Source organism: Cyprinodon tularosa, unplaced genomic scaffold, assembly GCF_016077235.1.
Source record: "Cyprinodon tularosa strain WSP-4 unplaced genomic scaffold, ASM1607723v1 ctg287, whole genome shotgun sequence".
Classification (NCBI taxonomy): domain Eukaryota; kingdom Metazoa; phylum Chordata; class Actinopteri; order Cyprinodontiformes; family Cyprinodontidae; genus Cyprinodon; species Cyprinodon tularosa.
In genome coordinates, this window is record NW_024038993.1 from 1,248,836 (window position 1) to 1,308,253 (window position 59,418).

The window sequence follows — 59,418 nt, forward strand, 5'->3', positions numbered from 1 at the left end:
CAAACCAAATGTGTCTTATACTGACCAACTCATTATTTCTTTGCTAATGTTTCTGCTTTTTCTACCTTTTCACTGTGAAAACTTGTTTGCTTGACTATTTATGATTCAATGATAAATTAAAAGTTGCTGGGCTCAGATGAGACTAAAGCTACAATTTTTTATTAGAATAAAAAAAACTGATCTAAAAATCTAACATACCAAAGCCCAAGCTATTTTTTTAAAGGACTCTAGCCAAAGATTTTAATATTTGTTATATTTGTAAAGTTGGTTAGAATTCCAGCTGTTACTGTTGAGCTGTTGAGGAAAAATACTTCTAAAAAGTACTGACGCTTTGAACAACGTATTATTTATGTCCTCTCTACAAGTATCTGTTACTTTGTGTTAGTTTATAATATGAAATTAATCACAAAAAGTTTATAATGTCACAAAATGGAAAAAAAAAAGTTCAAGTGATATTAATATTCTGGCTGAAGGCCAGATGACTTAATTTTAGAACTTTTTTTGTACACCAATTTCAGATTGTCCAAGATGATGCTACAGAAAATGAAGTGCAATGATTGAGGAGGAGGAGAAGCACCAAATCTGTGGACGGGGAAACAAGAGACAGACGGGTTTTGACAAACAAAATGTCTCTTAGGAGATGAAAAGCAACATAGTTAAATAGCAAGAGAAGTAAAGCTGTAGTTAATCCTGTCCAGACAGCAGGAAAGAACAAATACAACGATGGGAACCTGGAAAAGAAAAGCTAGAAACCTTGAACCACAGATATAAAGATAGTGATTATGTAAGATAGTGGATTGCAATGATTAACATATAAGGACCGGTTGTGTAGCCCAAATCTTTTATCTCTGGGACTTTTGCATCGGGCATGAAGAAATGATTCGGTCTTTACAAAGCTAAATTTTAACCTCAAGTACACAACATCATGACATGGGGGTTTATGTAGTTTGCTTGTCTAGAGCATACAGATGTGTGATTACATAATAGCAAGGCGGATAAACCTCAGTGCTGATTTTAAAGAATCCATTGTTGCTTCAATCTGGGACATTTCCAACAATGTAAAGTTGTTTTTGTTTTGTTTTATTGCGAAAAAAAAAATTCTAATTTTTTATTTAACAGCATACACTTGAGTAGCCAAGCTTTCCTTAAGGGGGGGAGGGATAGGGCTACCACAGATTACAACCCAAGGTCAGAATGTGTAACCCTCTACTGGCATCAGTCTGCATGTTATTCATCATAATCCAAATACAACAAGCTGAGAAAAGACAAGCGTTATTCAACTGGGGGATATCAACTACTTCTAATGTAAATCCCTTTATTGTCCCTCAATGGGGAAATTCACTCTCTGCATTTGACATATCCCCTTGGGGTGCAGTGGGCTGCCATTGGGCGGCGCCCGGGGAGCATTGTGGGGTTAAGGGTTTTGCTCAGAGATCCAGAGTGGAGGCTGTGGGGATTGAACCGGATACTTGGATACTTGCAACCTTCTCAGAGCACAAGCACACTGCTATAACCACTAGGCCAACATTAAAAAGGCAATGGTAGTATTACCTGAATTTACATCTTGTTAGGTTTCTGTTTTCTGCCATGTTTTTCTTTTGAGTATCCAGTTTTGCTTTTCTCCTTGTTTCCTAGTTTTTATGGTTTAATTCTGAGTTTATTGTGTTCTTTGGTCCTAGTCTTGGTTCTGTTATATTTTCTTTTTAGTGTTCAGTTTTGCTTTGCTCCTTGTTTTTTAGTGTTAGTGGTTTTATTTTTATTTTGCTGGGTCCTCTAGTTAATTATTAGTTACTGTTTCAGTCTTGGTTCTGTTAGGTTCTCTTTTGAGTGGTTATTTTTACTTTTTTTCCTTGTTTTAGAGTCTTAGTGGTTTTATTATTATTTTGTTGTATTTTCTAGTCATTGTCAGTCTTCCAGGCAGTGTTGGGCACGTTACTTTGAAAAAGTAATTAGTTATAGTTACTAGTTACTTCTCCCAAAAAGTAACTGAGTTACTAACTGAGTTACTCCACAATAAAAGTAACTAGTTACTAGTAAAAGTAACTATTGCTTAACTTTTGCGTTTCTCGCCCTGTAACCCTCACCACCCAGCCCCCACCTTAGAGAGGACAACAAAGACAAGAACCTGCAGAGAGTTTTGCATTTATTGCAACTCAACGTAAATGACATCGGGGGGAACGCAATGCGAAGTTTTTTAACAGGGCATTCAGATCTGGGGATGTCTAATTCTGAAATCCTGTGTGTTTGGGTTGTTATAGATACTGCAACATCTATCTATCCATCTATCTATCTAGATGTATACTCTGTGTGTGACATAAAATATGGATCTCCATCCCTGCCACAAAGGCCATTAAATAATGTTTCAAATAAAAAATACAGTAGGTTAAAAAGGCAGAGCATCCATCCAGATTTCTCCCTTTCTCCATATAGGCTATCATTTGATCGTTCATGCTCTCCATAGTTCTCCTGTGGCGCGAGCACAGGGCGACTGTTGCGCGCCTTTAGCGAGCATGCGCGTTTCCTGTCGCTTGTGCGGTGAATCGTGCCGCCTGCGCTGTGCGGAGATGCAGGGGAAACCGTATGTGATGGGGAAACGCAGCTCGACGTAACACCGGTATTTCCATCTGGAAAACGCTGTTTTGCTGCTGGAGTCATCCTAACTCTCCATCTCTCTGTGTGTGCTGTACGTTAACACCCACCAGCAGAAACACCCACCTACCCAACTGACAGACGGAATCTCACTTTACATCAGCCAATCTCATCCTTCCCTCTCTCATGACAAGGCGCGCACGATTCCTATCATGAAAAAAAGGTTCATTGTGCGACCTGAGTAACGCGCAGTAACGGGGTGTCTGCAATGGTAACTGCGTTACAGTTACAGTCAAAGTAATTAGTTAGATTACTCGTTACTAAAACAAGGTAACGGCGTTAGTAACGCCGTTACTTTCAACGCCGTTAGTCTCATCACTGCTTCCAGGTTTTTTCATTTGTTGCCCTCTGCTGCCCTCTTGTGTTCTCCTTTCCCCATAGCTCATATTTTTGTTTCTGCTCTGTCCTCACCTGTTCCCAATTTTCTCATTACAGTAGCCCTCTCTTTGTCTTAGTCTCCTTTAAAAGCCCTCTCTTTTCAGTTCCTCTTTGCTGGGTCCTCGTCTTACTTCGTCAATCCCTCTCCAACTTGTCTCTCTAAGCCTTCCTCCTGGTTATTCTATTTCCCCTGATGACTCCATGGTTTCTGGCTTGTTTTTTTGATTTTGTTTTCATTTTTTGGATATTGGATTCTTGGTTGCCTGCTTGTTTGGACTTTGTTTTTCAATACTCTTCATTAAATCAACTAAAAATTCCCCTATGCCTGCCTGCCCCCGCTTGGGTCCTCAATCCACAAACAAACCCTGACACATTTGATTTTACAACTGTCAGAGGAATGCACAACACCACAAAAGAAAATAACAAAACAAAAACACATCCTTTTTTTGTACTTTAAAAGTTGAAGTCAATGAGTGAGTTTGCTTTATTACTGTATGAAAAAGACACCTTGGAGTTCTTATATTGACCACAAAAACATGTAACCTTTTTTTTTTTTTTTTTGTTTCCCAAAATAATCTTTATATTTGTTAAAAGTTCTACTTAAACACATACTTCTCAAAATGTGGTTGCCATGTTTAGGTTGACCCAGTCAACTAAGAATTTGAACAGACATTTCTCAAAATGTTTTAATCGATGCAAATAAATTACCCAAAATGGTAAAGTGGCTTAATGTCAATGAAATTCAATTCAGTACAGATAATTTACTATGCCCCAATTAACATTGATCAACTTGAGGCACCTTGTAAAATAACAATTGTAATGTCTCCATTACATTATAACCATAAAATCAGATTAAACTGGATATGTTTTAATTAGATCCTAGTTTTAACACCATGCAGTTAAAGTCCCTTCATGATGCCAAACAGTTTAAAGTGTTTATATACATCTTTTGGAACCCAGACATTTGCATTTGGAGAGTGATTTGGCAACAATCCCTCCTCCTGAGTAATAACAGTGGAAAGGTATGATTTAACAGAAAGAGACCTCTGGCTGAACCATGCAGAGTGTGAGGCTAAATGTATCAAAATGAAAGACTTTGTATGTCTTGCACAGAAATGTGATTTTCTGTAGCAATGTTTCTTGAAAATTCATTTGATACTTTTTGAAGGCCTGTGCTCTTATTCTCAAGAATAAAAATAAAGATTATGATTGTCAGGGCCAAAGCTAATGCAGAGAGACATCGTGATGAGAGCAGTGCAGGTCCCATATTTCCAGGCTTTGGCACCGAACTACAACCCCCTCAGAGTGAGGGCTTATCAGAGATTACTTAACAACTTTGAGAGTAGAGAGGATGGAACAAGCTCTTTGCAGTCCTGCATAAACACATTTTAACACGGCGGCAGGCTTGTCCTGCAGGAAGGATCAAACAGTCACAATCTTGCAAAATGTATTAATTGAAGAATGAAACAGCATTCCACTTCAGCTTTTATCCATGTTATAGAGGTCGGTACGAAGAGGAGGAGCCAAACAGTTATGATTGTGTGTGGTTCTTCCACACACTACTCAGGCCACTGTTTGCTAAAACAAATAATTATTATTGTGTTTTTGGTTATAGTGTGGGGAAACTGTCAGCAATGTTGCTTTGCAGAAAGGTATTAGTGTAAATTCGGTATCCCCCAAAGATTCATGTTTTTTTTGTTCTCTCTTTATTTGTATTACCCTGTCATAGATGGAAAAACTTCATGGAGTGAAGATGACTGCTTCAAATGGGCAACAGCCTACCAGCAAAACTGCAATGAAAAGTGAAATATAGACAACAGATATTATGAAGGATTATGTCATGTGTTCATAAACTTTAATAGATAAAATAAACAACATCAAACACATTTTCTCAATACACTTTAGGTGATAAATACTTTTTGGAATATGGTCTAAGGATCATTTTTATTGTATATGTATAATCTTACTTTTACTTTTTCTTTAGAGAGCGTTCTGACCAGCGGGCTCACTATGTGGTGTGGAGGCTGTAGCGCCTCAGACTGAAAGAAGGTGAGAAGAGTGGTGAGAACTGCAGAGAGGATCACCTGGGCTCCTCTTCCCTCCATTAAAGACATTTCATCCCAGCGCTAGTCTAGAGAGCTGTTCTTAACTAAATTTATTTTTGTTTACATTTGTGTATACAAAATGACAAAATAAAATCTGTCTACCGTAAGTCTTTTCTCTTGATTGTATTGGGGCTAGGCTGCACAGTGGCACAGTTTGTAGCACTGTTGCCTTGCAGCAACCATGGCCCAGGGTCTGGAGTTTGTATGTTCTCCCTGTGCATGCATAGGTTCTCTCCTGGTACTCCGACTTCCTTCTAAAGTTTTAAAACATGACTTTTAGGTAAATTTGCTTCTCTAAATTACCCTTAGGTGCATGTGCATGGTTGTGACTCTGTGATGCCCTGCGATAAATAGACAAGCAACACAGTCTGTTGCGTCTTACATCCATAGACTTAGATAGGCACTGGTCCCACCGCGACCCTGACGGAAAAAGCGGGAGAAGGATGATAACTGGAACTATTTTCATTATGATAAGCCAAGATAGTATCTCATAATTATTAGATATTATCTGATTATTATGATTTAACTCATTAATTTAAATATTATGATTTAGCTATCACATTATTTGGGGCTAAGTCAAGATAGTATATCATAATTATGTTGAAACTATCTCATTAATATGATTAAGCTATGTCATTATTGTGACTTAGCTGGCTGATAATTATAATATCTAATTATGATAGCTAAGTCATGGTTATGAGATGCCAGTTTTGCTTCCATGGTGCTTCCATAGTGCTTCCATAGTACCTAAATACTGAACTAAATTAAACTCTGTAATAGAACAACACTGCTAGGTTAATCTATTTTAGCCTATAACGATGCAAATAACTTTAAAGTGACTTTATTTCTTCATTATCAGCACCAGCTGTGCATGTCCACTGCTCTTTTCCTTTGGCTGCTTGAGAAGGAGGAGAGGAGGAGAGGAGGAGAGCAGTGGCAGTTCTACACCAAATGTACCAGGGGGCCAGGAGGGGGCCAGCGTGCTTTCATGGTGTAACAGAAAAGCATGAAATAAAAAACAGGGCAAAGGATTCAAATATATTAATATAGCTGCATGAAGTGAAATTTCAATTAGGTTTAATTAAAATTCTACGTGCTTTTAGGTCAATATACATTCAGAATTTAGGAATTTTACTTATTTTTTTATAATTTCAGTTAGATTTAGTGTTTTCTATAAAATCTGAATTAGAATTCAAGAAAAAAATGATAAATTCAGCAGTAAAAATTAGAGTTTTGTTATTTGTTTTGAAGAAAACATTTAGCAGATGAAAACTGGGATCCTTTCTCAATCCCACTGAAGCTATCACCTTATTGCTTTTAAATACTTAGTAAAATAGAATTTGTAAAGAAAAAACAATGAAATAGATCCAAAGGACCTATCAGTAACCATATCTGTCCCAGTGCATATTTTTTTGTATTTTTTATTTCCTTTATTTAACCAGGTAGACCCCGTTGAGATCTGGATCTCATTTTCAAGGGGGACCTGGGCAGAGATCTGCAATACACTGCAACCTGGTTACAAAAAAATCAATTAATACATATGCACAAATAGGGTTGGGAATTGAAAAGATTTTCACGATTCCGATTCCCTTTTCGATTCTATGAAACGATTCGATTCTTTATCGATTCTTTTTTCGATTCCAATTTGGGGGGAAAAGGAGAACAAACAGTTTGATTATCAGAATCAACTTTGTTTACTTAACTATTGCACAATCTTACAAACTCAACAAGATGAAGATGTCCACAGGAAATGTGAAAATGGAGTAACATCTGTGTTTAAATGAAAAATGAATACAAGAACAAACTTAATAACCAACAATGTCTAATAACAAATGATGGGATAATAACCTATTTTAAATAACAAAAAATACTAATTATAAAACAGTAGTAGGGAAAATTAACAGTTCTTTTGCAGAAAGATGAGCATATCTGCTTTTTCTGGAAGGATACGGGATCTTTCAGGGCTTATGGTGTCTCCAGCCGTGGAGAACACCCTCTCAGATGGGGTAGAGGAAGCCTGCACACAGAGGTAGTTTTCAGCCAGTCCAGATAGCAAGGGCAGCGTATCTTGCTTGTTCCACCACCACAGTGTGGCGCTATCCCTGCAGGGGATGGAGGGCAAGCTTTTATAGAACTGGATTTCCTGATCTACCCTCTGGGCTAAGGAAAGACGGGGCTTTGATTCACAAAGTGACCGCAGCTCGCTGTCTTCCTCCTCGAATAGTTCTTCCAACTTGCGTAACTTGCGTAACTTGCGTAAGTTGCGTAACTTACGTAAAAAACGTGACGTAAGTCGTGCTCCCCAGAGCCGGCGAGCTGCCAAACGATGCCATGGAATCGGAAAATACGGAACCAGTTCTTAACAGGAACCGGTTTTCGATTCCCATCCCTATGCACAAAATATAAAACAATAAAACAATTTAAAAGCAGTGACACTTTTTCATAGAAACTTGTTGTCTATCTTTAAGAACTGCTCAAAATAAGTCCAATGAAATAGTGTCTGACATCTTGAGCTCAGACTGGAGCTGATTCCACGCTGTAGGAGCCAACACACTGAATGCTTTATTTCCTATATCAGTTCGAACACAACGAACATGTAGAAGAATAAAGAAATGGGAGTGTAAAAAATGTTATTTACTAGAACTACCAGTCTATGCAAAAGAGAGTTTAAGCATGTTGTTGTTAGTCCAAGGAGAGATTTATATATTAGGATCATCAAATGATTGTTTCTCCGAACTCTTAAAGGAGGCCAATCAGCTTTTGCATACAAATCACAATGATATATCATTAGATCATCATTAGAATTTCTAGATTATTATGTCTTTAGTAGAGGGGCCAGGACATGATATACAGGGGCACTGGCCCCCGTTGGTCCCTGTCTGGAACCGCCCATGCAGGAAATGAGGAGAAGGAGGAGAGGAGGAGGGAGGAATGGTTTAAATGGCAAGGTTTTTAAATTGACGGGGGTCATTTGGACTGTTTGCTTTGGGAGTACCTCGTCGACGCCCATCTTCTCCAGACTCCAGCTCTTTCCAAATCCGAACTTCTTTCCCGTTATGTGAGTATTTAACTAACAGCGGAGGGATACCACGGTGAACGAATAAAGCGCACCTGTCCGACACTAACAACTCAAGTATTTCATTTTATTTCATTGCGACTTTTTTTTGCTTCGCATGCATCAGGTTAGATTTAATTAGCCTATTTAATTGTGAAAGAAAAACGTTTGTAAGTCAACTTAAGAAAAAATATGACGTTAAACATGTTAGTTATTGTGGGTAGTTGATTAACATTATTTTCGGGCCAGCTTATATAGTGCTTCTTAATTTGTGCACAGCTGCCTTTCTTTTTATTTCACTTCTTCCTAATGATAAAGTATTATCTGGCCTGAAAGAAGTGTATTTAAAAAGGAAGTTCAATCAATATCTCAGTGAAAGCAGAACTCTCACCACAAATGGCGTTTCTAATTTCCTAATATGGTCCTATTAAGTTGCTTGTTTGGCGAGGATGTTTAACTTTGAAGCTGAGGTGCAGAATGTAAAGGAAAACCAGAAAGACTCATACCACTGACTCAGTTTTGCATAAACCTGTCTTTTTTTTTTTTTTTGTCCTTTTTTATCTGTATAACCTAAAATGAGGTAATGAGAGAATTTAATTAAAGAAAATTGTAGAAACATCAGTTTTATGTTTCCTTTGTATTGAATTTCTACTTTCTTTCTATCAGTAAGGAAGTTGTTTTCTCCAAAGGAGATATAATGTTTGGCCTTAGCAGTAGTAACTATACTGTCTCACAATTTAATAAGCATTAAAAAAAATTCTGTAAAGTGTTTACCGGTAGACTATATGCCTGATTCCATAAAATTTAATCTTGTGATCCTATATTTATCCTGGCAATCCATTAAGCTTAAGGGTTTATTTGTTTAATAATAACAGAATGTTTGTGAACTTTTTAAGATAGGAAATGAGAAACATAATTTCTTGACCCCTAAGGTCAAATTCCCCCAACCAGAAATATTAAGGTCATAAAGTCTCCAGGGCAGCATCTTCAATAGTTTATTATCATTATTTACACAGGAATATTTCTATTGCATGTTTGATTCAAATTAGTTTGCACAGTTGGGAATTGTATAGCAAGACAAATAATCGGGCCAGATTCATAAATAACTTTATTGTCTTTATACTGAATACTGAGGATTTTACACAGTATTACTAAAAGTATTGGGTCACATCAACAAATTAATTAGTTTACATTTGAAATGACGTCATGGCTTCATGTATTTATGATTTTGTGTGGCCTCCTCAACTCTATGGAACACCTTTGGCGTAAATTAGATCAGATGCTGCTATTCTGATTTTCTCCTCTTTTTATTGACAGACTCACCTGTAACCCTTAAAGAAGAGGCTTACTGAACAGTTAAAGTTAGTAATGTGAGAACAGCCCTGTAGATTATGAACAGGATCTCATCAAAGTTCATGTATGTTTCAAAGTAGGAAGACAAATTCTTCTGGCAATGTAGTGCACATTAGTTATAAGATTAGAATGATTTCATTTGCTCAGCTATTTATTCAGCTGTAAAAAGTTTCATGACAAAGTATAGTTCTTTTTGTCTCGTGTTTTTAGTTGGTTTGGTATTCACCTGTCAGAATCACTTATGATGGCTGTGCTGAAGGTGCAGAAACTGTGTTGACCCAACACGGTGAATGAACAACGGCTTGACCGAGGTATTAAAATAAATTACGTAAGAGGAAAGCTTAAAGAGCACGAGGAAGAACATCTTAATTTCAACCACATCCTTTAAACACGGGGGTGTGGCAGGAAAGAATGTTTACTTTTATCTGCAGACCATCAAAGTATCAGCTGATTTCCCCATCACCCCCCAACCCATTCAAACTCTTTCAAAGGCTTGACAGGTTGATAGAGGATTTTTTGCTTTTTTTTTTGTTCTGTTGGTTAATATAATATTAATATAGAAATATGATTTGGTGAGCTTTTTGGCAAACTATTTAATAAACAATCACTTTAATCAATGGTTTGCCCAGGGATTTAAAAAGAAATACCTATGTTTGCATGTTAAGGCCTTGGTAATTGAAAGTTGCAAGTTTGAGAGGAAGCTTTTTCTAAAACATTGTTGTCATCATCTTTTGATTTATATAAACTAGAATTTGATGGCTGAAAAAAGCTGTTAAAAAGCCTCAAGGTCGTTTTTATGCCCATATCATGTTGATTCGTTCAGCTTCAGGGATGGAAACATGATGGAACAAAAGATCAAGAATCATTGACATTGTGGAGCGATAATAAGATTTAAACATTAAAATACTTAAATACTTTTGGAGAACTATTTACCAGTTCAGTGCTTCCACCTGTTCTATTTCTACGTCTCTTTACGCCTCTAACAGGTTTTACCCCAGGACTGTCCTGCATGAAGCTCTATCCATTTTCCCTATCAACTTTATTACGTGCTAACTGCATTATGCTGCCATGTTACACAGTGGCGATGGTAGTGTTAGTTTTTGGCTACACGTTGTGTGAAAGGTAACATCGGATACCATCTTTAGTTAGACAAGCTACTTTAGTCCAAGCCAGCAAGAAGCTCCTCCTTGCTCAACTGTCACAGTAGACACCTGTCTGCCTTCGCTTTTAAGTAAGACTTTTGCATTCCAAGCAGAGCAGTCGATGGGATGCAGCTACTCTAGTTTGTTGTACATTTCCTTCCTCTGCAGGTTCCTCTAAAAGCTAGACACTTGTTCATAATTTAGCCAGTGACTGTTTCACTTAAGAAATGAATTCCAACGGGGCCCCATGTTAAGCATGGCTGTTAAAATCCCCTCTGCCTCACTGCCTTGCTGTTATCATTTTGCAGTAAACGACAAAGCCGGCAAGAGACATACTATTCCCTATATGGGCTTTGTTTGGGAGTTCACTTGCCTTGCTGTTTAGGTCCACAGAAAAGAGCCCTGCATCAGAGAAGGGGGCCTTATATGGTCATCTCAGCACGAGACTGCAGCTTCCCTAAGCAGGAGACTGAGGGAGAGATATGGAGGGACAGGGGGAAAAAATGCAGGTTCTTAAATTTAACAGGGACTTAATGTTTCAGGAGAATAACCCATCACTGAGTATGAGTTCATTGGATTGTTGTTCATATAAAGCTGTTGACACAGTGTTGTGAAGTTAATGAAAATACATTTCCCAGCCTCAGTCCTTATGTCTGCAGCTGAGAAGGGGAATTGTTTGTTCGTTTCCCGTGTGACGTGTGGGGTCGAGAGGGAGATGGAGGTCTGTGAGAATGGCTGCCTTCTACAACTCCCTAATGGGGAGAGGACGTTTTAAATAAGGCAGTTTTACTAGCTTACAGGGATTTGGAAATGTATTCATATTTATTATATTTCTCACATTTTGCACATGACATGTTTTTCATTTTACAATTATTGATCTGAAAAGGGATTTACATTTGTGTTTAATACTTTGTACTATCTATTGCTGCGTTTGCATTAGGAATTCATTTGTTTGCACACAAAAAAAAAATAAATAAAACTTCATGGTGAGACAGACAGGATGGAGAGCATTGGCTTTAATTAGTTTGGTCCCAAGCTCTCTATTTTAACTATGGCTGTAATGCTCAGGGTCGTTAACTTGCTGGAAGGCGACCCTCCAGCCCAGTCTCATAGCTTTAATATATTGTTTTTCAGACTTACTCTATATGTAACTTTATCAGTCATCAACTCTCCCCAGCTTCCCTGTTCCCTGTCAAAGAAACTTATTTCCACAGAATGGTCATCAAAATAATGACTAAAAAAAGTGAAATGTTGGTCTTATATGAGCAGAGCACATTATTTCACATACTTACCGTCCTCCCTACCGTGGTTTGTAAGGGAGGCTCTCTTAAGGCTCTCTTCACAGCAAGGATTTCAAATTCCAGCCCTTAGGGCTGATGTCCTATAGTTTTTCAACTTGAGCCTTAACTCCTGAACCAAATGGAAGAATTGTCCTTTTGGAGCCATGTTGGGGGGAAAGTCTTGGTATTGACACATTATATCATCGAGGTGTTTACCTGAGACACAGGTAAAAGTTGCAGGACTCTGGCCTCAAGGACAGGAGTTTCACTCCTGAAAAATACTCAACTAGAGGTTCCTCTGTCAATCTAGCTGTGAGTCTCTGCTGCTCCAGAAGTTTCTCTGATTAATGCTCTGCTCGGTTTAAATGGATTTTAGACTTTGTTGTGTTGCAGCAGTTGTCATTGAAGCGTTGCACTGGATTATATTGAAGTATGAGATTAATTTGCCTTGAATATAAGTCCAGATTACACAGGGATCTATTACACAAAATTTCAATAGCAATCCCTTGTTTTCCTTAACATTAACTGTTGCATGACTGTTGCTATCTCTCTTTCTAAACATCCCCTTCCCTAATTCTTTTCACCAGCTGGCCCTCCACCATTAGCCAAGATGTCCAAGACGGCCCCGTCAGAGGACGAAAAGTTCCTCTTTGTCGATAAGGACCTCTTCAACAGCCCTATGGCTCAGGCCGACTGGTCAGCCAAGAAGTTGGTGTGGATCCCCTCAGAGAAGCATGGCTTTGAGGCAGCGAGCATCAAGGAGGAGCATGGGGACGAGGTGCTGGTGGAGCTGGCTGATAACGGCAAGAAAATAACTGTTAACAAGGATGACATCCAGAAGATGAACCCTCCCAAGTTCAGCAAGGTGGAGGACATGGCAGAGCTAACTTGCCTTAACGAAGCCTCTGTGTTGCACAATCTACGTGAGAGGTACTTCTCTGGGCTCATTTATGTAAGTATGCTTCTGCAAAGCATGCAGAAATATTATTGATCATACATATCCAAACCTTGCCCTGAATTAAGTAGATTCTAAAATCTCACATAACTATATTTTTTCACTAAATGTATTTTCTCACTAATCATCCTGGCAGCTAAAAGTCAAAACACAGACATGTTTTCAAAATGTTTCTTTCTCCTGACAGACATACTCTGGCCTGTTCTGTGTGGTGGTGAACCCCTATAAAATGCTGCCCATTTACTCTGAGAAGATCATTGACATGTACAAAGGGAAGAAACGACATGAAGTCCCCCCTCATATCTATGCTATAGCTGATAATGCCTACAGAAACATGATGCAAGGTAGGATTTCTCCTCCGGTTGATTCACTTTCTGTCTCTCCTTTTAAACTACTTCAGTGAGTTGAGGATCTGATTGGCTGTTTTGCTTTTGATTCGCTCTTTTAATTTTCCTGTGTAGTTACTTGATGCGGTCAGTGGATAATAATGTAGGTAAAACTATTAACTATTCAAACTTAAAGAATTTGCTGCTCGTTTTGTAGTTTCAGTACAAATAAGCTGGGGTTTTTGACCTCCTGTTTGGGATTAGAATTTAGCTTTAGTTTTGCCTGCTGATGTTCAAAATCACCATGGACTTGTCAGAGGGATCTGACTTTCTCTAGAATAGTAATATGATTGCCTTTTTCAGCTGCTGTCAAAGAGGTGATGACTGTGGCACGTGCTTACAGTAAATGGCTCTTGGCTTCACAACAGCTCATTTCCCAGAGAATCTGTTTCCAGTGGGGTTTATGCTACTTGATTTGATGTTGACATGAGGACATTTTCTCAAAGGAGTTGACATCTGGATCAAGAGATGGGTGGGGGCATTAAGCATTTCCTTTTTGAGATACCTCTCTTCCTTGTTCAGCTTGACTTTTTTTTTTTGTTCCCTCCTCTTTTGTTCCATGTTAATCCCGGAGGTTTTATTTTTATTTCTACTGCAGGAAATGTCCTCCAAAATGGAAGTGAGAATCTTCATGACATGGGTTATTTGGGAAAATTTCTTTAATTTGACCAGCTTTTTTTGGAGTGTCCAAAGTTATGTTCTGTGTAAATTCAGAGCCAATTAATATAAGCCATGGGGTAAATTACCTTTAGCAAACAAAGGCCAAAAGCTAATATTCTGTATTAATGGAACATGCAAAATGTATGCACCTAAGATCATACCGTACATATGTTTTTTGGGTGGGGTTTCTGCTGTCACATTTTAGAATTTATAGCTAAAACCTTTTTTTGTTTTCTTTTTTTTAATCAGTGATTAAAAACAAATATATATTCAAAATATTACATCTACTGAACATCACAAGTGCTGAAGCCAATTCCTTAAGCAGATATTGCTTTCTCTTCTGACACAATAAGAAATGTTACACAAGTCTCAAAACAAAAAGAAACATTTACTTATTATTCAATGTGTATGCCCCTTATGTGATCTCAATGTATGGCTGCTAAATGCATTAATGATTTGGCCAACACAAGCATACATTAATTGATAAAAGAAAAAAATATATACGCCAATATCTGCCAGAAATGTGGGTCAGCCTAAATTTTTATTCTAAGGAACAGAATGCCTGGATTTATATAGGTGCTCCACATGTCCATCATGTAATTATGTATTGGAATACATAATTTGATTAGACATGTGGAACAAGTACAAATGTTTGCCAATATTATCATGGTTCCGGGCAAGAAGTGTAAAAGATCAGGATTCTTTTTGTTAATATGGAATTTGAGAAACCGTATCTGCTTATCCAAAACTCCCTCAAGCAAACCAGTGCACAGGATGTCAGTGTTTACCTCTATAGCTACAGTTTGCAAATATGTGCTTTCAAGTAAACAAGAAAAGGGGTGGATTGACTAATATATATGCTGATGTTTTGCTTAAATGTCTTCAGCTTATCCTGTTCAGAAGAACCATTACAGCTCAAAGCTGTTTTTGAGTCGATCACACAAAATCACACATAAAGCCGAGGGAGTGTTTTCACGCAATGCTTTTGCTTCAGGCTAAATTTTTTTTCAGGCCTACAAAATATTGCATAAAAAGTTTACATGTATTAGGCTTTTTGACCGCCTCTTTGGATTGGATATTTTAAAGATAATTTTGCTCCAAAAATTTTCTCATTGTAATCTGTATCATTTCTTAAGAGTAACAGTCCACGGTGAAATGCAACTGCATTAAAAATATATAGGCTGATGATTTACATTGGAGTTGGATACTGAAAGCAGGCTTAAATTGGAAGGTAGCTGGACTTTCACAAGTTTCGACACCTGCAGGAGTCATTGTTATTTCTGTTGGCTAGCACCAGAGCAAACTCGGTTAAAGCTCAGTTAAGCAGCATGGAGGTCCATCCTCCTGCACACATTCCAAGTCAGATGCAAATAAAATGGCCACCCTATGTTCTTCTATATTGTTGGAGGCTTTTGTTGTGCACGGGCTCTCTAATTGGTCTTTTAATCATAATGGGAGTGCTTATGTAACTTCTTGGAAGGAGTTCCATGACTGAATTGTACATGCTTGGAAGCTGAAACCACAATCCTCCCCCTGTGTTTGGTGATGGCTTTTCTCTTTTCACCAAGATGGCTTCCTTGACCCCTCTTCTTCAAACCGTCTGTCCTCTCTGTCCAAAATCTGAACAGTCTCGTCTTTAGAAGTGTGTTGTTGTTTTTGAGGTGCAAGTTCACAGCTGAATCCCAGCCAGAGCTGTTTGCTCTCCTCAGAAGCGACGGGCATACAACTCAACTAAACACCAATTTAAAAAAGGGGAGAAAAAAAAAAACTCGTCAATTACGAGGTAGAGCTATGAGAAGAGTGCTGCAGTTCTTTGTTTTGGCCAAAGGAGGCAGTATCATTAGAAAACTCCATAATGCCTATTTAATAAACATGTTGACTCAAGAATATCAACAAGGATCTGACTTAATTGTATGGATCTATTTTTCTTCCCATTTTAAAAAAATTCCTTAGAGACATAGTTTTTCCTTTTTGATAACCATCAATGTTTGTCATGATTTGTGTAGACTTGGTGTCTAAAAATATTAGAAAACTACCTCAAAGCTACAAAGCTTTGACCTTTTTTATTTGTAAAATTTTGTAAAGGTTAAAATCAAGACTTGCCACCTATAAAATGCTTATGCGTGGTGCAAGTTTATATGGTAAACACGTTGGGTGTATTTACCATGAAGTTCTAACTAATGGAGCAGGAGGTTTCACACTGAATGGTCTAAGCAGGAACATTGCTGATGATGGAGTCCAAGTGATTCTTAACTGCAGCAAATTCAAATAACGCTTGTAACCTTTGGAATGGTCTGTCTCCCACTTGGCTGAGATCCCAGTCCTCTGAAATTTTTCTCAAGTCTTTGATGTTCTGAAGACAGCAAAAGTGAAAGTCTCACATGGGAAATGTGGTCCCACTGCAGCAGAACACCATGTTATTATGAGATCCCAATATATTTACAGATGTAGGAATCTTTTTCTGCAACCTCGCTGCCCCCCTTTAGGTTTGTTCTAAGCGAGCAGTGTTTTTGGATAATGTACAAAAGCCCACATATCTTGCCATCTCATGTTCTCTCTGCCTCTGCCTTAATTAGGAAGTTAAGAGAAGGAAACAGCTGTATGTTTTGTGAATGCATGTGAGGAATGGAGGGAAGTGGCCAAAGTCGAGTCAGTGCTGAGAAACGATGTCTGCTCTTGCTTACAGTTCAGCGAAGGCTGCAGATTATCACGTGTTGGGGACACATCTAAAAAGAAGCTCTTAGTTTTTGACGTAGAACTATCTGATGCCTTTACAGTAACAGCTGCTCTCTACTCCGTAGAACTGGGTTTGAAGGAGCTGAATCACATCAATAATTTTTACAATAAAACAAAATATCTATCACTCATACTAGTTACTTTAACCTCCCCTACAGTGGCAGGAAGATAGGGATGCAGTTACTGTTCCATCTTACTCGGACTTAAGGTGTTAACAGGATAATTTTTTACAAAGATTGTAACAATTATTTGTTTTTAGATTAAGTTATTTTGTTTGTTAAAAATCAAGATATTTGGTTTGGACTGTTCCTCCTTAATCTTTGGGTCAATAGATTAATCTCTTTTTGATCTCATTTGGTGCTGGGCACTAATCGAACAGCAATGTGTCATAAATGGGACTGGATTTTAATGGATTCAACAGAGTTTTAAAATTTTTGATTTGGCTTAAAATGAATTTATAGTTTGTAAATATTTTGATACTGTAATAATAGAAAATAAAAGGTTCAAATAAAGCTAAAAATAAAATTCACAATTTTGATACACAAGGAAATAACCGTTTTACCATAGCTCATGGAAGGCTGAGTTCGATGTCACAGCCACGCCGAGGTTTGTTTACCAACACATCCCATGACATTAAACGGATTCTCTCCGAGCACACTAACGAGGCCAGATATCACGTATAGAAACAATACAACGGTAAAAGAAAGGGAACATTTCTGAAAGTTCCCTGGAGTGACTGTTCTACTGAATTACCGTACTCCAGAAAGTGCATCTAGAAATCATTCCTGAGGTCGCAAAGTCAGCTGAAGTTGGAGAGGCCACATACGCCTCATTTATGCTTAACGTTCACTGAAAGTAAACAGACAGTAGCAAAAACAGGCCTCTGTGGAAGAACTTAAGGATTAAAAGAAATAACACTGCTGGCCAAAAAGAATGTAGACTAATCCTGCATTTCCTATAAAACATGTTAAAGACCTTAAAAACAATGAGAAAAATATCTATTTGACTGTCTGAGACAATGGTGGAACTTTTTATATCTGGTTTATAATGAACACATTTCACAAAGGGAACATCATGATATAAAGACATCATAGACACGGGGGGTGGTAACATGATGATCTGGGTCCGCTTTACTGATTTAGGATGTTAATGACTTAAAGCTGATCCATTCTGCTCTCTACCAGAAGGTCCTGAGGAAGAATATTGCAGCCTCTGATCCTGACCTTATTATCAGTCATTCTAGTATTCTGAAATACCTTTAAAAGATTCTTTGCAAACAAAAGAAAAATTAGGGGTGTTGTCAAAGTTTGATTTTAAATCTGAGTGAGATGTTTTAATTGATTCATTTTAAATGGGCTGTTTTTCTGTTTCTACAATATTTGTATTGACTAAGTTTACCTTGGTGCGTATGTCCCTCTGTATGAGCTTATTATACTTTTGTAACATGCCTTGTGATGTTTATTGTGAGTAAGCTCTATGTACATAAACTGAGTAAAACTGAAACAATTAAGTGTGAACAAAAAGCAAAAACAACAAATGTCCAAATAGTTTCTCACAGCATCATAAGTTCCGTTGATTTACTATATAAATAAACTGAAATGAATTAAAAGCTGCCCTCCCTGCTGGTCTGTAAACCCCACATAGCAATTAGGGTTTTTTTTTATTTAAGCTCTTTTGCAGATTATTTTGGATTTAATTCTTTAAAATGGTGAATAAGTCATCATAAGTTTACTTTCTTTCTTCCTGCAGATCGTGAGGATCAGTCCATTCTCTGCACGTAAGTGAATCGACCTTCTCCAAATTTCTCTCTAATGCTCTTGTCTGTGTGATCTGTGACTTTGTATTTATTACTCAGACATACACTATATTGCCAAAAGTATTTGCTCACCTGCCTTGACTCACATATGAGCTTAAGTGACATCCCGTTCCTAATCCATAGGGTTCAATATGACGTCGGTCCACCCTTTGCAGCTAGAACAGCTTCAACTCTTCTGGGAAGGCTGTCCACAAGGTTTAGGAGTGTGTTTATGGGAATTTTTGACCATTCTTCCAGAAGCGCATTTGTGAGGTCGCACACTGATGTTGGACGAGAAGGCCTGGCTCTCAGTCTCCGCTCTAATTCATCCCAAAGGTGTTCTATCGGGTTGAGGTCAGGACTCTGTGCAGGCCAGTCAAGTTCATCCACACCAGACTCTGTCATCCATGTCTTTATGGACCTTGCTTTGTGCACTGGTGCACAGTCATGTTGGAAGAGGAAGGGGCCAGCTCCAAGCTGTTCCCACAAAGTTGGGAGCATGGAATTGTCCAAAATGTCTTGGTATGCTGAAGCATTCAGAGTTCCTTTCACTGGAACTAAGGGGCCAAGCCCAGCTCCTGAAAAACAACCTCACACCATAATCCCCCCTCCACCAAACTTTACACTTGGCACAATGCAGTCAGACAAGTACCGTTCTCCTGGCAACCGCCAAACCCAGACCCGTCCATCAGATTGCCAGATGGAGAAGCGCGATTCGTCACTCCAGAGAACGCGTCTCCACTGCTCTAGAGTCCAGTGGCGGCGTGCTTTACACCACCGCATCCGACGCTTTGCATTGCACTTGGTGATGTATGGCTTGGATGCAGCTGCTCGACCATGGAAACCCATTCCATGAAGCTCTCTGCGCACTGTTCTTGAGCTAATCTGAAGGCCACATGAAGTTTGGAGGTCTGTAGTGATTGACTCTGCAGAAAGTTGGCGACCTCTTCGCACTATGCGCGTCAGCATCCGCTGACCCCGCTCCGTCAGTTTACGTGGCCTACCTCTTCGTGGCTGAGTTGCTGTCGTTCCCAAACACTTCCATTTTCTTATAATACAGCTGACAGTTGACTGTGGAATATTTAGGAGCGAGGAAATTTCACGACTGGATTTGTTGCACAGGTGGCATCCTATCACAGTTCCACGCTGGAATTCACTGAGCTCCTGAGAGCGACCCATTCTTTCACAAATGTTTGTAAAAACAGTCTGCATGCCTAGGTGCTTGAATTTATACACCTGTGGCCATGGAAGTGATTGGAACACCTGATTCCAATAATTTGGATGGGTGAGCAAATACTTTTGGCAATATAGTGTATGTCACAGAATAGTTGCATTATGCAGATTTAAGCCAGATCTAATTCTGATATATATTATAGCTTATCCAAGAAAGAAATCCATGCCTCCTTTCCTGAGTATTTAAGCTAATAGACTTTCTGGGAGAGCTGTGTCCTCGCTCTTCTCAAAGGGATTCAGTCAGGAAGTGTGTCCTTAACTCTGATTGGAGAACCAGATTAGCTCTCAAAATGTTTTGACTCAGCCTTGTTTATTTGTGCGGAAAGAATTATTGAGGATTTTGACTTGATGATGGGACATCCAGGGGTAGTCTGACACATTGGCTTTATTAGATTGTTGGATTTTTCTGAACCTTGTTTGGTTTATAGAATTTAGACTGAAGTTGACTAGAAGGGTTTATCATTCCATTACTGAACGCTCTATCTAATATTTGTCCATTTTCATTACAGGTATGTTACATTTAAGTAAGACAAGAAAAAGGAGCTGGAATAATGAAATAAACAGATTATCTCAGTATTTCTGCACGTCTAGTTTTTCTCTCTTTAAATTAACCTCTGATCTGATTGCATCATTTTATTTATCTAGACAAAAACGTCTCTGAATAGTTGAACTGAATCAGCTGAGAAAAGGCTTTCCCCATTTGAACTCTTAATTTACAGCAACCAGGATGCAGCAAATGGTTTCCATCAAACTATTTCCTCAACGATTAGGCTTCCTTATCAGAGGGAAGCTAGAACAGTTTGGATAGATCTACGGTAGTAGCTGAGGAGCAAAGCTGTTTGATGCTAATGAGGGACATTTTTGATGAAGTGTGAATTAAAAAGGTTTTGTAAGAAATATTGATAGAGAAAACTGATATAGCTGTTAAGACATGCCCTCTCTAAAAAAATTATGTTAATTTAATCATTGTGGTTTCTTAGACTCATCGGACCTCTGACTGAAATCTCATAAAGGCCAGAATGAGTTTCACTGTTTTTAGCTTTTTTTTTTTAGATCTCCTCCTGGATAATTTAATAAGTTCTTGTCAGAAATTCTGACATATTAAGTAGAAATATATAACATAGGATTTGGTTTTGGTTTTTATAAAATGTTTTGTATTTTAGCATTTGTTAGGAGATATCAGAACTTGTAGTGGGATCAAACATCCAGAGTTATTTCATTCAGATGTTTCATTCCTGCTAAACTTTATTTTTAACAAAAATATGCATTCTCAAACTTCATAGATATTGTCATCAAACTGCTTTAAATATTTACTAAAATGCTCCTGATTTCATGAGCATGTTGCGCATTAATTAGCTGTTTATACCGCTCTTGGACTCCATCCCACCCTCCGTTATGGATGCTGCAGGTCAGCCTCTTTTTGTCCCTCATAAGGCCTGATGGAAATGAAGTAATCAAAGCAGGAAGACTTTGAGTTTGAATATATTGAAAATCATAAAGTTGTAGTGGAAATCAAGCTAGATGGGCAGAACGGTTGATGACCAGGAGGAAAATCTTTGGGGCATTTTAATTTGTGTTCACATCCGTCTGCAGCCTCAGTCTGGAGGTTGTATGTCCTTACTCAGCCTAAACATGACAGCACCACTAGGATTTGGCAGCTCAAAGAGGAATCTAACACTCAGAGCTTCCCATGCCTTTTAAGGACACCTGACCAAGCTTGTACGTCTGCTCTGTCCGATGGCTCTGGGATCAATCAGCTTGAGTCATATATCCAAGTTTGTTGTCTGGAGGGAAAGAATTTGTCTGTGTTGCTTTGTAAAAGTATTTGAATTACTTTAAATGGTGCAGTGGCCCAAATCATAAGTTTGAGGGATCTGACAGCCTCCCAATAGACTCATAGGAGGTTTAATAGCTTTGTTACTGGTTCTGCTGTCTGTTCACAAAGTCTGGCATGCTTATAGAAACTCCCTACTCTTTCCCATGCAGCTGGATGAATTGAAACCCAGAAGAGTGTAAATATAAGGCTGCAATTAGCCTGTTGGAATAAGATGTAAGCGGGTGTGCATGCAAACATTTGATCCTGTATGGACCAGAGAAAACCCTGAAAAGATCCAAACACCTGATTTTGTCTTAAAAATCATTAAATCTATGTGATAATTAAAAGCATTACACTCTATTGGGACAAGACCCATAATAATGAAACTAAACGTCTGCACATTTACCTCCAGCTCTCTGTTTTAACATTAAATCAAGGGACTGAAATAACTGGGAGGGGGAAGTCCAAGGCCAGTGGAGTTTTCAGATTAAAAAAAATTCAGCATTATTAAAAGGATGATATTACATAACAGCAAGTGTGATTTTACTTTAGGTCAGGTGTTGAAGTTATCTCTACAGCACATGATTTCATCAATTAAACTGGGCTGTTGAACTGTGAACAGAAGTCCTGTCAGTGCTGTTTAGCTTCATGGTGCTCTCTTTCTCTCTCTCTTCCTCTCTGAATCATTTCATCCTTTTCTTCTTTCTCCTTCTCCTCAGTGGAGAATCTGGCGCTGGGAAAACGGAGAACACAAAGAAGGTCATCCAGTATCTGGCTGTTGTGGCCTCGTCTCACAAGGGCAAGAAGGACAGCAGTGCTGTAGGTATCTGTGTGAAAAACTCATGTTAGGATCTGTCAGCCAGTTCCCTTGCTCTTAAGCAAAAATCTGCCCCGTTTAATTCTGTATATTTCCTTTAAATAGCAGCAATCAGGATCACAGTTTGCCTACGTGAGTAAAAGGGGAATGCCTGAAGTGTGTGTTTATTTTTTTTCGTGTGCCATTTGTGTGTTTAGTTAAAAGTGCATGGAGTTAGTGTCACCAAGTTGCCCAAGAAGGACTTCATCTACATCCAGGGTGTCCAATTGTCTTAAGTTAGACTGTGTTTCTCTCAGCATTCATCACTAGTTAAAGCTGATTTCTAGAACAGGCTCCTCGCTGGAATGAAATGTTGGCACAGCTTCCTGAAAATCATGGACAAATTAGTCCTTGCATTTTAAGTCCAACTGCACCTTTTTACTCTGGCGACTAGCTTGTTCAGAAAGCATAATGATCAGTAGAGGTATGATACACAGTGATGGACGTGCCCCTTTTTCTACCTTGTGACCAGACTGGCAGCTTCGTACATCCTTTCACTGCCACTGGAGATAAAACCAAGCTCTCTGTGGCAGGGAAAGGTTCTCTCACAGATCATCGAGCACAGTGTGAGCATGCCCATCTCCTGTTGTTTGTCTGTCCAAAGCTGACCTTCCTTTGACTCATACATTCATAACCTTACCTGTCAGGTGCACAGGAGGGGTGCACAGATTCCTCTTCTGTTGCAGGGTTGTTGTTGTTTTTTATCTCTTTTTAGATTTGCTGCTTCCTTACATTGCTTATGTATAACATTTAGTCAAAAAAGACAACAAACATGTGGAAACAAATAGTAAATTTAAGTTATTTAAGCAGAAAAAGTAGAGACCTTTTACACGTGGCTGTTTATGTCACAGTTTCTCAAGAATTCTCTAACAGATAAAATAATCCACATATGCTATGAATAATCAGATTCTGGACCGATTCGTTTTGACTTTTAGTGATAAAGGGTAGAAATATGGACACCTTTGCTCAAAGGTACTGATGGGTTAAACGCATCATCTTGATACAGGTATCAAGATGATAGGTGCATTTGTTTTTCAGGTCCGATTTTTAACCAGTTTTTTACTCAAAAATGTCTTCAGTACTTGAAGGACCTTGGAGCCTCTTCTTTTGAATCAGATCTTCAGATCTTTTCTATGGTCACAGTCACACCTGCCATGTTTGGTCTGCTTTAAACCTGTCAGAGTTCTTTATCACTCTCGGTCTGGACCTTTTTGTATCTTTGGAAATTCACACAAGCTAACCCTGGTCCAGAGCAAACAACCAGAGATCTACTTTGTCAAGTTGTCTCGATTCCAAATGGATTCTGGTGTGGTTAGTTTCTGCTCTGAATTTGAACTGGTTTGATCTGACCCAACCTCACAAGCCTCCATATCAATTAATGTGATACTGTCTGTTTCTTGGCAACAGAGCTGTAAGCATGCTGTTTTGAGGCTTGGAAGACAAATTCCAAAATAGGAACTAAAACATCTTACAATCTGCTTTAAATGAGCTGCCTGTAATAATTTTTGCAGCTCTAATAATGCGGAAAAATATGCAGAACAGGGGTGCTTCAAGAAAGACTTCCTAAGTAGTTTTCCTCCATGAACGGATCTGTGCCCTCTCTCTTGTTATTTCTGTCCAACTGGATCAACAATTATCTTGAGATTCTTATCAAGAATTTCCTCAGACAGATTTTTCCATTTATCCTCCCTTTGACAGTAAAATATGGCCCCAAACCATGATGTTCCCCTCTCCTAACCTGATTGCTGCTTCACCTTTGTGTCAAAATATTGTGCTAAATTTTTTTTCTTCAGTACTAGGTCTGTCACCACATTAGAGTATACTGTTGTTTTACGAGTAAAGAAATGTGCCTGCCTACACTGTTTTCTTTTCTGAGACTGACTCCTCAGACTATCTGGTGTGAGCCTACGTTCTGGTGAAATTCTCACTTTAACATTTAGAAATATGGCTTTAGCAATTCTATTAGTAGGTTTTGCAGTAACTAGATTGTGATGCTCTTGGTTGTACCTATCATTACAGGCTCTTCATGTTTTAGGACTAAACCAGATATGTTAAATTGTATTAGTAGGTAGAAGTAATGTTTTGAGACTTTCTTTTATGTGTCCAGCTCTAAGTGATTCGTTTTATTGCTTAATTGATGAGCTGGTGTGGTTTTTATAATTTGTGTGTGAGTGTCTTGGTTTTTACTGATATCTTGCTTGCATTTCTCTTCCATAACATTCCAATTAGATGTTTAACTGTGGAGAAAATATTTTTTATACTTATTTCCCGACCCAATTTATATATTTTTTTGGTTATTTGACATTTTCAAGGTAAGGTGATTTATTTATTTACTACTGATCTGAAACACCCTCTTGGTTGTTTAGAATAAATATTTTCTGGGTATTCTTCCTTCTCTTTTTTTGTTTCTTTCCAATCTGCCCATTTCAGGCCTTTTTCCTCCAAGTCTGCTGCTTATCTATCTTCTCAAAAGTTTGTATTTTCTTTTTATGAAATCATTTTCCTTATGTTTCCACCTTGCTGTGCTCTGTCTTCTTTCCTTTGTTTTCCAGTTATCCTGAACTCTGAACTGCCCCTCATCAGTGGGTCTGTATTTTGTTTTGCCTCATTTGGTAGAAACAATTTTTTTTTTTTACTCAAAAAGCAAAAAAGTAAATCTGAAATTTATTTGAAATATGATAAGTCCATGTTTAGAAGGATAATCTGACGATGTAATCTCTTCTAAAATATAAGTAGATATTTTAATCACATTATTCATTTACAATATGTTTGGATTACTAACCAAGTAATCATCTATTTGACAAGGTTCAGAGCTGCTCTTTTTGCTGTTCTTTTGTTTTCCTCCTGTTCTCCTCCAGACTTTAGATCATTTACACTGTGGGTGTTTTTAAATGAGAAAGTTTATGTAGAAATCTACTGCCTCAAACCTTGATGCAGACAAAAACAGCCTCTTTGATCAGGAGGATTAGCTCGATTCGAAGTGATGAGCTGTCGTCCTCGGTTAGACGGACGGTCATTCAGCCTCTCTGCAGTCTGCAGGAAGAAAATTACATATCGAGAATAGATATTTTGGAAAGAATTTAGGTTTTACCAAACCTCATTAGAATAATTTTGGTTCTGTGGAGTTATGCCACCATCTAACTCTGACTATAAAATGCATCATTTGTTGTAAATCTATTAGGGCTTATTTTATTCATTCTTCTTTCTCTTAACCCACGTCATTGTGGTAAAAAAAAAAAAAATACCTTTATACCTTTTAACACCACCTTTTACAGCTTACAAGCAATATTTCTTTTGTATATTACTTTGTTCATTAGGGCGAGCTGGAAAAGCAGCTCCTTCAGGCTAATCCGATCCTGGAGGCCTTTGGAAATGCCAAGACCATCAAAAATGACAACTCCTCTCGATTTGTGAGTTTGAGGTTTAAAGTGCAAGAATCTGTTTCATTTACTGTTTTTTTTCTCGCTTTAAAAAAAATTCCTGCTTTTTTTTTTTTTTACCAACCTCCTTCTCAGGGAAAATTCATCCGCATAAACTTTGATGTGACGGGCTACATCGTTGGAGCTAACATTGAGACTTGTATCCTTATTGTTTCTGAAATGGTAAATCCTACAGTTCAGGCTATTCTGGTAGTAAGTCCACCTGCAGTGTCATTATAATACTGTCCCAACGATAGCTGGGAGACGGAGTCTAACAGATATGTTCATATCCCTTAAATATATATTTCTTCTTTTGTTTGTTATAACCACAAACTTTATATTTTATGATATTTTGTTCACTGTCTAAAATTTATTTGTAAAAAATCTCCACCTTTTTGAAAATTAAGCTGTTCTGTAAAGGCCTCTAAAGGTTTTTTTTTAAATAAAAAGCATAATGTAGACCATAAAAAAAATGATCTAAAGTTTTTGCTGGCTGCGGAGTGTTCCTTAACTGGCGCCTGCTCTCAGATCTGCTGGAGAAGTCCCGATGCATCCGACAAGCAAAGACGGAGAGAGCTTTTCACATCTTCTACTACATGATTGCTGGAGCTAAAGACAAACTGAGAGGTAAGATGATTGTCAGAACATGTATAATATATATATAATATTACTGAAAAGGGGACAGATGGTCATACAAGTACGGGGGGAAACAAGCATAGTTTGAAAACATCAGAGCAAAGAAGAGGGGCTTGAAAGAGCTTTCAATTAAAGAGACATTATGTAAGTTTTAACTGAAAAATATCTTTAAAATAGCCTTATTTTTTTTTACCCTTTCCAACTATAAAGTTGATTGATGAGCAGACTGGCACCTTAGTAGTTCGGCACCGATTCATCTATAAGTTTGTAGTTTATTTTCCTTAATTTACTCCTGGTCGGATATTCCAGCGCTGTTTGCGTTGATGTCATGGATTTTGTGGATACTCATAAGCAACTAGCATCCATCTGAACTCAGAAAACAATGCCAACTCTACGTAAAGTGAAAAAAAGTAAAATAAAATAAAAAAAATTAAAAAACACATGAGCGCGAGCTACGAGAACTAGCAGAAGACCACTGCAGTTCTGTGTTTTGGCCAAAGGTGGCAATATCATTTGAAAACTCCATAATACCTCTAAGTTGTTGTTTTTTTCCGTTTGTTTTTGACTTCTGTTCTTATTCTATCATCAGAGGACCTTCTGCTGGAACCCTTCAGTAACTATCGCTTCCTGAGTGCGGGCCATGTTCAGATTGCTGGGCAGCAAGATGATGAGTTATACGAGGAGACCATGGAGGCAATGGACATCATGGGTTTCACTGAGGAGGAAAGAACTGGTATCACTAAATTACTCACTTATTTTGAATCGCATTTCTGTTAGTTTGATTGCAAAATCCTGCTATCTTTACCTGTTACATATAGGGCTGGGTGATATAGCTGAAAATGTATCTCAATAAATGTCCTAGGGCTGGGTGATATAGCTGAAAATGTATCTCAATAAATGTCCTAGAGATCAATTGATATAGATAACTATTGATTAGTGTTTTGTTAACCTATTTGAATTTAGGGTCAGGTAAAAAAAAAGACAGAATTTAGATTGTAAGCCTAAAACAATTTAAAACTACCCCTTATCCTTTTAAAAAGAGGTCAGCCCAACCACCAAATTGCTTTGTTTGGCTGTGAGAGTTTAAGGGGCCTCCCAGAATGCCTTGTGGTTCTGGATCAGAGGTTCAGTGGAATTATTGAAAACTAAATCAAATGTATTTTCTATTTCTATTAATCTGGTGTTTATATATTGATACAGATTTATTTTCCAGCTCTAGTTCCATACAGTGACTGTACCTTTCCAGTTACTTCATGTGTTTGCTCTTTTTATGCAGATATACTGAAGGTTTGCTCCACGGTAATGCAGCTGGGAAACATCGAGTTTAAGAAAGAAAGGAATCAAGAGCAGGCAACCATGCCAGACAACACGGGTTAGACAGATTGACGTCCTACAAATCAATTTTTTTTGTCTAACCCCCCTTTACCAATTTGATTATTGAATAATGTACTTTATTTATTGGTTTTATGAGTTCATCACTCTTCTCGTCTCCACAGCGGCGCAGAAGGTTTGCCACCTACAGGGCATCAACGTGATAGACTTTACCAAAGCAATCCTCACCCCTCGTATCAAAGTTGGCAGAGAGGTCGTGCAGAAGGCCCAAACCAAAGAGCAGGTGCCAATGATGTTAACTGATTAAACCGTTTACTATAGACTCATAAGTAGTCGCTATATAATAATCAGCACTCTTGCTTTTTGTTGCTCCATATTAGGCTGACTTTGCTATTGAAGCTTTGGCTAAGGCCATTTTTGAGCGACTTTTCCGCTGGATCCTGGGTCGTGTCAACAAAGCTTTGGACAAGACCAAACGTCAGGGAGCCTCTTTCCTTGGAATCCTAGACATTGCTGGCTTTGAGATTTTTGAAGTATGGATATATTTACCTGTCACATACTTACTTTTGCAGACCCAAATGCCTCAAGGTAATAATTCTTGCATGGTAGAAGACAAGTGATGTTTACCTTGTGCTGTGTGATCTGGTTGTTTTTAGGACAACTCATTTGAGCAGCTGTGCATCAACTACACCAACGAGAGGCTGCAGCAGCTCTTCAACCACACCATGTTTATCCTGGAGCAGGAGGAGTACCAGAGGGAGGGCATCGAGTGGAACTTCATCGACTTCGGGCTTGACCTGCAGCCCTGCATCGAGCTCATCGAAAGGCCGGTAATGAGTACCGACTTGCTAAAAATCCCCACTGACATAGGAAGAAGAAGTTTAGAATATTCACATATTTGGGTGTTTCCTATTCTTCAACCTAGTGGTGTTTCCTCTACAGAACAATCCCCCCGGCATCTTGGCCCTGCTGGATGAAGAGTGCTGGTTTCCAAAAGCCACAGATGTCTCCTTTGTGGAGAAACTCATAAACACTCAAGGAAACCATGTGAAGTTTGCCAAATCTAAGCAGATAAAAGGCAAAACGGAGTTCTCCGTTCTTCACTATGCCGGAAAGGTGAACATGAAAGAACAATGCATTGATCTTGTTAATTTTCTGATATACTTTTATTTCATAAGACATACTTTAATTTATTCTGAAATACCATTTAAATGGTTCAGATCTCTGAAGGTGGTTAAAAGGTTTATTTTTAATTTGTTTACCTTTTCACCTACTTTGAATACTACTTGTAGATAATAATCCTTTTAGATAACAATGAGATTGTTATCTAAAAGGATTCACATTTGTTAAAGGTCTGTAAAGGTTTATTTGCTTTTATTATTTTCCAGATCATGATTTAGTTAAATAAAGTTTTCATAAATGTTTAAGGTTCCAGATGGTTAGTGGTGAAGCAAGCTTTTTTTAAAGTTTGGGGGTGTTGTTCATCCATGGGTGGCATCACATTTGAATTGAGATTCTAATTGGCTGTGAGTTTTGTTTTTATCATTTATTTTAACATAATCTCATCAGGCTTTCCAAACTGTTTTTTTTTTATGCTTAGGACATAATAAACAATAAAAAGCAACCAATAGACCTAAGTCTCTACCTTAAATCCTCTAAAATGCCCAAATGTGCTTTTATAAACTGATGCCTTCTCCATCAGCCTATAACCAGCACAGCTTGGTAGTAGTAACATTAAGTTGATTAACGTTTTGTTAAAAACAAGTATAGTTTTGCTGTATTGTGATTTATACTTTTACTTGAGTAAAAATATGATGAAATATCATTATTCATGGGTAACCCTTTATTCAGTGAAGAACAAAAAAAAATGCACCAGAGAGCCACACACCTACAGTTCATGTTTTAATCAGACTTATTTTTATTACTCAAACTTCTCTGTTGTAATGTAATTTTTTTGTGCCTGTACTGCTGAGTCATTTGAAGGTTTAGTGAATGTTCAGCAAACAGTGTACTGGAAGTGACTAGCCCTATTACTATCTATGTACTTTACATTACATTACATACTATAAGCATCAGTTTTATAAGGTTTATACTCTAATAAGACAAACTTATTCTGATACTATTTCAACTGAAATAGTTCTATAGCTTTTATCTTTTCCACATTTCTTTAAAACACCACTATTTGAATACAAGTTTGCAAATCAGGTTTTATGATCACTTGGCTACTTTTAAACAATACGTTTTAACTTCTGGGTAATTTCCTAAATTACTTTTTTTCTTTTACTTGAGTAAAGCTTTGTTTAAATTATTTTGCTCCAACTTGAGTACAAATGTTGTGTATTTCACCCAGCTCTTATAACATAAAAGGGAGCATTGATGGAGACTGAGCTCAAATTTATACATACCGGTATACTTTAGGGCTCATATTACGCTAAAAAGTTTAATCCAAAACACTAGTTAATTTCACAGCAATATCTCTTACTGGATTTCTCATGAAAATGTTTTCTTATTTGGTCTTTTTCCTGCCTCTATTTTGATTATACAAAGTGACAATAAGACAATTAAAATCTTAAAAGGGTCATGAATCTGACATGACTGAGAGAGACTGTTTTCCTGGAAAATATATGCTAGCACATCCAGAGAAACAAGATGGTAGCATCAATATCTGTCCATACTGTACATACCAGTGTTTCCGCAGCATGAACTGAACAAGCACAAGACAGGAGGAGGGACTTAAGGCATTGCAGCCAATAAACGGAAAGAAACAGGAGACGGATGGGGTAAGAAACAGGACAGAGGGGGTAAATAAAGAGAGCACAACACAGAGGAAAAGAAAGAATCAAATGTGTGGTTATTATGACCCCAAAAACCCCACAGATGCACCACCTCTTGATTCTTTAATCCAGTTTTCTTAAAGGGAGAAAAAAATCTGAATTCTCCAAATGCAGTGGAATGTTAACATCCATTTATATGTAAATGAAAATTAGATATTTGAATTGCTACATTGCAGCTAGAATTTACACATTTAAACCAGGGGTGTCAAACTGGTTCCAGAAAGGGCCGTGAGGCTGCAGGTTTTCTTTCCAACCAAGCAGTAGCACACCAGACTCCATTCATCACATCAAGTCATCATGTTAAGACTGGACTCACTTGATGAGGTGACTGGAGTCTGGTGTACTATTGCTTGGTTGGAAAGAAAACCTGCAGCCATACGGCCCTTTCTGGAACCAGTTTGACATCCCTGATTTAAACCATCAGTGTTATCATTCATGGTGATGCCTGATTGCTCACAAACATTCTCTAAAGTAACACACTCATTTCTGTTTTTTAGGTGGATTATAATGCCACATCTTGGCTTACAAAGAACATGGACCCTCTAAATGACAACGTAACAGCACTGCTCAACAACTCCTCCAGCCAGTTTGTGCAGGACCTCTGGAAAGATTGTAAGATAACAATGCACCAACATTTTTTTCTACTTTACAATCCCATAGATATACCCATATTCTTTTATAAATGTAAAACCTTGTATTTTTTTGTGTTTGTCAGCGGACAGGGTGGTGGGTCTGGACACATTAGCCAAGATGACAGACAGCTCCATGCCAAGCGGATCAAAAACCAAGAAGGGCATGTTTCGCACTGTGGGACAGCTCTACAAGGAGTCTCTGACAAAACTCATGACCACACTGCACAACACTCAGCCCAACTTTGTCAGATGCATCATCCCAAACCACGAGAAAAGGGTGAAGCTGATATCTCTGTTGGTATATGTATTAAATCATAACTATTACATACATATTCTAATTAACTATTAGAATTGAAACATTTTTAGGCAGGCAAGCTGGATGCACACCTGGTCCTTGAGCAGCTCAGGTGTAACGGTGTATTGGAGGGCATCCGAATCTGTCGACAAGGTTTTCCCAATCGAATCGTTTTCCAGGAGTTCCGGCAAAGGTGGTTAAAGCGATTAATTAATCTTCAAATCCATTTTTGAATAACTCGAGGGTGATGGTGACCTTCTCTCCATTTCTGCACAGATATGAGATTTTGGCAGCAAGTGCTATTCCTAAAGGCTTCATGGATGGCAAACAAGCCTGCTGCATCATGGTGGGAACATTTAAATTATTAATCTCTCCTCTTCATGCCCAGATCCACCCTGTTACTTTAGATGGCCATATTAAAAATCTTATGTTTGTACAGATCAAGCATCTTGACTTGGACCCCAACCTGTACAGGATTGGACAGAGTAAGATCTTCTTCCGCACAGGAGTGCTTGCCCAACTGGAGGAGGAGAGGGATTTAAAGATCACCGTGATCATCATCGCTTTCCAGGCTCAGGCGAGAGGCTTTTTGGCCAGAAAGTAGGAACAAGCAAATTTTCACACACAGAATTCTGGCTGGTTTTATTTGCCACTAGAACGATTCCATTATGCTGTTTTTCCCCTGTTGATTTCACGTTTTGGATTTGAACTGTTGTTTTTTCAAAGGGCATTCGCCAAGCGGCAGCAGCAACTAACCGCTATGAAAGTGATCCAAAGGAACTGTGCTGCTTACCTTAAACTCAGGAACTGGCAGTGGTGGAGACTCTTCACAAAGGTCTGCTTGAAACATGTATAACCATGTCACACAGGAGCATGGTTTTATTGTATATGCTCGGTGTTATGCAAGGTTATCCTTAACAAAAACTAGTTCAGAGTTTCATTTGCATACGTTAATACCGACTTTTATACACCATCCTAATGGTGAAACATGTTACTGCTGTGCTTTTCTTCATAGTTAACTATCTAAATATTTTGAACAAAGTCTATAGTTTAACCATACAGGAAGTTGACATATATATATTTTAGGTAGTTACATTTGCAATATATATGCTGTTAATTGCATTTTCCCATTTTAACTAACAGAAACTAAACAAATGTTGATTAGAAATTTCACATATTATTTTAACTGCAGCAACTCTCAATGCATGATGGTCTTCCTTCTTAAAACAGGCTCCTTTTGATAAGGACATTCTTCACACTTATGGTTTACACAGTGTTATTTCAGCACTTCTCCTTAATAGGATGGATAAAATGAAAAGTTTCTAAGTGATGGAAAATCAATAGCGTGGCTATAATGTCTCTGCTTATCATTTGCAAACCCACTTGGAGATTCCCTGACTTTAGCAGGCTCTGCATCACCAGAACTTGACCCATCTATTTAGATAACTAGGCCATTAGCCTTCAGTTAAAATTTATACTGAAGAACACAATGTGTTTTCCTCTAAAGGAAAAAGTTAGAGCTCTTTTCCAAAAGTTTTTCCAAACTTTAGAAATAATTTGATTTGTTACCATGTAAAAGTCTGCAACAAGTTGGGACCTGTAATAAAAAAAAAATACGCCTTAAGTTTAAAGTTCCACAAAACATTGAGGTTAACTTATAAGCATGCTCATTTAAATTCTTTTGTTAACAAAACTTAATAGTTTTCCATCAAGAATATGGCTATTAAACAATTTAAACAATTTTGAATTTAAGATTTTTAAATTTTCGTTTCAAATAACAGGTCAAGCCTCTGCTACAAGTGACCCGACAGGAGGAGGAAATGGGCCTAAAGGAGGAAGAGTTACAGAAAGCCAAAGAGGTGGCAACAAAGTTTGAATCAGAGCTGAAGGATATCACCTTGAAACACACTCAGGTAAAGGCTTACACCAGAGCTACCTATCACATTTTTTATTTGACAGTGCAATAGTATCAAAAAGTTAATTTGCTGCTATATAAAAATATATACGGTATATCTAGTGCTGGATCTGGAGAAGTTCTAAACTAAAGACACTGTTGTGTCTTCTTCTAAATCTTCTAAAGAGGATGGTCATTGTTGTCGCCAATGTTCTTCATTTTATAAAGAATCTTTCTTTGTGACATCATCTCAAGAGGTTCTAGAGGAATTTCTAGAACAGAGACAGCCTCCTTTATTAGTCCTTTGAGCTTCTTGAATGAGCCAATTTTACAGGGAGGAAGATCAGAAGTGTTTAAAACTGAAGCTCACCAGCAGGGGACAATGGTCAAAGCAGGGAAGACAGAGGGGAAAAAATAGAGTAAAAAAGGTCAACAATAGATCGAACATAGCAATTATACACATGATCATGAAGGATAGCCATCTCCAAATATTAGCACACCCCCAGGCCCAGAAGAACAAGGTCCCGAAAGAATGTCACTTAATCATTTAAGGTCGTTGGTAATGTCAAAACCTTCATCTACAGACAACTATGGAAACTATAATCCATGTTTTTATTACATTGCTCTTCAATTATTGTAATGAACTCTGTTGAAGTGAATCATTGTTCTCTGGACTACTTCTTCTCACATTCTCAGAACCTTGGGTCTGCTGAGCATAGGGTTGCCACCGTTTTTATTTTATTGTGCTGTTTTTTCCAAGTAAAGATTAAAGTTCAAATCCTTAAAGGCAACCATGACAGCGGCAGACGTGAAGCTAATGGGGTCCTGTTTAGAGGCCCATTTATTTTCTTTACATATTTCTTTATATCTATATATCTCCAATACAAGGGACCAGCGAGCCATTAACCATTACGCCATTAGTGTTCAAATTTACCAAAGGAAGCAAAAGAAGAAAGGAGGCTGTTTATCATTTTACTTTCTATGTTACAGGTTGTTGAGGAGAGAAATGCCCTGCAGGAACAGCTCCAGGCAGAGACAGAGCTGTACGCAGAGGCGGAGGAGATGAGGGTCCGACTGGCAGCTAAGAAGCAGGAGTTGGAGGAGATCCTCCATGAGATGGAAGCCAGACTGGATGAAGAGGAAGAACGTGCTCAGACGCTACTGCTGGACAAGAAGAAGATGCAGCAGCAAATGCAGGTCTGATGTTTAGTTTTGCAGTTTGTGTTCTTTTATCTCTGTATTGATAGGAGATAAAACTCATTTCTGGATTTTTTTATTTTTTTATTTTCTTGCAAAAGGAACTTGAGGAGCATTTAGAAGAGGAAGAGGATGCCCGTCAGAAGCTGCAGCTGGAGAAGGTGACCTGTGAAGGAAAGATAAAAAAGCTTGAGGACGACGTTCTGGTTATGGAGGACCAAAACAACAAGCTTCTGAAGGTGTGGTTAACCCAGAACCATTAATCTCAGACTTCTGGCTGTTCTTTACTGGGGGATTTTATTTAAAAGTATTGATGCTTTATAATGTAGGAGCGTAAGCTGATGGAGGAACGAATTGCTGATTTTAGTGCCAACCTGGCAGAGGAAGAGGAGAAATCCAAGAACCTCACCAAGCTCAAAAATAAACATGAGTCCATGATCTCAGAGTTGGAGGGTAATCATCAGATGTTTGAACGTGGAACAATATGTTGTTTTTAATAGTGAGATTCTTAAGTTGATTTCTAAACTCTTCCAGTTCGCCTGAAGAAAGAAGAAAAGACTCGCCAGGAGCTGGATAAGGCGAAGCGCAAGTTGGAGGCGGAGTCCCATGACCTACAAGAACAAATAGCTGATTTGCAGGCTCAGATTGCAGACCTTAAAGCTCAACTTGCCAAGAAAGAGGACGAATTACAGAATGCATTGGCCAGGTAACATCCTGCACCTGCAAAAGTCTTCATACCTCATAGCAACATTTTATTACTTTTGCTAAAACACCAAAATATTAGGTGACAAAACACAAATTCTATGTATGAGTTGGAAGAAAACTCATGAATGGTTAAATATAATTCTAATGAGCTGAAACTTGGAAAATGATAGTCTATCTAATCAGACAATTTATTTAGCAATGTTTTTTCAGATTTGTTTAAGCTCAGTCTGTGTGCCAAGAAAATCAAAGCACAAGATGATTCTTCTGTATTTTTTCTGCCTCCCACACACAGTTAGAAACTGCTTTATTTACCAATAGTATTTAAAAAAATAACATCAAAATAAGAAATGTAAATTTCAAAATATTTCTAATTTACCTCATAAAGTTATAAATAACTGATCTGAGCTCAAGTTACCACCAGGTTTACCCTTAATCTTGTCAGGTTAGAAGATGAGACTGCCCAGAAAAACAACGCTCTGAAGAAAATCAGAGAGCTGGAGGGACACATATCCGACCTGCAGGAGGATCTTGACTCTGAGCGAGCGGCCAGGAACAAGGCAGAGAAGATCAAGCGGGACCTCGGGGAGGAGCTGGAGGCACTCAAATCAGAGCTGGAAGACACTCTAGATACCACTGCCACTCAACAAGAATTAAGGCGGGTCATTTAAAAAGGAAATGATGAAAGCATTCTTTGAGTCATTTAATAAAAATCTAAAAACTGTGCTGGTTCTCTGTCCGTCTACAGAGCCAAACGAGAGCAAGAGGTGACCCTGCTCAAGAGAGCCATGGAAGAGGAGAACCGCACACACGAGGCTCAAGTACACGAGATGCGACAGAAACACACCCAAGCTGTGGAGGAGCTGACTGAGCAGCTGGAGCAGTCCAAACGAGTAGGCCTTTGTCTTTGACCCACAAGCTGTCCTTTTTAGTAGTAGCTTTAATGACTTTCCAATTTTCTGTTCAGGTGAAGTCCAATCTGGAAAAGGCTAAACAAGCTCTGGAGAAGGAAACCTCTGAATTAACCATGGAGGTGCGCTCGCTCACTCAGGCCAAACAGGATGGTGAGCACAAGAGGAAGAAGTTGGAGGGTCAGATAGCGGATCTGCAGTCCCGCTTCTCTGATAGTGAAAAGCAAAAGGCTGAGCTGGGGGAGCGCTGCTCTAAGATCACTGCAAGTTATTTCTTATGCTTTTTTTCCTGAAATAAGCACTGGGATTGAAATATTGGAATACAGGAAAGCTTAGAGGTATTTTCCCCTTTGCAGATTGAACTGGAGAGTGTGACAAACTTATTGAATGAAGCAGAGGGCAAGAATATCAAACTAAGCAAAGATGTTTCAAGCCTTTCTTCCCAGCTCCAAGATACACAGGTATGTGCTGAAATGGTGAAACTCGACGTGGGACCTTTTTTTTTCTGCTGTAATACCTTTGGAGCTGGAAAGCTGCCCCCCTCTCAACCATTGCTTATTCACAGGAGCTGTTGGCCGAGGAGACACGTCAGAAACTGCAGATCTCTACAAAGCTGCGACAAGCAGAAGATGACAAGAACAGCCTGCAGGAGCAGCTGGAGGAGGAGACGGAGGCCAAGAGGAACGTGGAGCGCCATGTTTCCACCCTCAACATCCAGGTTAAGAATTAGTTCTTTTCTTAAACAATATAGAGAATTAAGTGAAATAAAAAAACATTTTTTTTCTGTCCTTACAGTTATCAGATGCAAAGAAGAAGATGGAGGAGATGTCTGGTAATATAGAGCTTCTGGAGGAGGGGAAAAAGCGGTTGCAAAGAGACCTGGAGGCAGCCAACACTCAGTTTGAAGAGAAGGCCTCAGCATACGATAAGCTAGAGAAGACCAAGAACCGTCTGCAGCAGGAGCTCGAGGACACGTTGATGGACCTGGACAACCAGAGACAGGTTGTGTCCAACCTGGAGAAGAAGCAGAAGAAGTTTGATCAGGTAACTCGAAAATTAATCATTCCGGTTTTGAATTTAACCGAAATTTGTTCAAATTCAAATGTTCCAGAAATTAATGTGTTTGAAAGGAGTTTCTTAGAGAATTACATTAAACGGGTGATGTTTTCATCTGACCTTCAGATGCTGGCTGAGGAGAAGAGCATCTCCAGTAAATATGCAGATGAAAGAGATCGTGCAGAAGCCGAGGCCAGAGAAAAGGAAACCAAGGCTCTGTCACTGGCGAGGGCTCTGGAGGAAGCCCAAGATTCCAGAGAGGAGCTGGAGAGGGCCAACAAGGCCCTGAAGACTGAAATGGAAGACCTGATCAGTTCCAAGGATGATGTTGGAAAAAATGTTAGTTCCTGAAACTTCTGTCAGTAGATTTTTGCCTAGAAATTATTTTTAGCCTCCTTGTTAATTTGAAAAGATGCTAATTGCAGGTACATGAGTTGGAGAAGTCCAAACGAGGCCTGGAGGCCCAGGTGGAGGAGATGAAGACCCAGCTAGAGGAGCTGGAGGATGAGCTGCAGGCAGCTGAAGATGCCAAACTGCGCCTTGAGGTCAACATGCAGGCCTTGAAGGCCCAGTTTGAAAGAGACCTTCAAGGGCGGGATGAGATGGGAGAGGAGAAGAAGAGGCAGCTCATTAAGCAGGTAAAGAAGCCTTTAGAACTACAACTGATTATTTTCAGCTCGAATTAGAAAGAGGCTTTAATGTAAATATTAAATGCTAATTCACACAAACTGCAGGTCCGTGAGCTGGAGACAGAGCTGGAAGATGAGCGTAAACAGAGAACCCAGGCTGCAGCAGCCAAGAAGAAGCTGGAGACGGACATGAAAGATCTGGAGAGTCAGATAGAGACGGCCAATAAGGGACGAGATGAGGCCATCAAGCAGCTTCGCAAGCTCCAGGTGAGAGTGAGGGGATGGATGAGTGGAATCTACAAGAGGGAGCATTCCTAGATTTCTTTTGGGTCTTTGTGCATGGGGCTCATGTTTTATTGTGCATGTGGTGTCTTTTAAAGTATTTTAAAGCCTCTAAAATTAGTCAGATCTGTCATGTTACAATCCCAAACTTCAGGGCTGTGAATCTAACTGAGGACCAGACAGAATGGATGATGGGTATCTGTTTAATTTGGCTGAATTTAGGTCTGGACTTTGACTTGGCCATTCAAACATGTGCTTTGCTCTAAACTCTTCCATTGCAGCTCATTTTGTATGTTCAAAGTCATTTTCCCACTTGAAGATGAAAATATGCTCAAGTCTTTATTGCCTCAAAATGGGTTTTCTTTAAGAATTGCCATGTTTTATGCTTCAGCCACCTTCCATTCAACTAACCAGATGGCTTTTTCCTACTAAAGGCCCTGTCACGCCTTGGAGATTTAGCCAGCGTATCCCTGACGTACGAAAAATCTGGAAAAAGACACATAAGTTGTAGAAGTTATGGGTACGTTTTGTATAAGTTATAAGCACGCTGAAACACGCTGGCACACGTCAACATACGGCGAGTATGTTGAGAAATTAGAGCATACGGTGAGCGTGAAGATGAGTGTGATGCAGTGGCAGCCGGCCCATAGGGGGCGCTGGGGCACCGCCCTCCCTGATAAGAAGAGAGAAACGTAAAATATATTTTCAGAAATTAACTCATAAATGTCAGTTTTACTCTCTAGACTGTGTACCTATAAGCAAAACAAATTATATAAACTACATTTCCCTATCTATTGTCATTAATTTGTGGATTTCCACAGACAGACTCCTACCGTCTCTGTTCTGGGGGCGCTGATCAGACTGACCCACATTTGCAGAGAATCTGTCAATCATGTACTATTGCTAGGTGAATTTAATGGCCAATCAGCGTCTCAGAACTTTATGGTTTTGGGGCGCTGAAAATACTGCGCTTTAACAGGCTTCTGAACCCAAGCGCAGGTGCAGACAGTTAGAGGGAAGATGGCGAATGTAACGACCGAGATGCAGCTTCCACCAAATTCGGTGAGATCCTTATTTATCTACCCGTTTGCCAGAAGAACATCCCTGTTGTAGGATATGAACATTTCATTTCATGGTTATTGTGACTGTGACGAATCCACCTCGTCGCTTAAAACAACCTCTCTAACTTTGCGCGCCACACACACATTCCTGTTATACTGTGTTTGTGAGGACCAATACACTCGCGCTGAGACCAGTAGCTCCATGAACTTAAAACACACAAGCTGTTCCTGGTTACCTGCTGGCGTATTGAGGGTGCACACTTAATATTTCAGTGGGGTTAGCCGTGTGTGGGTGTGGGTGTGTGGGTGTGTGTGTGTGTGTACGTGTTTATGCTACGGGGACTTGTCATCTTCAGTCTGGCTGCGTCTTTGCTGGGTTCAAACCCAGTTTGGTGTAATTGAATAAGTCAATGAATCTGTGTAAAAGAATTAAGTTGTAAAAATTATTTGTTTTTGTACATCAATTGTTTGTGGAGGTAATATATGGACAAAACTGATTAATGAGAAGAAATCAGAAATAAGAGAGCCTGATGTGAGGGGCTTAAACTATTTAATGAGGGCTGTGGGAAGAAAAGCGGCAATTTTTGTTTTCTGTTTCTTTATTACATTGCTGGTAACTGGAGGGAGGCTGAGGCCCAGAGTATCTTGTACATGTTTAGTTTCTTTTGCACCCTGTTTTGAGTTTTTGAGCTCAATAAATCACCAACACCGGTAACCCGACTGAGACTGGATTCTTGGAGGCCAAAGAACCCCGTCACAGTGACCCAAATCATCACTGTTACTGTTATTATATAGTAAATTAAATCATTACTGTTAAATTGTATGTATTGTCCAATTGTTTATTTGAATTCTTATTCCGGATTAGTTGGAGACATACACTAGGCTATATCAGCCCCACCAAAAATAGTTTTCACCAGCCGCCACTGGTGTGATGGATCCTCCCTGTGTTTACGCCTATGGCCATGACCAACGAACTCCCTAGCAGACATGATGATAGCAACATGAATCTGCTGCGACTGCAAACCTTCTTTCTTTTTCTTTTTTAATTTTTAGCGGCGGTAAACAGCATCTAGGTTAATATCTTGATCGAATAAATCTTTTTATGTAGGCCAGCCGCCTCTGGGCGCACTGCTGCCCCCCTCAGGACACTGGCTTTTGCATCATTTCATGAGCATTACTTTGCCGTGCGTCATGCATAAGTTAGGCTGTCGTTGGACATGCCCTCTGGACTCGTTATGAATACTCTATCTATACGCCCAAATTTGAAAAAATACGCTGTCTGGTGTGACAGGTGTGACAGGGCCCTTAGATACAGTTTCTTAAAGCATGTTCTTGCTGCCACTATTTTAAATGTTGGAAGTTCACAAAAAATTTTACATTTATTTAGTCACAACTTTTGAGAAACTAAAAATGAGTCTTCTTAAGGCTCTCTTCTTAATACTATTGCCCCATGGAGGCTAGATTTGCAAAGTGAAGCTGTCCTGTTGACCATTGCTTCCACTACATGTGCATCTCTTCAGTTCGTTTTAAAGTTATTACTGTTTAGGGTGTTGGAGTATAGTGGTTTGATACTGAATGAAAACCCTTGATGCAGTTTTCAGTGTCTTTTTACTTCTGCTTCACATTTCTGCTTTACTGTATTCTATTCATCAGTTTAAGAGTTGGACAAGCCATACATTTACCTTGTTTAAAGCTTGTAACCCAGATCAGATCGGTGTTTTTTCACAAGATCTTTTAAAGAAAAAGCTTTCAGCCAGCATCAACTCTCTGAGAAGCAGTCCTAGGACAGATTCCTTGACCATTATAACGACTGTAGTTACTACAATGCCAGAGATCTTTGGTTCTAGTACAGTAAATATTCCAAATAAACCATTTAAGATGTGTTCTGTCTCTCTCTGTTCTCTTCATTTGTTTCTCCGTCCAGGCTCAAATGAAGGACTACCAGAGGGAGCTTGAGGATTCTCACGCTGCACGGGAAGAGGTGCTGTCCTCTGCTAAGGAGAGCGAGAGAAAGGCAAAGAGTCTGGAGGCGGAGCTCATGCAGTTACAGGAGGTGATATGACAGATTTCTGACATGGTAAAAATCTCTGTGCAATCAGAGGATTCTTAGTAACTGGAAGAAGCAACTCTAATCCATTTCCAGGACCTGGCTGCAGCTGAAAGAGCACGGAAGCAGGCAGAGGCTGAGAGAGAAGAACTTTCTGATGAGCTGGCAAGCAACTCTTCTGGAAAGTGGGTTGAATATTCTAGCTTTCATTTTATTTGTGAGGTAAAATGTGAGAAGATGACATTTTAATACCTGCTTTCAGTCATTAACATACAAACCACATGTTGTAAATAAACCCCAAGAGTTACTTCAACATTTAATTTCCCTTTTAGATCAAGAAAGTATAATTGAATCGAATTTCCGTGCCATTTGTCCATTGTTATAGATCTGCATTGGCGGATGATAAACGCCGTCTTGAAGCCAAGATAAGCCAGTTGGAGGAGGAGCTTGAGGAGGAGTCGAGCAACATGGAGATCCTCAACGACCGACTGAGGAAGAGTGGCCAGCAGGTGCTGCAGTCGGAGAAGCTCCTCGAATAACAGCGTAATGAAACTGGCAGCCTTCAACATTAACTCTGGATGTATTTCTTTTTCAGGTGGAGCAGCTGCAGAATGAGCTGCAGGCAGAGCGCACCACCTCTCAGAAGAACGACAGTGCCCGGCAGCAGATGGAGCGCCAAAATAAGGAGCTGAAGGCCAAGCTGCAGGAGATGGAGAACCAGGTCAAGTCCAAGTTTAAGTCCTCCATCACTGCCTTGGAGGCTAAGGTGGCACAGTTGGAGGAACAGCTGGAGCAGGAGAATAGGTGAGGAGCAAATAAAATAATTGTGTATTGCTTCCGAACATGAGCTGATTTGTTTCATTTTTATGTCATCTTAGAGATAAGCAGGCTAGTGCCAAAAACATGCGCCAGAAGGACAAGAAGCTCAAGGACCTGATGATTCAGCTGGAAGATGAAAGAAAACAGTCAGAGCAATACAAAGATCAGGTAAAAATGCAAATTCACTTGTGCTGGAGGCATGCAGTATCTATTGTGGTCATTGCTGCCATATAGAGAAGACCATCTGCAATAAACCATTCAATCAGCTCAGTTGTTTAGTCATTTCCTGCTAGTATCATTTTAAATGTTAACATTTAATGTGCTACTTGAGGCGTGCTGATTGTGAGTTGTAGCTGTGGGGTGTTAGGCTCTCACAATAGATCTTGATGGGTCAATGTGTTGGGTAGTTAATTCACAGGAAGATTGGCAATCTTTCTACATGCTTACACTGAACTTTTCTTTCTGTGTATTAGATGACTGACTTGAAACCAAAAGAAAGTATAATAAATACTTTATTTTTGCCATGGCTTGGTTCACACAAACAAGCAACAGCCCTACAGATAAAAAGCCGTGTTCTCAGTTAGATGATCACTTCTGTTAATCCACCAGGCAGAGAAGGCAAATACTCGTATGAAGCAGCTGAAGAGGCAGTTAGAGGAGTCAGAGGAGGAGTCTCAGCGCGCCACAGCTGCCCGCAGGAAGCTGCAGCGCGAGTTGGATGAAGCCACTGAGGCCAATGATGCCATGACCCGTGAAGTCAGCTCCCTCAAGAACAAACTCAGGTAGGTGATGTGTTGTTTCTGCTCCTCATTGTTTATTTTGCCCTAAGTACCTTTAAAAAAATCAGTTTTACTGCCCCATGCAAACATATTCAAAACCCTAAATTAATTTAATATTCTGTCACATTTTTAGAAACTTGAATGTATTTTGTTTGGGTTTTACAAGGTACATACTAAGTAGAACCTAACTGAAATTGGGAGGAGAATGGGGCCCGGTTACAAAATAAAACGTAAAAAGTGTGGCTTGTAAATACACCCATGAGCCCGGTTTGTGAGGTCTCTACTAGCTTTGCCTATTTGGTGACTAGACTGGGCAGATTAGAGACTAAAACCAGGCACTATGCTTCCTGAAACTAGATTAGGCACAGTCTGATTGGATGGAGAGCATCGCTGTACTAAGATTCTCAGGACTTTGGCTAGGCCATTCTAATAAGTAGTACTTTGATCCAAGCACACCATTTTGGCTCTGGAAGTTCAACATCCTCCTATCTTTTAAGACTTCCCTCCAGCCACCTACATTCATTTCCCCACAGCCATCAGCTGCACACTTCAGAATTTTCTTTGACACAAAAAAGGATTTAAAACTATGCATCATTATCCTCCAACTTTAGTTATGTACTACTTTCATGTGCATAAAAGCCCATAATGCATATATTTAAATGTGTGCTAAACAGAACAATTATGAAAATGTTCAAAGAATAAACCTGTAGATTATATATTGGTTTTGCAGTTTTACTTAAATACCCAAATAGTTTGAGCATTTTGAAATGGTTTAGTTTGTTAAACACTTTTTTAAGAATCTTTGTGTTGTACTGAAGAATGCTGTTAAGGACCTTGTTCAAGTCCTTCAGAGTGCATCTCACTTTACAATTGGCCAGTTTGACTATAAAGTGACTCTTCACTACAAACATTACAGGATATTAGAATCCATGTTTCTATATTTGCTGAGTAGAAGCAAAACAATCCTGTCCATCTCTATTACAGAGGCAACCCTGAGCCTAAGGAGTAACACAGCAGGTACCTCTGCATTCAAAGTTGCCCATCACCATTTCTCATTTATTTACAGTCTTTTCATCCTCCATGCTCACTCTAAATGCTCTTATTTCTTCCATTGAGCCTAACTGAGGGAAATATGGCTCATCTATTTCAAGAAAAAAAAAATCTTGAAACTATATTGTTTAGTTTTAATCAATCCCCTATTTCTGATGGCCATCTTTCACTCAGTGCTTGGTTTAAGTGTCATAAACCAAACTCATTTTCCTGAGGAAGGACTTAAATGAGTTACAAAGATAACCGGCGTGCTTTAGCAGTAACCGAAGCACAATCTGTTTGTTCTGCGTCTCATTGATCCTCCTTGCAGTGTGCAACACATGACTGGGTTTTACACAAAATCTAATGAGTACAGGCGTCATTGCGCTCCTCTCACTGTGCTGTGTTTTTGTATGTGTCTTTCTCGTGCCTTTATGCCTCTGTGGCGTTTTAGACGTGGAACGGAGCCCTCCTTCAGCAGCGCACCACGGCGTATGGGTGGAGGCCGAAGGGTGGTTGAAGACGCCTCGGAGGAGGAAGGAGATACCCAAAATGACTTCAATGGAACCAAGTCCTCAGAATAAGATATTATGGAAATCAGGTGGAGGGTTTAGAGTTCTGGGGAATGTCTGCACCTAAAGGTTGTGTCAAAACCCTGCTTTGTTATCCTTTACGTCATTTCTAAACATTTATTTTCCTACCATTTTATTTTTTTTCCCGGTAGTTAACAGTTAATGCTTTGTAGCACACGTTCTTAACACAAACCATCAGGACTTGATGTTCACAAGGAGTCTTTTGGGCGGCTCTGATGTGATTTGCTGTTTCTAACAAACACTGTTTGTACTGCACTGAATGACTGATTCTTTCTTATTCAATGTTTTCTCCACAGACTTAAAAGCCTTTTATCAACACCCACTTTAAACAAACATATAACTCATATCAGTGACTGTCGTCCTGTTGCCTGTGACTGCTGTTATCGTTTCACAGCAGTACTGAAATGGGTTCAGATTGGATGTGTAGTTTGGGCTTTCTGCATCCAGTCAGTGCTGACTTTTATATCTGAAAAATATATTAACCCAGACTTGTTTTTTTTTGTTTTTTTTTAAGTCACAGAGTATTTGCACCTTTCCTGTAGCAGGATGTCTTTATGATTTTGCCCACTAGAGATCAGACAAAGTTTGTCCCCCATAAAATTAATCATGAACTTGCTATCGGGCACTTGGCAGCACGTTCAAATTTACTGTACATGTTCTACTATTCTCCACATTTAAACCAATGAAATCTCCGTATTATCAACTATTGTTTACATGACACTTTTTTGTACTCTTTAATTGTTGAACCACTTGCACAAAAATAAAGATCTAAAAAAAAAAGTTTTTGTTTTTTTTTAATGCACCATATTCTGCAAACAAGCTCACATTTATTGAGGAAAAACTGTAAACAAGCTGGGAGAAAAATGGGTATGTTCCAGTTTAGACGTTTTTCAACTTTGAATAAACCTAAAATGAGAGTCATTCAAGGGCTCCAGTATAACATAACTTTATAAATCAGGAGTGTAGAACATCTTCCTGACCCCAAAACTAGAAATGCTCACCTCTGGAGTTTTGCCTCAGACACAAACAGCATTTTCAGAGAGGCTACAGAAAATACACAGTGGGTCAGGATTACAGTACTAGCAGCAAGAGACATTTCTGCTCTCATAACAACAAACATGTTTAAATATGCAACTGATATCTGCACATTAACTAATGGTAGGGTTTCATCAAGTAGTTGAAGACTTACTAAAACTAAGAAAATAAAACTTGACAAGACAGATGTAACCTGACATGAAGTTAAATAATCTGAGTTAAAAATGAAGGGTTATATCCAGCTCACAAAGGGCTCATCATAGTTTAACTGCGTTTTTGCTTTTTTTTAATGATGCTAAACAACAAAGCTTCTACTGGAACATGTGAACCTCTGCTTTTTGCTATCCTCTAGTTTTACCACAGCTTTATGAATCCAAAATTCCTACTCCAAGGAAATTGCTGGACATAAAAAGAAAAGTAGAGAAAAAGAGGGAATGCATGAACAATGGGACAAAGTACACATGTTTAGTTTATGATTTATAACCTTACAGAAACCCTAAATAAAACAAGTCGTTTCAAGCGATCAATCCCGGTAAGAATGTCCAATATTACATAGATAACCTCAAAGGGTGCATATCTTAAACCTGTTAAACAATATTGTGTTATCCTTTTCTTGCATCATGTTAAAAAAGACTTAAACATTCAATATTGCATCCAAATTCTATAGATGTCTCCCAAAATCATTAAATATAATTTAAGAATTAAAGCATAAACATAAGAAATTGATAATTATAACCCTCAGAAACACAAAAAAACTCTTCACAGTAGGAGAGCAATAAAATTAATCAGTAGTAGCAGGAATATGTACGACAGAAGAGTAGAAATATAAAAGGCAACATGACATTTCCTTTCATTACTCCTGGGCCATTACTCACTGTACGATAATCAGGTGGAAAACACCTCATGAGTCATGAACCAACTTTTGTATAGCAGAGTAACCTCAGTGAGACCGATGGGTCATAACGTTTTGATTTCAACTTCTTTTCTTTTTTGCCACCACATATGTTCAAATAGCCAAACAGGTATTTTCTGGAAGTATTAGAATAATGCACACATGTAGAGTACTGCAGCCAATCTGCCTCATATCGTCTGTTTTTAATGCAGCCAAAGTGGGATATTTAATATTTAGTACACACCATGGTGTAGTTCTACCCAATTATGCCTTATTTAACTAATTGGCAATCTAAGTATCTTTATCTTATGTACTTTTTGTATATTTATAACATCTGCTTGAAGGCAAAAAAAGACTGCTTTAACTATTTAAACAAACTCAGGCAGTAAGGGCTTTATAAGGTTCTTTTTAAAGGTAATGCAGTTTATAATATAAATTGAAAGATATGCTGCTATCCAACAGATTTGTTATCCTTCTGTGCAATAGGCTAATAAACTATATTTAGTTGTTTTAATTCATTTTTTAGTCTATATACGTAAAAGGTTACATCAATATTTTGTATATATTTTATCAGCAGGAGGAGAATAATTTAGTTTGAAATAAAACCATTTAGATTAAGTTATACCAAAGCTTGATTCGATGCCATGAATCTGGCATCACATTAGCTTTGAATGATACTTTCTCTCATTCATTGGCATATTATTAACTGAAAACATTACAGACCAGGCTTACATCAAAAAATATTGAATCCTGATTCTTTGCCCCATCATACCTTTAACTTTGTCAAAATTGTCCACTTTGAAAACTAAGAATTTAAAACTAAATCACACCGTCTCCTACAATGAAATGTTGCCATCAGACTTATTGAAAACAATCTACCAGCTAACCGGCAAATATTTTGGTTTGATCAGGCAGGGATGAGAAAAAGAGGTGATTTAAAGTCATCACAAAACATTTAAGAAAATATATATATTTAAATGACTTTAATTCAAAAGATCTATGAAAATGATACAAAATGGTTTGATGATGGGTATGTAATGGAAGCATGGGACAAAATGGGTTTGTTATTAACAGATTAACCCAACTCATTGGATTTATATCCATTTACATTTTATCACAGCTTTGGTCAAAAACAAAACGTTTGATAAAATCTAAAACCAGCAGGTTTTTGGTCCCTGCAAAGGCTCATTGTCCCACTTTTACTCTCACGTACACCGTGATGAGCAGGCAGGTGCAGCAGCTTCACTAAGAGTTAGGTGTGCTTTGATCCATCACAGAAAGCGCTAATAAACAAGGTCCTAGACGCCATACAGGAACAAACGTACAGTTGAAAAGATGAGTAGTGGGTTCTGCTTTCTTAACTAGGGAGCAGCTTTCTGGCGTTCAGCTGAAGGAAGCAGGAGTCCCTCTGTGAGGACAGTTGAGCTCATTGTGTTTATTTAGTTGAGGGAGGAAGACATGCTTCGCCCTATCAAACCATCTCACAGCAGGATCTTGACTCCTCCCTGTGGAGATTGGAGACCATGGGAGACCCCTCTTGGAGGAGCTGGTCCAAACTCCAACCGCTTCACCAAACTGAAAGACAAGTTGCATCAGATGATAAATAAATCTTTCACATAATCGAAACAGGTTATTTAGATCATCTTTCTAACCTGTCGTATTGAGGAGGAGGACTGAAGCTGCTTGCTGGGGCCTCAGGACCAGGGTCTAAGCCTGAAGGACTACACGGGCCAGCAGGGAGCGCCGGTCTGCTGACAGATGTGTCGTAGACAAATTCTCGACATGACGCCAGTTTAGACTCCAGATTCTGAAAGCAATTATAAAGTCAGCAAGGTCAACGATCCTAATTTGAGAAGAAGATATATGTAAATAAATAAAATCCTTACCCCAACTTTTCTTAGCAGCTCCCCGACGATGTTCAGCGCAGATATCCTAGCAGATGTAGTCAGAGGTGTTCCTGTTAGGCCGTCTCCTGCGGAGTAAAAGAAGGCAGCCATAGAGTTAAAAGTCAAGAACCAAAATGATTTGGTCTTCCTGGTCCATGGCTATTAGTTTGTCGTTACCCCTGCGGATGCTGGAGGCAGGTGGCGTCATGTATGAGCCCGCAGGTTTGGACGGTGTGATGGGGATGGGAGGGGAGGAGCAGCGAATTTCTGAGCGATCAGAGTCTTTGCCCAGGCTGCTGGACGGTCGTCTCTCCTTCTGACGTACGGCCAGCTCCTGACGAAGATCTGACAGACAGTGAGTGTAAATCTGAACTGAACCATTACTTTTCAGTACTCTGAATGTTCTACAACGGTGTAGCATCTCCACCTCACAGCAAAACATTTTAAAGTATATGCCGCACACTTTTGTTTTAATCTGCTTCTATCCGGTCTGTGAACACAGGCCCCATAGCTTGACAGCAATGATGATAAAAACACAGAAATGAAACTATCATATGTCTGCATACCTCTGGCTTCATCTTTGAGCCTCTGAACAGACTCCAGCAGGTTCTCCTTCTCATCCAGCTCACTTTCCAGAAAGGCGTTCCTCTCGATGACCTGGTTCATGCGTTGCTCAAAGTCCTCCAGAGACATGATAGTAGCCCTGGACATGTCACAGTCAGTCACCTTTACTGGTTGGATTTAATCTTATAAAACGTAACACATGCGTGTGTCTAGAGCAGGTCTATCCAATGTGTTGTACTGGTTTAAAAAAGGATGAAAGCAGGAAAACAGCTCTGGGGTGAATATATTTAGCTAATTCTCCAGTGTTCCTGACCTGTCCCAATATTTATTCTGCCCCCTCTGAGCAAAGCAGCTGTGGCTATATCATACACTGGAAAAAATGGAAATCTAGATAAGTCATTTTTTCTTAAAATAAGTACATTTGTTCTTGAATTAAAAGAGACATGTTTCCTATGGAGCTAGACAATTCAGATTTAAAATAAGAAAACACAATTGCAAAGTCTTATTTCAAGTGCATATTATCGAATTATTTTATTTAAGAGTAAAAACACTCATTCCATTGGCAAACAATCTCATTTACCTATTCAAATCAAGCGTAAATGCACTTAATTTAAGACATTTTTACTTATTTCTAGATCATTTCCCAGTGTAGCTATGCACCATCAGTGTGTGAATGGGTGAATTACTGAATCTAGTGAATTATTGAATCTTTTTTGTTCTCCTCATAATCGGGAATACTGACATTTATGCTCAATCCAAACACCCCCAACCAGGAAAGGAGTTAGGAAGAGGAAGCACTTCCTAGCACCAATTCATTAAGCATGGGGGCCTCCGGACGTCACTAGCTAAAGCTAGGAGCTATACGGTTTCCCATATTCATTTTTGAGCAGTATTTTATTATATATATCTATATATAGATACAGATATACACTACCGTTCAAAGGTTTGGTGGTGAATAAGTCACACTTATTCACCACCATACCTTGTGAAATGAATAGAAAATAGAGTCAAGACATTGACTAGGTTAGAAATAATGATTTGTATTTTAAATAAGATTTTCAAAATTTTTCCTTCAAAAAGAAGGACATTTTAATGTGACCCAAACTTTTGAACGGTAGTGAATATATATATATATATATATATATATATATATATATATATATATATATATATATATATATATATATATATATATATGAGAGAGATAGAGAGAGAGAGAGAGAGAGAGAGAGATGGATACACAGATAGATACACACACACACCATTGTATATTGTAATAAACCACTAACCTTTTCGTCCTCTCAAGGTCATCATTAGACTGCTCTAACTCTCTGATGTACTTCTGCAGATGGTCTCTAACCGCCTTGGTTTCTGCCAGATCTTCCTCTAGTGTTGAGATGTGTCTGAAGGCTTCTGAATGCTGTAACTCCAATTTCTCCTACAGATGGTACATAGACGGATCAGCAAACACTTCTAGCTGCACGAGGTTAAAGGTCAATCGATGCAGCCAGTATTATGAATTATTGAAGGGGCTTGCTCAGCTCTGTTTTGAAAATAACCTCAGAACTTCCTCCAGTAATGTTCCTCTTTCTACACTGCATCATAGATGTACTCATGCCCTTAACATTTCAATTTCCCATACAGCCAATAATTAACCCGAAACAAGACAGTTGTGCATATTTGTTGGAAGTTGAAAATAAAATAAAAAAGTTTTTTTTTATCTTTTATAAATTGAGATGTATGAAATGCATTTGTATTTAATCCCCCTGAATGAATACTTTGTAGAGCCATTTTTTGATTTAATTCCCGATTCAAACCTCTACCAGTTTTGCAAACCCAGAAGTTACATTTCCAATGATTCTATTTAGCAAAATAGCTCAATCATACTAAAAAGAAAGTATGTAAGAACATTAATTTCCGAAACCTGCCACAGATTCTCAGTATGATTAAGCTCTGCTTTTTGAGACATTCTAACCTCTCACCCAGTTAGAAATATGTTCCCAGTCTGTCAGTATGGGTGGATGGCTGAGTCTGGTTAGATTGATAGCACTTTTATGTCACCTCCATTCATTAGTTGATATAATTAACCCTCCTTTAAGCTTCTCCGATACTTCTGCCCTTTCTGCTGTGCTCCTTGGCCCTCGTGACTTTTTTTATTTTATTTCCCCTTCAAAAATAACATATGAACTTTTCACAAAACAGCTGGATTTTTATTGAATTCTAAATTACAGGCTAGTCTATGTTATTTTCAAATGAAGTGAAGCTCAAGTGTCATCTATGGTCTTATTTAGGGGTATCGGTTTAAATTTACTTGTAAAAGAAAAAAACAAAATCACATTACTTTCAGAATCGTACTCCCACAAAACGAAATAAAAACTGATCAATTTTCAGGTACCTCACAATTATGCAGTGCTCTATGTTGCTATAAAGCAGGGGTCACCAAACTTTTTAAGGCCGAGGGCTACTTCATGGGTAATGAGTCATAGGAAGGGCTACCAATGCTGACCTATGGACTGGAGGGGTCAGCATTTAACTTAACTTCATACATAATACACATATTCTTATTGGGATGGAGGGAATTGAAGAAGGAAGGATGGGGGAAGGATGATTGAAAGGAAAGAAGGAGGGAAGGAAGGAATGGAGGCAGGATGGAAGGAAGGAATGATGGAAGGAAGGAATGGAGGCAGGATGGAAGGAAAGAATGATGGAAGGATGAAGGATGGAAGGAAGGAAAGGTGGAAGGAATGAATGGAGGAAGGAATGAATGGAGGAAGGATGAAGGAAGGAATGGAAGGAATGAATGATGGAAGGAAAGAATGGAAGAAGGATGGAAGGAATGAATGGAGGAAGGGATGGAAGGAAAGAATGGAAGAAGGATTGGAAGGAATGAATGGAGGAAGGGTGAAGGAAGGAATGGAAGGAATGAATGATGGAAGGAAAGAATGGAAGAAGGATGGAAGGAATAAATGATAGAAGGAATGAATGGAGGAAGGAATGGAAGGAAAGAATTATGGAAGGAATGAATGGAGGAAGGATGAAGGAAGGAATGAAGAAAGGAATGAAAGGAATGAATGATGGAAGGAAAGAATGGAAGACGGATGGAAGGAAGGAATGGAGGAAGAGATGGAAGTAAGGAATGATGGAAGGAATGAATGGAGGAAGGATGAAGGAAGGAATGAAAGGAATGAATGATGGAAGGAAAGAATGGAAGAAGGCTGGAAGGAAGGAATGGAGGAAGGATGGAAGGAATAAATGATGGAAGGAATGAATGGAGGAAGGAATGGAAGGATAGAATTATGGAAGGAATGAATCGAGGAAGGATGAAGGAAGGAATGAAAGGAATGAATGATGGAAGGAAAGAATGGAAGAAGGATGAACGAAAGAATGAAGGAATGAATGATGGAAGGAAAGAATGGAAGACGGATGGAAGGAAGGAATGGAGGAAGGGATGGAAGGAAGAAATGATGGAAGGAATGAATGGAGGAAGGAATGAAAGGAATAAATGATGGAAGGAATGAATGGAGGAAGGATGAACGAAGGAATGACGGAATGAATGATGGAAGGAAAGAATGGAAGACGGATGGAAGGAAGGAATGGAGGAAGGGATGGAAGGAAGAAATGATGGAAGGAATGAATGGAGGAAGGATGGAAGGAAGGAAAGAATTATGGAAGGAATGAATGGAGGAAGGATGGAAGGAATAAATGAATGGAGGAAGGATGAAGGAAGGAATGAAAGGAATGAATGATGGAAGGAAAGAATGGAAAAAGGATGGAAGGAAGGAATGGAGGAAGGGATGGAAGGAAAGAATGAAGGAAGGAAGGAATGATGGAAGGAATGAGTGGAGGAAGGTTTGAGGGAAGGAATGATGGAAGGAATGAATGAAGGAAGGAATGAATGGAGGAAGGACTGAAGGAAAGAGTGGAGAAATGAAGGAAGAATGGAAGGAGGAAGGGAGGGATCCGCTTTCACATTAAATTCATACAAAATACATATTTTTATTTTGAAACATATTGTCATTTTGAAATCCCTGTAAATGCTTAAATACGTTGTATGATTAAATTGATGAAATTCTCCATCAATTATTAAAATAGAAGGGCAAAAGAAAAAAATTAAAATTTCAATCTAAGTCCACTGATAAGTGTGCTGCTTTCAGAAGATGTGAGCACCCCATGAGCCCCTGAGGGCCCCTTGGTGCCCGCAACAGGTAAAATACACTAAAAATAACCCCAAGTCACGCATTGAAAACAAAAAAAAAAGAGAAAAAACATATTTGATCAGAGGTTGTAATGATTACCTGCACTTGGCCTTAAAGAGAAGTCTAGTGTTTATGTACCTTCGTGTTTTCTAGCTCCATTCGAAGTCTGTTGTTGTCCAGCAGCAGTTCTTTGTTTCGACCCTCGCATTGCTTTAACTCTGTCTCCAGCTCTGCTTCATAGTCTCGACTCATCTGCTGGAATTCCTGCAGCTCTTCCTGAGCCTCATCCGCCCTGGTGATGAGAATGTGTTCAGCTTCACCCCAAACCAATCAGAAACACAACACCACGTTGAACTACCTTTGCTGGTGTTTTTGTGCTTGCTCTTTCCAAAACTCCAGCTCCTCCTTCAGGGATGAAAACGAGTGTGCTGTGGGCTCTACCATGTCTGCTGGGTTAATAAATGCAGGAAATTGTAGCCTTTAATGACGCCGTTAGCTGGTGTCTCATTAACGTCCCGTTAGCATACGCTAACCAGGCCAGGTAACAACACAAGAGCACTCAATGTAGATAAAATGGCGTAACATTTCGCTGCTTCTCTATTAACTTGTAAATACACAGTTACAAGCAAAGTAATAGGCTGTGTGACATAACATTTAGCTACCCCACGCTAACAGTGGAAGCTGAACAAATGCCATTATCTCGCTATATTAAGGCCGAACAGGCCAGATTTACCTGTATTCGATCGGAACATCAACTCATACCGCTGATAAAGACACTGTTTACCGATATGTGATTTGGTTTTTAAAGATTCAACGGACCCGAACTCACTAATCTCGATTTACGTTAGCCAAGCATCGAACTCTCCAATCAAACATGAACGAACGCCCTTCTTGGACATGATTGGACGGCCACAATCTACGTAAATTTGAAGTTAACCAATCAAATTCATTTACGACACCTTCTTCCTGGATCGTCACGAGCGGTTTGTAGCCTGTTGTTGGATTCAAACAAGAGCAAAATGAAAGTTAATTTTAATTATTTGTACTTCAAAATTACAAATATTGAAAGTCTTACCAGAATTTATTACAAATATTTGAGTAAATAAAGCAGAAATAATATAAAAATGTATCATACAAGTTACTATACTGTGGAGTTATTTTCAGGATAACATTGCAACTCTAAATAGCTTGAAGCAGATTGAGTCATACAAACTGAAGGTATCTGGAATAGGGATATTCATTCCAGAGTTTAATATATGTATATATAAAATATTGACAGACCCTTTATCTATATACACAGCAGAAATGGTAGATATTATTATTAGTTTACATTGTGGAGGAGGTTAGACCAGACAGGGGGGTGATTTACACAGATTCTAATGCTGCAATAGAAAGCATTCTTCAGGAGGAAAGAATAGGAAAGATCTTGTACTAGAAATTCAGTTTCAGAGTTTGTTTAGTTATTTAGCTATGGAATAAATGTTCAGTTCTGTTGGGTTCCAGCACTCAAAGAGGTGAGAGGAAATTAAATAGCTGACAAAATAGCTAAAAGGCTTTAGGAAAGCAGAATATAGATCATATTCTGTTTAGGAAAGGGGCAGGTAAATTAATCCATCCATCCATTTTCTTACACGCTTAATCCCAAGCGGGGTCGCGAGGGGTGCTGGTGCCTATCTCCAGCTGTCTACAGGCGAGAGGCGGGGTACACCCTGGACAGGTCGCCAGTCCATCGCAGGGCAACACAGAGACAAACAGGACAAACAACCACTCACACACACACCTAAGGAGAATTTACCTAACAGTCATGTTTTTGGACTGTGGGAGGAAGCTGGAGTACCCGGAGAGAACCCATGCATGCTCAGGGAGAACATGCAAACTCCATGCAGAAAGAAGAAGGTAAATCAATAATTAAAAAGAAAGAAACAGATTTATGGCACAAAAAAATATATATATATGGGATAAAGATGAGAAAGGAAGATGATTATATAGGGTTAAAAAATCTGTAATTGTTAAAATTTATGGAGAAACAGAAGGGAAAAGACAATTTATACTAGACTAATAATTGGACATATCTACTTGAACGAGTTTTCGTTTGTACGAGGGAAGATAAATAATGATTTATGTGAGGGTTGTGAAAGAAAAAATGTGGATAATGTTTTGATGGATTGCATTAGATATGCAACTGAAAGAGAGAGGCTTAGGAAAGTAATTATGGAAAAGGGAGAGAATGGAGCATTAAAGGAATTTTAGGGTCAGATGGAAATAGGAAGGAAATATTGGTTATTAATGAAGCATTATTTTAATTTTTACGTAACACAAAATTTAAACATAGAATATAGTAGGTGGAACTATAGAGCTACACACTCATGTACTAATTAGGTGGTGGTATACACCTACAAGTTGTTTGCAATCCGCCAATCTAACAAAGAAAGAGGGCAATTCAACATCCTATTAGTTTCACAGTTTAAAAAAAAAAAGTAAATCGGAGGGAAAGAGTATTATTAAAGAAGAATTGATGGAAAATAGCAACAACAACAAAAAAGTGGGATAAAGAACAATTAGGAAAATGGTTTTATAAAATTCAGAAGATAGTAGGAAAAAGAAGAAATGGAAGAAAAATTAGAAAGGAGGAGTGAGTGATAACAAGGTTAAGATTTGGGCATGCAGGACTTAATTATACACTTTTCAAAATTCAAAAGCATACTACTGGCAAATGTGATTACTGTGGAAAATATGAAACCATAGAACATGTTATACTGGAATGTCATAAATATGAAAGCAAGAGAAGATATATGAGGAGAGAGTTTGAATGTATTAAGGAAAAGATTAATTTATTAGATATTTTGAGGAAGAATTTGGGGAGTAAATATATACAAATAATTTTTCGATTTTTAAAGACAACTAAATTATCTCACAGAATTTGATTATAGAGAGGGTGAATGTGTGTATGATATAGATGGGTAGAATGCGAAGTTATGTATAAGTAGTTGTTTTTTTTCCCTTAGAAATTATATATATGTTTATTAAGTAGATAGTCCATCACAAGCTAAACTCCATACCACTAAGTGGTGGTAATGCTACTAAATGTTTGTTGCCAACCGCCAATAATTCCAAGAAGAGAAGACTTTTTGACTTTTAACAACACTATATTTACACAATTCAACATATCAGCACCATCTCTGGAAGGTGCGGAAGCATCATAGGTAGCCATAGAATCTGAACAGGGTTTAGACTGCTTTGATCCAGTTGAACTTTCAGAGTTAGTAAAACTATTGTCTTAATCTAAGCCTTCAACTTGGATGTTGGATCCAGTTCCAACCAGATTATTTAAGGAAGTATTCCCTTTGATCTCGTCCTCCATTTTAGATGTGATTAATCTATCTCTGCTACAGGGACCAATGGCTTTCAAGGTTGCTGTAATTAAAGCTTTACTTAAGAAACTGTCTCTTGACCCAGATGACTTGATCAATTATAAACCTATATCCAATTTTCCTTTCATATATAAAATTCTTGAGAAAGTAGATGCCAAACAAGTGTGCGACATCTTACACCATAATGAAGTTTTGAAAACAGCTCTGGTGAAGGTTACTAATGATAATCTCATGGCCTCTGATAATGGAATTGTATTTGTACCTGTCCGGTTAGATCTAGTACTGTATTTGATACAGTTGAACATAATATTCTTTTAGAAAGACTTGAATATTTTGTAGGTATTAGAGGAACAGCACTATGCTGGTTTAAATCTTATCTATCTGATCGATTTCAGTTTGTTCACGTTAATGACAAATCTTCCTCATGCTCAAGGGTTACCTCTGGAGTACCACAGGGACCAATGCAAGCACCAATTTTCTTTATATACAGGTGCTGGTCATAAAATTAGAATATCATGAAAAAGTAGATTGATTTCAGTAATTCCATTTAAAAAGTGAAACTTGTATATTATATTCATACATTACATACAAACTCATATATTTCAGATGTTTATTTTGTTTAATTTTGATGATTACAAATGACAACAAATGAAAATCTCAAATTCATCATATCAGAAAATTAGAATATTGTGAAAAGGTTCAAAATTGATGGCCCCTGGTGCCACACTCAGATCAGCTAATTAACTCAAACCACCTGCAAAAGCCTTTAAATGGTCTTTCAGTCTAGTTCTATAGGCTACACAATCATGGGGAAGACTGCTGACTTGACAGTTGTCCAAAAGACGACCATCGACACCTTGCACAAGGAGGGCAAGACACAAAAGGTCATCGCTAAAGAGGCTGGCTGTTCACAGAGCTCAGTGTCCAAGCACATTAATAGAGAGGCGAAGGGAAGGAAAAGATGTGGTCGAAAAAAGTGTACAAGCAAGAGAGATAACCGCACCCTGGAGAGGATTGTGAAACAAAACCCCTTCAAAAATGTGGGGGAGATTCACAAAGAGTGGACTGCAGCTGGAGTGAGTGCTTCAAGAACCACCACACACAGACGTATGAAAGACATGGGTTTCTGCTGTCGCATTCCTTGTGTCAAGCCACTCTTGAACCACAGACAGCGTCAGAAGCGTCTTGCCTGGGCTAAAGAGAAACAGGACTGGACTGCTGGTGAGTGGTCCAAAGTCATGTTCTCTGATGAAAGTAAATTTTGCATTTCCTTTGGAAATCAAGGTCCCAGAGTCTGGAGGAAAAGAAGAGAGGCACTTCATCCACGTTGCTTGAAGTCCAGTGTAAAGTTTCCACAGTCAGTGATGGTTTGGGGTGCCATGTCATCTGCTGGTGTTGGTCCATTGTGTTTTCTGAGGTCCAGGGTCAACGCAGCCACATACCAGGAAGTTTTAGAGCACTTCATGCTTCCTGCAGCTGACCAACTTTTTGGAGATGCAGATTTCATTTTCCAACAGGACTTGGCACCTGCACACAGTGCCAAAGCTACCAGTACCTGGTTGAAGGACCATGGTATCCCTGTTCTTAATTGGCCAGCAAACTCTCCTGACCTTAACCCCATAGAAAATCTATGGGGTATTGTGAAGAAGAAGATGCAATACACCAGACCCAACAATTCAGAAGAGCTAAAAGCCACTATTAGAGCAACCTGGGCTATCATAACACCTGAGCAGTGCCACAGACTGATCGACTCCATGCCACGCCGCATTGCTGCAGTAATACAGGCCAAAGGAGGCCCAACTAAATACTGAGTGCTGTACATGCTCATACTTTTCATGTTCATACTTTTCAGTTGGCCAACATTTCTATAAATCCTTTGTTTTTATTGGTCTTCAGTAATATTCTAATTTTCTGATATGATGAATTTGAGATTTTCATTTGTTGTCATTTGTAATCATCAAAATTAAACAAAATAAACATCTGAAATATATGAGTTTGTATGTAATGTATGAATATAATATACAAGTTTCACTTTTTAAATGGAATTACTGAAATCAATCTACTTTTTCATGATATTCTAATTTTATGACCAGCACCTGTATATATATATATATATATATATATATATATATATATATATATATATATATATATATATATATATATATATATATATATATATATATATATATATGCTCCTAATCAGTAGAATTATTAGACAGCATGGGATTAATTTCCGCTGTTATACTGTTAATACTCAGCTATATCTGTCAATAAATCCAGATGAATCTAACCCTTTTGTGTCTCTGCTTCTGTCACCCTGAACCACAGCAGATGGCCTCTCACACTGAGCCAGGTTCTGCTAGAGGTTTCTTCCTGTTAAAAGGGAGTTTTTCCTCTCCACTGTTGCTACAAGCATGCTTAGTGTGAGGGATTGCCTTCGAGTCAATGAGTCGATACAATCATATGGTCTTCCTTAGATAGAAAACTTTTATTCAATCTGACTGTTTAATCTGGTGAACTGTAAAGTGCCTTAAATTGAATTGATGGTGGCCAAAAGTTTGAGACTAAAATGTTTTTGAGTCTCATCCTTTATAGTTCTTTTATAATGGCAATATGCATGTAGTCTAGTTTCCCACAAGGAGTTATTTAATGCCATGCAATCAGTTGCATCAATACTAAAAGCAGAAAGGTCTACCCTGCTTTGTGTTAGCTATACTACATAAAGAGTTTGTAGCATTTGAATTGCCTTTTTTTTTACTCATGCGTGTTAATAAAACGGGTTAGGATATATTTCTCTCACTTTGACTAAATCTGAGAAATCAGAAAGTCTATTTAAAGGAGAGAGGCGCATGCCATTTTTGGCATATGCTGTCATTATGTATTTGATAAAAATAAAAAATAAAATGGTTTTACAGTCAAGCATTT

The 59,418-nt window shown here is 38.6% G+C and overlaps 2 protein-coding genes and 1 long non-coding RNA gene across 5 annotated transcripts; 1 reads left to right on the forward strand and 2 right to left on the reverse strand.

Annotated features, from left to right (window-relative positions):
- The first annotated feature begins 8,053 nt into the window (after positions 1 to 8,053).
- Positions 8,054 to 45,177, forward strand: myh11a (myosin, heavy chain 11a, smooth muscle). 2 transcript variants are annotated; one of them, XM_038290743.1, is made up of 42 exons: positions 8,054 to 8,190; positions 12,550 to 12,914; positions 13,105 to 13,261; positions 18,449 to 18,476; positions 22,263 to 22,362; positions 22,466 to 22,492; positions 25,717 to 25,809; positions 25,915 to 25,978; positions 26,347 to 26,445; positions 27,044 to 27,187; positions 27,731 to 27,826; positions 27,951 to 28,069; positions 28,167 to 28,319; positions 28,443 to 28,616; positions 28,729 to 28,902; positions 31,118 to 31,232; positions 31,336 to 31,529; positions 31,619 to 31,740; positions 31,824 to 31,893; positions 31,987 to 32,147; positions 32,274 to 32,382; positions 33,329 to 33,460; positions 34,432 to 34,638; positions 34,740 to 34,877; positions 34,968 to 35,091; positions 35,173 to 35,344; positions 35,786 to 35,998; positions 36,089 to 36,233; positions 36,308 to 36,514; positions 36,608 to 36,712; positions 36,817 to 36,969; positions 37,047 to 37,295; positions 37,434 to 37,646; positions 37,733 to 37,945; positions 38,042 to 38,203; positions 41,204 to 41,332; positions 41,423 to 41,511; positions 41,712 to 41,835; positions 41,922 to 42,130; positions 42,205 to 42,313; positions 42,755 to 42,927; positions 44,408 to 45,177. In XM_038290743.1, exons 2-42 carry the CDS (start codon positions 12,573 to 12,575, stop codon positions 44,535 to 44,537), a joined length of 5,937 nt encoding a protein of 1,978 aa, XP_038146671.1. In that variant the 5' UTR covers positions 8,054 to 8,190; positions 12,550 to 12,572; the 3' UTR covers positions 44,538 to 45,177. The 2 variants fall into 2 exon arrangements, with proteins under 2 accessions (XP_038146671.1, XP_038146672.1); XM_038290744.1 differs by lacking the exon at positions 22,466 to 22,492.
- Positions 45,178 to 45,849: 672 nt separating this feature from the next.
- On the reverse strand, positions 45,850 to 54,013 carry LOC119787110 (nuclear distribution protein nudE homolog 1-like). 2 transcript variants are annotated; one of them, XM_038290745.1, is made up of 9 exons: positions 53,853 to 54,013; positions 53,478 to 53,568; positions 53,258 to 53,411; positions 50,213 to 50,361; positions 48,926 to 49,062; positions 48,537 to 48,704; positions 48,360 to 48,445; positions 48,126 to 48,280; positions 45,850 to 48,048 (listed from the first exon to the last, which is right to left on the reverse strand). In XM_038290745.1, the coding sequence occupies exons 1-9, from the start codon at positions 53,869 to 53,871 to the stop codon at positions 47,955 to 47,957; spliced, it is 1,053 nt and encodes a 350-aa protein (XP_038146673.1). In that variant the 5' UTR covers positions 53,872 to 54,013; the 3' UTR covers positions 45,850 to 47,954. The 2 variants fall into 2 exon arrangements, with proteins under 2 accessions (XP_038146673.1, XP_038146674.1); XM_038290746.1 differs by having other exon boundaries at positions 53,478 to 53,565; positions 53,853 to 54,012.
- Positions 54,014 to 56,244: 2,231 nt separating this feature from the next.
- Positions 56,245 to 58,618, reverse strand: LOC119787111. Its single transcript, XR_005281291.1, has 2 exons — positions 58,587 to 58,618; positions 56,245 to 56,968 (listed from the first exon to the last, which is right to left on the reverse strand). It is a non-coding gene; the product is annotated as an uncharacterized LOC119787111 (long non-coding RNA).
- Between the last annotated feature and the right edge of the window lie 800 nt (positions 58,619 to 59,418).

Coding starts and splice junctions, on each gene's coding strand:
- LOC119787110 (XM_038290745.1), bottom strand. Junction 48,281..48,359: donor AGCTGCTAAGAAAAGTTGGG/GTAAGGATTTTA, acceptor AATTGCTTTCAG/AATCTGGAGTCTAAACTGGC. Junction 48,049..48,125: donor CCTCCTCCTCAATACGACAG/GTTAGAAAGATG, acceptor CTTGTCTTTCAG/TTTGGTGAAGCGGTTGGAGT.
- myh11a (XM_038290743.1), top strand. CDS start 12,573: ATGTCCAAGACGGCCCCGTCAGAGGACGAAAAGTTCCTCTTTGTCGAT. Junction 25,810..25,914: donor ATGACAACTCCTCTCGATTT/GTGAGTTTGAGG, acceptor CCTCCTTCTCAG/GGAAAATTCATCCGCATAAA. Junction 36,970..37,046: donor TTTCCACCCTCAACATCCAG/GTTAAGAATTAG, acceptor CTGTCCTTACAG/TTATCAGATGCAAAGAAGAA.